At 38.5% G+C, this 72,089-nt stretch overlaps 1 protein-coding gene across 1 annotated transcript; it reads left to right on the forward strand.

Moving 5' to 3' along the window:
• Positions 1-37,492: 37,492 nt before the first annotated feature.
• Positions 37,493-46,059, forward strand: LOC138853246 (uncharacterized). Its single transcript, XM_070088957.1, has 6 exons — positions 37,493-37,644; positions 37,922-38,095; positions 38,404-41,128; positions 41,654-41,895; positions 44,162-44,265; positions 45,898-46,059. The coding sequence occupies exons 1-6, from the start codon at positions 37,503-37,505 to the stop codon at positions 46,057-46,059; spliced, it is 3,549 nt and encodes a 1,182-aa protein (XP_069945058.1). The 5' UTR covers positions 37,493-37,502.
• Positions 46,060-72,089: the final 26,030 nt, after the last annotated feature.

Below are 72,089 nucleotides of genomic sequence, written 5' to 3' on the forward strand. Positions count from 1 at the left end.
ACTGTTGTTTTTCTCTTGATGTGGGTGAGATTTGGCTTTCGCTGCTATGTCATTTTCGAATTGTCGTTGAGTTTCCCTTATTACCTGTGCATATTCATTTTTGGCTCTGCGACTGCTCTCCTTATTCTCCTGGGTCCTTTGCCTTCTATACTTCTTCCATTCTCTAGCGCACTTGATTTTGGCCTCTCTACACCTTTGTTTGAAACAAGGGCTCATCCTCGCTTTCTCGTTATTTCTGCTGCCCTTGGATATAAACCTCTCCTCAGCTTCCTTGCATATTGTTGTCACATATTCCAGCATCTCGTTTACTGACTTCCCTGCCAGTTCTCTGTCCCACTGAATCCCGTGCAGGAAATTCTTCATGCCTGTGTAGCCCCCTCTACTGTAGTTTGGCTTCATTTGTCCTGCCCATCCTGATTCCCTCTCCAATTGTAACTCTATGTATTCGAAGCTCAGAACCACGTGGTCACTAGCACCGAGGGGTCTTTCACATGTGATGTCCTCAATATCTGCACTACTTAAGGTGAATACTAGGTCCAGTCTTGCTGGTTCATCCTCTCCTCTCTGGTAGTGTGTGTGTGTGTGTGTGTGTGTGTGTGTGTGTGTGTGTACACACTAAATGACATACTCACCTGGGTGTATATATATTCTCAGGTCGTCTATAAGATACAAAGAAACGAAAGTGATAAAATTATAGGGATTTCAGTATATCAGATAAAATGTATGTGAAAGCATGATCGGGAAATTAATTACCTATTCGTAGTAATCGCCTATTCGTAACTACATTAGTAGACCTCAGCTTCTGGTGTCCCGTCTTAGTCACATTTTCTTCATATATTTCTGGTATTTCCAGTGGTAAATAATACTTCCTCCTCTTTCATTTTAATGTAGAATAAATAATTTAATAACAGTTATTTCAGAAATTTTAGCTGCACGATAGTAAACAACTCACTGATCGGACTGAGATTCGAATCCAGGGCAAGCCAGTCCTAAAATTAATCGGTTAGAAAAGCTCGCCACAACCATGCTGGTGTGAAATTCATCCGTAAAAATTTGTATTTGTGATCACTGTGGGGCCCATGCGAACCTTCCTAGAGCAGAAATAAACTTAATTGGATGAATCTCATTAGGGCAGCATAATACAGAGGAAAACGCTCTGAACTGCTAGTTTTAAGACTGTCTTGCCACTGGGTCGACCCCCATTCTGTTCTCTGAGTTACTGATAAGAATGATTCACGAATAACTCAATATTACTTGATAGAGAATAAAATTAAATTGCAAAGTGTAATTTTTGCAATGCAAGTATATATACTTGCATAATAGCATAATACATCAATTATTCTTTACCAAGAATAACATAAATAAGTCAGTAAAGAAATATACCACATAGGGTATATACCCAGAGGAGTTTATTTCTCTTAGCGTATATATACTGAGTACCAGAGTACTTCAATCTCTATTTTAGGGATTAAAGTACTCTGGTCTGGTGGTGAGAATGTTACTTTGCTGTCTTAATGACCCTCGTGCAGTCGGTAGAATTGAAAACCCATTAACCAGTCTAACCACAACGCTTCTCTCCTCAGGATTTCAATCACCGAACCTCCTCACTTGAGTAGTGTCTTCCCTTCGTATCTGACTACGAAGTGCGTGCGTGCGTGCGTGCATGCATGTGCATGCGTGAGTGTGTGTGTGTGTGTACGTACAGACTACAGGTACACGCTAGGGTTAGCAGCTACACGTTATTTCAATATCAATTTCCAGCAATCCTTTAATCTTCAATTTCTTATTCACGTTAGAAGCGTAACTCAAATATGTTCTCTGATTATTTACACTGAGACAAGGAATTTATTTTTGTGATATATTTGGTACAGTAATATATAATATTTATTAAGACTGATTAAAATCCACATATTTCACTTAGAACTTCAGAAATGACTCACCAGCAGTCACAGTTTTCTAGAACATAGTATTTAGGTTCGGATCTGTACTTCACTGAATATTCAAATAATCAACACTTAAATCAATGCAATTTAGAAATACTGAAATAAAGTTTACCCCCTATTTTTATTTTGGGTTTTATACAGGTAAATAAACAATACCTATATACATTAATACAATGAAATAAGAAATATATCTACTCTTGCAAAACAAACCATATGTTAAATAGATAATATTTTTTGCCATATTTAATTCGTCTTCCACGTTAGCCTTTAGGTTATCTATGTACATTTTGTTGCAGAAGTCACAGCGATGACGATGATCCGTCCATCTCGTGTCCTGTTATTTTGGTCTATGTAATCCCCCACAAATTGCAAAATATGTTCGGATATAAGGATCGGGAGACCATCTTCTAGAGTTACTGCGGCCCTTTTGCTCAAATCTCCGCACCTCTGGATAAGAAAGGCACAAGTCAAGTTATTCTTATGTGTCAATGATACATCAGGATCCAAGCAGCAAGAGCCTCTATATTGGCCAAGATATCTGGAGATGGAGAGCATAATGCATCTCGGCTTTACTGCTTGCAAGATGGTACAACCTACTGCTGCTTGACTTAGCTTTGTGGTCAGGCTTACAATAATGGTGTCGTAGGAGTTGCAATGAATCTGGTAGTCATTCTGCGCAAGGCAACTTGTAAAATATCTTACAGTCATGGAATCTTACAGGAAATCTTTCAGATAATATAGGTATTTTACAAAAAAAGATTTGCATACAGTCCACGCATTTTAAAAGAGATCTTGCATACAGTCTAGGCATCTTGGAAGAGATCTTGCAGACGGCCTAGGTATCTAGCAAGGGATCTTGAACACGGTCCAGATATCTGCTCTTAATACAGACAGTATATAAATCTTCCACGAGTCAGTGCTGATTATGCTGCTTCATGAGAGTTAAACTGCCGTCGTACCCATGACCTGTTTACAGGATTATTCTCCCTGTGTAGCCCAGTTTGAGGGTAGACTTATTTGTTGACTAGGAGATCAACTGGACTGTTGTTGCCAGCTGCCATGCTCGGGCAATTATCACAACCTAGCTGATCTGTAACCCGTTGAAGGTAGTGGATTAGTTTACTCCTTAATTTTGCCTGGGTGTTTACAGTTAAGCATATCATGAAAATATTGAGTAAAGTGGGAAACAGATTACTTGCATCCAAATGCTATATTGCAGATATTGTTGAAGAAAATATACGTTTTGCAGAATAAGCTTTGACTGGGAGAAGGTTTCGATCTGTGTAGAGCTTCATAGAGTCACAATCATAAAGCTCTATCTTCGTATCTCTCAGAGCTAACTATACCTCTGATCAGTGCCGAGTGTTGTTATTCTCTCAAAGCCATACCTGAGACTAGATTTCATTGCTGACAGCCCTGTTAACTAGGCTGTTGGTTGCTATTGTCTTGTGTTTGTTGAAACTGACTTCATAGTTGTTGATGACGCTTCATACAAGGACCAACGTTCTCCGTAACACAACAATTGAAATGAGGATTTTCAGAGAGGTGGTAGCACAAGTCAGACAAATAAAAATACTTATTTAATAGAATTTTTCTTCAGTTTATTCGAGGTTCTTTGTCTGGGTTCAGAAGTTACCCTACTCGTAACCCGGCCTGAGGCTAGGCTTCCATGTTGAAAACCAGATCAGTCAAACGTTTGCTGATTGCTGCCTGCAGGCCCAAATGACCCCTAAAACCCGTCTACTCAGACACTGAAGGAAGTTCTGTATTTAATTTAAGACTCCTAACTTTATTCCATCCTTTAATAGACTGAAAAGTGGTGAGCCTCGGATACTGACACATTGGTCACTAATTTTTATTTTTTCTTATGTATCCATTAATAATAATAATAATAATAATAATAATAATAATAATAATAATAATAATAATAATAATAATAATAATAATAATATTAATAATAATAAAAATACTACTACTACTAATAATACTAATAATAATAAATAATAATAATAATAATAATAATAATAATAATAATAATAACAATAATAATAATAATAATAACAATAATAATAACAATAATAATAATAATAACAATAATAATAATAATAATAATAATAATAATAATAATAATAATAATAATAATAATAATAATAATGAAAGCATCGCAGTGGAACTTGATACTTAACTGTTGCATCATTGCCACAAAGCAAGTTCAAGAACATGAAAATGGAAATTCTATTCACAACACAATTGTTCTTTGAAATACTGGAGAGCAATAAAGTCGCTACATCACTCGACCTGAATGTACTCAGGTAATCGGTTAAATAACCTGAAAGAGTCTTAGAGTAGAGCGTCTGAAAGCCGGGAAATAAAGGAGTGGAAAAACGCATTATATGTTGAGGATAAGACAATAATATTTTGGACGATAGGTAAGAGTTAGCATAAGTAGGGACGCAGGTGGTCAGTACCTACCGTGGACTGTGACTAGTAGCATCCCATATCTGGAGAGAGAGAGAGAGAGAGAGAGAGAGAGAGAGAGAGAGAGAGAGAGAGAGAGAGAGAGAGAGAGAGAGAGAGAGAGAGAGAGACAGACAGACAGACAGACAGACAGATAGACAGAGACAGAGAAAGGGGAAGAAAAAACAGACAGAACCAGAGAACGAGAACAAGAAGGTTGGTGAAGTAACGTGCAGGAGGAAGGGAGACAATAATCACTCCCAGACACGCACACAAGTTTGGGATGGGAGGAGTGGCGAGGCTGAGAAGGCTGTGGGGAAGGGGGAGAGGAAGGCGAGAGAAAAAGAGAGAGAAGGATGTGGGGGAGGGGTGAGGGAGAGAAAGCTGGGGGGAGGGGCGAGGAAGAGCGAGGGAAAGAAAGCTGGGGGGAAGGGGCCAGGGAGAAAAGGCTAGGGGGGAAGAGGCGAGAAAGAGAAGGCTGAGGGGAGGAGGGGAGAGGGAGATAAGGAAGGGGAGAAGGGCGAGGGAGAGATGGCTGGGAAGGGAGGGGCGTGGAAGAGATGGCTGGGGGGTGGGGTAGTGGTGCGGGAGAAATGTCTGGGGAGGGGGGTTGTGGCGAGGGAGAAATGGCTGGGGAGGAGGGGCGAGGAAGTGGGTGTGGTAATAGCGGTCATTTCTCCAGGAAGGTGATGCTATCTGGTAGTTGCTAAAAGTAGATAAGTATAGATAATGAAAGTGTGTGTGTGTGTGTGTGTGTGTGTGTGTGTGTGTGTGTGTGTGTGTGTGTGTGTGTGTGTGTGTGTGTGTGTGTGTGTGTGTGTGTGTGTGTGTGTGTATGTGTGTGTGTGTGAGCGTGCGTATGTGTCGAAAAAATATTTCCAAACATCTTTGTGACTCATCAGGTCTTGCTTTACCTTCCAGCTGTGACCTTGCGTACCGGAGACTCACCTTTCAAACAAACTCGCCCTGTTCACCCTATCACTTCCCCTCAGTAATTTGTACGTCATATAATGCCACCTCTGGACTTTCTGTCGTCTACCGTCGCCAGATTTAGCTCCTCTAGTCTCTCATAGGTTATACTCCTCAGCTCTGGGACTATTCTTGTAGTCTTCATTCCCCACTGAAGTTGTGAGTAGATACTACAAGCACTTAATTATTCCTTTCCTGCAACCATATATAGGTGAGTACACACACACACACAAACGCACACACACACACACACAAACACACACACACACACAAATAAATAGAGTAATAGAATTCCTGACTATATTGACAGTTCTTTTATGCATTAACAAATAAATAAAGCGACAAGAATGAGAGAAAAAATAATCATCACAAGACTAAGTATTTACTAGAACAGTGGAAGAATTTTGACCTATAAATCCACATGGAAAGAATGATCATACTCTGTAGGACGTAACCTACACAGTAAAGTATGCTTGTCTTTTCATCTCCGTCTGTCTCATCTCCCTTTCTATGATAAACTCATCTCTCTGGAAGAAGGCACAAATATGAGGAACAGCATTTGCGAAACGTTTCACTCTAAATAGCTCTCTTTGGACAATGTTTCGTTATAAGTAGAGCCCTATTTGATCTGCGTTTTTAAAAACTCTTCCTTGACTAGAAAAATCTCTACTTAGCGCGAAACGTTGCCTAAATGAAGACTTGATCTGCATACTTGAATGTCTGTCTTACTGCATTTTCTAGTCATTATTATTTCATTAAACTTCTCTACATATTCAATTACGCCCAAGTGAATTGATCGTTTACATAAAACAAAACCTCTTCAACACGTCTGTAGACTAACACTGAATACCATCAATACGAGACAGTGGACTTCATAGCCTGCATGACAGATTGCATGACGTCTGGGAATGTGCTTCATATTGAAGTCAAATCATTTAGATTTTCCAGAGATATCGTTGACAAACACAATTCCCATTTGAACGCCAAGATATATTTGCACAGCTCGTAACAATGTGACAAAAAAAAACACGATCATTAAACAAAACTCAGTGAGTCTGGGCCACGTATTCTTTCTTATCTATAACTTTCTACATACCTACAATCCAGTTGTTGTTCTATCCCATCCCGATCCCACCATTCACCGTCTCGTCAGCACAATGGCTCTTCTCAAAATGATCGCCAATAAATATACTCGCAGTTTTCAAAACTTACATCGCTTAAATACACCATCAGAACAGTTTTGTAATCTTAGGGTAATCCGTAACTCAACATTTGCCCTTCCCCAATTTTTCAAACAATTCATTTTTTGAGAGTGAATTCGAAAAACCACTTGTCAACCCATTCTGCAGTTTGTCCAGGAGGAACTATAAACTCCAGGACACTCGGTGATAAAAAGATCTTTTAATATTCACTAAATTCTTATTTACATCTCAAATTTCTTATGCAGTGTTGAAACGTTTGACTAAAAAAATACAAAATTTCCTGAAAAAGATGTCGAAGAACATGCTGAAAATTCGGATGACAAAGGCAAAGAAACATATTTTCCTACATATACAACCAGCTTTCTTCTCGTTCTTGTTTTACATACACACACGTGTATATATATGTATATATGTGTGTATATATGTATATATATATATATATATATATATATATATATATATATATATATATATATGTATATATATATATCGTATTGTAACCACGAACGAGGGGTATTTTATCAATAACAACACGAAAATCACACGACGCTCTAACCCACAGGACTACCCAATCCTACAAAGATCACGCACCCAGAATAGCTAGGTGTTGTACCATGAACCGAGGACGTACGATGGTGTGGGTGCCTCAGAGCTAATTTCATTCTACTCCCCGTTTGGTGCACTAGCCTCCATAAGCAGTATATATCGTATTGTATTGTATCGTATCTTATTGTAGGACTGGGTGGTCCTGTGGGTCAGAGCATTGTGTGATTTTTCGCTCATCATGAGGCGGGCCAAAACAACACTGGTTCAAGCCTTCGGCTAGTCGCAGTGTTGTTATTGATTAAATACCATTCGTTATATACTGCTTGTGGAGGCTAGTACACCAAACGGGGAATAGAACGAAATTAGCTCTGAGGCACCCACACCATTGTATGTCCTCGGATCACGGCACAACACCTAGCTCTGCTGGATGCGTGATCTTTGTAGGATTCAGTGGTCCTGTAGGTTAGAGCGTCGTGTGATTTTCGCTCACCATGAGGATGGCCAAAACAACACGGGTTCTAGCGCTCGGCTAGTCGCAGTGTTGAGCTCCGAGATTAAGCTCCAAAGTCTTGTTAGAAGAGTAAGTAATAGTATGGCTTAACCGCTTTTGCGTGTGTCGGCCTAGGAAAGGTTGGAGGGAGGGGGTAAAGGAGGTTTTGTGTGTGAGGGGCTTGGACTTCCAGCAGGCATGCGTGAGCGTGTTTGATAGGAGTGAATGGAGACAAATGGTTTTTAATACTTGACGTACTGTTGGAGTGTGAGCAAAGTAACATTTATGAAGGGGTTCAGGGAAACCGACAGGCCGGACTTGAGTCCTGGAGATGGGAAGTACAGTGCCTGCACTCTGAAGGAGGGGTGTTAATGTTGCAGTTTAAAAACTGTAGTGTAAAGCACCCTTCTGGCAAGACAGTGATGGAGTGAATGATGGTGAAAGTTTTTCTTTTTCGGGCCACCCTGCCTTGGTGGGAATCGGCCAGTGTGATAATATATAATAATAATAATTTTTTACCCAACACACAGGCTTACCAACATCCTCACTAATCAGACCCCGGGTTGCAATAAGCGAACACGGATCCGAGCCTCTGCTATTCTTTGAGATGAAAAGTTCATACAGGTTTAGAGCTTCACGAAATAAAATACTAATTTTTGTATGACAGCCAACCCTACGCACTCTTCAACTTTTTACCCAAAGAGAAAGAAAATTATTTCAATATTTAACTTGTAACAATATTATTGTTGAACTGATGTAAGACAGAGGTTCAGTGGTTCAAATATTCTTCGAAAAATTTGAATGTTCATCGCTATTAATGTCTCAAAATTCATCAAGGAAAAACTCAACAAATGCATCGCTGCCCCTCAACGTTCAATGCTTCATAGTTTTTCTTCTATCGGTACTCTACCCTTTTATCTTTCCTATCCATTCTCTCCCATCTGATTTTCTTCCGTCCCTACTTCTTATTCCCACCCTTCTCCTCTTTCTCCTCTCTTTCCTCCTATCACACCCTCTTTCCTTGTCGTTTTTTTTCTCTCCCCTCTCCAATCTTCGCTCTTCTGATTCTAGCCTAAATCCCTCCATCTCTGTTCTCTTTCCTCTTCCTCCCTTCCTTCTCTCACTTCTTTTTCCACTCCCTGCTTCATACACTCTGAGCCTACACTTAGCAACCGCCAACAAACTCACTCACTGGAGAGTGCATTATGTGGAGCGTCTGGGCCGTTGTTGTGCTGTTGACTCTTGTCTGACGCAGACTGTTGTCAGGTTTGTTTACTGTCAAGTCTCCCTTCTATTGATTTTCCGGTATTGTCTTGTCTTTTTTGTCCTCCACTTTGTATCAGCTCTGTTATTATTATTATTATTATTATTATTATTATTATTATTATTATTATTATTATTATTATTATTATTATTATTATTATTATTATTATTATTATAGCTAAGCACTAAACCCTGTAACAGCTCTAGTGGTCATGAAACACTGATACACGGAAACTTGAGAGCACTAGTAGCAGGCAGGCTGATTTGATTGAACCAAAAGGTCATGCTCAAGGACACCATAAAACATTAGCTAGATTATGTAAAATAGTGATTGCTAGAATCAGGCTGAGATACCGTCACCTGTGACAGATGCAGGCAATTACCACGGGTGTGCCTTCCAACTCTGTCTATTCCACATCTAAATTCAGCGAGAAACATGAGACAACATATTCACTATTTATAGTAAGTGTCCAGTTGTCAGTGACTCACCATGGATAAAGGATGTACTAAATAAAACCTTCCTTCTTGGTGAGTCTTCTTAAAATACATCTTTTTCCTCTGTTTTCCTGTTGCTTTATTGCATTATTTGATCTCATTTCATGATATGGCAGAGCCAACATATTATTTATTGGCTGAATACGTTTCTTTGTCCTGTTTAGGATTGTAAAATGTATTTCAGGCAATTTTAAAATATTTGGTAATGAAACTTTTTGGATAATTCAGATCATATTTCCTTATCTACGAATTCTGGGCTGCAAATGCGCAGAACTCTCAAGAATATAGGGAAGGACACAGAACATTTAACTGTTAAGATGTGATGAACAACAGTGTACATAAGAGCAGATATTTGTTGGTTTTCTGTAAATTTAAAATTCATGGTTCCTTTTGACAACTGGAACATCTTATTTCGTTTAAACTCAACAGTAAATCTTATGGATGGAACTAGACTGTTTGATTAAAGTAGGAAATTGTTTATATCCATTTTCTTGGGTATTAAGAATAAAACATCATCAATATATCTGCACCATTTAACTTTACCAGAAAGAATTTTGTTAAGTAGTCCTGTTTAAAAATGTTCTGTGCACAAATTGGTAAGGACTGGTGAGAGAGGATTTCCCATTGCCATACCAAATATTTGAGTTTAAGACTCACCATTAAACACAAACTTCGAAACAGACTTTAATAAGCTCATTTACTGTTTACATAGGCAATGTTAAATCATAATTACTTAGATCCTCAGTAATCAAATTTAATATGTCATCAACTGAGAATTTTGTAAATAACGATGTGACATAAAAACTAATCATATGGGAATAATTTAAGTTACTGTACTTAATTTGTGTGTGTGTGTTTGTGTGTTTGTGTGTGTGTGTGTGTGTGTGTGTGTGTGTGTGTGTGTGTGTGTGTGTGTGTGTGTGTGTGTGTGTGAGAGAGAGAGAGAGAGAGAGAGAGAGAGAGAGAGTACTGAAAAGCATCAATGATGGACAGTCCTCATGTGAACTCTAATCATCGATAGAAAAATAGTACCAACAATGGGAAATACATGTACTGTATGACCAAATCTTTCAAAAAAGTTTAACTACAGCATCATCAACGCTAAAATTGTCAAGGAATAACTTCTATATAATTCAAACAAATGATTCAAATTTAATTTCCTCTCAAGACTGCCTCGATGGTAGTGAATGACTCTTGATCCATGGAACTGGAGTTAATCTTCCGTTTTTATAGATCAATGATGATTATCTCCCTTTCCTTCTTCATTTATCGCTTCCCCATGAATGTTTTTTTTAATTTAGTAACTTGTGTGTTGAGCAGAGTGCTGGAAACACAAGATACAGAAAGGGAAAGTATCATAGCGACTTTTCGCTCAAAGGGGAACTACATCAAACTGAGTAAAACGTTGCTATAATAATGCCTTAAAGTCCTTTTTCGTGACTTTACATCCTCTTGTCAGTTTGCTGCCTCTCTTTAACGAATGTTTCACTCTTTTCGAAACGCTTCGTTCTTGAACCAGTGGTTGACTCTTGCAACAACACTTCTATGCACGAACTTTTCACCCCAGCATGAATGTTTTGCTCTGCGTACACCCTTACGAGATCTTCATTTTTTTCATACGTGTGAACAAGAAGCAATGTACTCAACTAGTTGTGGTTGCAGGGGTCGAGTCACAACTCCTGGCCCCGCCTCTTCACTGGCCGCTACTGGGTCACTCTTCCCGCTCCATGAGCTTCATCATACCTCTTCTTAAAGCCTGGATGGATCCTGCGCAGTGTGCTGCTTCAGTCTGGAAGCTATCGAGTTAAACCACTTTACCTGTGTAGGTAATTAATCACACCGTGCGACAGGTGCGTACTAAAAATTAATCTGACTTTCGCGCAGCTAATTAATGAAGGTAATTAAGAGGTGAGCCTTTAAATGAGGCTAAAAGTTTATATTTTTGGCAGAATATTGTTAGACTTCAGAACCGGTAAAAATGGGTGATCATAACTGGTGAGAATCTTTGTCATTATCCTCACAATGGTGAGGATAATGACAAAGATTATGAGAATGATGATTGTGTCGATAATGAAGACATTGATGGCAATAATTAGGAAGATAATGATAAAGATATTACATAAAACAATGATGACAATGATAATGAAGATATATGAGGAGGATAATGCAAAATATTATTAGGATAATGACGAGGATAATGAAGAATATAATAATGAGTTCATTGAAGATAATGATGAGAATAATTTGGAAGATAATGATACAGATAATGAAAATGAGGATAATGACAAGGAGAGGGGCTAACAGTTTTAATGACGATGATGACTGATAATACTGAGTGATCATCTATGATAACTGATGTTTGATAATAACGAAGACGTTAATAACTGTAAGTTATTATATAATTACTAATGAAATTATTGTTGTAGTGGTGGTGGTGGTGGTGCAGCCGAGGTCACCACCACCACTAATCTAACAACAACCACCATCATCACCACCACCAATCCAACAACAACCTCCACCACCACCACCACCACCAATCCAACAACAACCACCACCACTTGTAGCAGTAATATCGCTATTCCCACCCATCACTACAGCTGTGGACGCTGTGTTGTGTAGCTGTGGTCGACAGTGTGACGCTGAACTCTGTTATGACTCTTTGATGATTTTTTTCAGCAATGTCAGTGCCAGTGGTAAGATTGTCTCTTCCCCTTTGTAGAATCGACGGTCCCAGACCCACATAAAACAGTGTAAACACTCTCCCGTTCATAGAATCGACGGTCCCAGACCCACATAATCCCCCCCCTCTTCAAATTATTAATCCCACAAAGTGTGTAAGGAGTAATGGGAAGCGAGTTGGTGGCCTTGCAAATACTGGTCCACGATTATACCAACTTAGCCACAGTGTTCTAAAGACCTGTGTATGTAGAGTTACGTGGAGTTCGGTACCTCTGTGTCGGTAACCTCAGCTCTTACTCATCTGACATTACAGGAGCCTAGTGGACACATCAATTCAAATGATTAACCCTCGATAAGTGATGTCTACAAATGGTTCTAAAAAACACGTGAGCAAACACTAAGATATATTTATTAAAAATTCGATCCTAGGGCCGAAACGCTTTCTAATAAATATATCCCAGTTTTTTTTTTAAATTAATGCAATTGTCCACCAAATTGAAAATTCTCTGAAATATCCATATGTTCACTCAATATGTTTATATAAAAGAGTAACAGTTTGGAGTCTTTTTCTTTAAACTATTAATATTCTCAATATATTGACCAGAGTTGTTGTAAAGATTATATTAAATTTTCTAAGAAAGTTAACGTAAATATTTCAACATCAATCGTATAAATAATTCTGTCATGAGTTGATGATAGAACAGTTTAAACATTTTAACATGGAACAATACAGACATTTTAAATGCAATATATAATAACACACTATACAACAACGTACAATAATAAATTAATTATAGTGGCGTACACTTGCAGTGTACGCCACTGTGTAATAATGAAGTAATTGTAGAGGCAATATACAATTACAGCATCATGCAAAGCACTTCAGAATGGCGCTATGAATAATCGTTACGAAGTTGGACGACAGAGGAATATTGCTTCGCCCAGGACCTAGAAGAGACGGGGAAAGACGAGAAATGACGATGAGAGTCGAAGTAGAACGACAAAATAAAATAGATGAGAAATGAAGAGAGGACAAAAAAGAATAGAGCTGGAGAAATGATGTAGGACTTGCTAGGACAAAAATATTCCTTGTAGATAAAAACAAAAGACTCCTCATTATTAATGGTATAGAATACAAACTGGTAAGTAAATCACATATGCAACACTTAGACATCTTTATTGCTGATAACTTTCTCCTGGACACGAAGCTTCAGTTGAATACAAGAATTATAACAATACTTAATGTTGCAGGTTATGTTAGGTTAGATTACATATACCTTATGTTAGATTAGGCTGCGTTATGTTAGGTTAAATTAGGTTACATTACATTGAATGTAGTTAGTGTAGTTAGGTCACGGCAGATAAAGTTAAGTATGGTTTGGTTAGATTACATTAAGTCTGCTTAAGTATAGTTAAGTTAGGTTAGGCATAACGCTGATAAACACAAAAACAGCAGTAGGAAACTTTAGACAATTTAATAAATGTTATCTAAATTATGTATCCAATTGCTGTTGATAAGTCTTTAACAACTACAACTTATCGATATCACCATATTATCTACTATTACAATGGGTTAAGTATTGTTAGGTTATGAATAGTCATGTTACTTTAGGTTAGGTTACGTTTTGTTAGGTTAGGTTAGGTTATGAATAATCATGTTACTTAAGGTTAGGTTAGGTTAGGTTAGGTTATGAATAATCATGTTACTTAAGGTTAGGTTAGGTTAGGTTATGAATAATCACGTTGATAAATTAGACACATGTGCAACTCTTGGGTATCTTTATTGAGGAAACGTTTCGCCACACAGTGGCTTCATCAGTCCATACAAAGGAGAATCTTGAAGAACAGGAGGAGAATGAGGTAATCAGATCCTCAACCTTGAGTTGATGTGGTCAGTCCATCAATCTTGAATAGAATGTATTACCTCATTCTGATTACCTCGTTCTCCTCCTGTTCCTCAAGATCCTCCTTTGTAAGGACTGATGAAGCCACTGTGTGGCGAAACGTTTCCTCAATAAAGATACCCAAGAGTTGCACATGTGTCTAATTTATCAACATGTCGGTTCTCTGAACCATTCATCTACAAATAATCATGTTACTTAAGGTTAGGTTAGGTTATGAATAATCATGTTACTAAAAGTTAGGTTAGGTTAGGTTAGGTTGGTTAGGTTAGGTTGGTTACTTTATATTACCTTACTGAACATAAAACTATATACTCATATAAGAGACCGCCAGTAACACCATAACCTCGGGCTAGAGGGATATACATCTGGCAGGCCGGATTTATGATAATTCCTTAGAACACAAGCAACATTCTGTACACTGTTCATTTTGGATCATGAATCACGGTGAGTAATAAAAGATGTCATAATCACCAGTAAATTTTTTAATATAAGCTAGGGTATATCCAAATAATTTTTTCAGAGTGGAAATGAAATTATGGAACCTCATATGAAAAAAAATTACTGTTATATTATTAACTTAAAAAACGATCAGAAAATTAATGGGGGTGAAACAAGCAGGATGAAGTGACGCTATTTTCTCGTTTATTGAAATTGTATTTTGAGATCCTAATTGGCATTTAACGATATAATAGACAATATATTAACTATGGAAAGAGCTTGTCTATAATTCCATTCAGCTTTTACGGTGCTGGACACACCCATCAGCGCTAAATAACTTTCATAGTTCATGCCCGCTTTGCCAACAGGAATTTGGTTCGTAAATTCGCTTTTCACAACGAAAACATAATTCAGCTCGAAGAGGAAGCTTTAGGCAGTGTTTCGGTCAGTTCTGAACCATTATCAACTTGCAACGTGACAGTGGTATAAGATGACAATCGTCGTTTAAAGTTTGCTCTCTAAATTGTAGGCTAATTGCTAATTGTTCTAGCTACGGTATTGTGAACCATAACACGGGCGGGGATAGAACCCGCGATCAGAGAGTCTCAAAACTCCAGACCGTCGCATCAGCCACTGTACCAGCTAGCCACAATAGCTGGTCCAGTGGCTAACGCGACGGTCTGGAGTTTTGAGACTCTCTGACCGCGGGTTCTATCTCCGCCCGTGGTATGATTTGTTTGCAATCGTGTCATTACGATTTCGTGAGTTAAGTTCGGTATTATGGCTTGTTCTTCAGACGCTTTCCATATTTTTTGGCATCATGACTTAGCAATGTATGGCTCATACAGGTTTAGCGATTGCTTTGGATTACAATACTTCTAATAATAATAATGAATATATATATATATATATATATATATATATATATATATATATATATATATATATATATATATATATATATATATATATATATATATATATATATATATATATATATATATATATATATATATATATATAAATATATATATATATATATATATATATATATATATATATATACATATATATATATATATATATATATATATATATATATATATATATATATATATATATATATATTTATATATATATATATACACACAAAACAACCACTCTGAAAAAATAGAGAAATTCCAAGCGCTTTCGTGACTACTCACATTATCAAGGAACTATGAAAGTAAAGCATCCAAGGGAGGTATATAAAGGGTCTGGCCAACACCTCACTATCAGATCCCACAACGGTTAAACACCTGACGCGCGCCGGCCCAATTGGACAGATCCTTTGCACAACCCACCAACAAACTATTCTACCCAAGAAAATTTTAAAAATTATTATTTGTCCAGTGTATTATTAAATTCTCCCAAATTCTATTAATTATTAATGCATCTAATTTATATAAACCAAAGGAAATATTCATATTATTGTCAAAACTGCTTTTTATGAAACAAGAATCAATTATATTCCTGTCAACCATGGACTTGCTTGATACTACTTTCTCAACTTTTTGAAAATTAATTGGATGGTTAAAATCTCTTACATGAATAAATAGAGCATTGGAATCTTGTCCAGTTCTAATGCTATATTTATGTTGTTTTAATCTTAGTTCGAGATTTTTACCAGTTTGACCGTAATAAACTTTATCGCAAATTTTACAAGGAATCTTATAGACACATCCATCAGCATTTTGGGGGGAATTCTTTATCAAAAGTTTTTTTACTGTATCAAGATTTTCTAATACAACTTTAATATTAAAAGTCTTAAGAAGAGAAGGCATATCAACCAAGTTTTCATGGTAAGGGAGAACCAACATATTTTTAGTTGAATAAGGCTGGTTGTCCCTTTTTTTTTTAAATTGTTTAAATGAACAAGTTCTGCCCAAGTCTCTTTTACCCAATATCATCCTTGACATGAGAGATCGTCCTTTTGATGATTTTATGAGAATTATTCTTCAGAAACATATTGAAATAACTAAAATACAGGAGAAGGAAGCATTCAAAATATTGAGAAACAAAAAATACTCTTTTAATCAGGCCATTCCATCATAATGGAAACACAGTATGTTGGATCATTGCTATAATAAACTCAGAAGAATTTGTAATGAACTCAAAAACAAACTACAAAGAAAATTAGACATAGTAATTGAAAATAGTGATTGGACAAAGCATGCTAATAACAATTTTGTAATTAACTTATCAGATGAAATTTTAGACAAAAATACAACTGCTGCTCTAGGTTTTGGCCTAAGTTTTGCATCTTCAAAAAAACTTAATACTAATGTTGAAATTGCAAAAGCCTTTTGTAACTTTGAAAAATTTTCTGATTTATCCTCTGATGAAATTAATATTAGTAAAGGAATGGTATATACCTCTATGTTAAAACCAAACTTTCCCAATTGCCCTCAAAGATACTTCAAGTCTTATGATACACTTAATAACAATAAAAATTTGCGCCTTACTAAAGCAGACAAAATAAATGCAATAGTAATTATGAAAGAAAATGATTACCAAGAAAAAATGAATAATCTCTTAGATGATACTGAAACCTATTCTAAACTTAGGAAAAATCCCCTAGAAACCGTTAACAGCAATTTCAATAAAACAATAAAACTTCTACTGAAAGGCAAAGATGAATTAGTCAAACAATTTACTTCCACTAATCCATCTTTACCTTACATGTATGGACTAATAAAAACACACAAACCAGGGAATCCAGTCAGACCAATTATTAGCTCCATAGGGTCAGTTTCATATAAATTATCCAAATGTCTTGTTGATATTTTGAGCCCTATTGTTGGCAAAATTCCTAACTTTAATGTTAAAAACAATATAGACTTAGTTGATAAATTAAGCTCCTTGACTTAAATGATTTTAACATGGTTAGTTTTGATGTTATTTCCTTGTTTACGAAAGTTCCTGTTGATGATTTATTAAGTTTCTTATCTGAAGAACTCGTTAACTATGATTTACCATTGCCAGTTCCTACTATCATTAAACTTATTAAACTTTGCATTGTTGATGCAAAATTTGTATTTAATGATAAGTTTTACACTCAGAAGTTTGGTATGGCAATGGGAAATTCTCTTTCACCTGTTCTTAGTAACCTATACATGGATTTTTTTGGAACAAGGTTGCTTAACACAGTCCTCCCTAATAGAGCTAAATGGTTCAGATATGTTGATGATATTTTGTGTGTAGATATACACCATTTCCTTGGAAAATTAAATAGCTTAGTCCATTCTATAAAATTTACTGTTGAGTTTGAAGAAAATAACTCATTGCCTTTTCTAGATGTTTTAATTATTAAGGGTAATAATGAATTCAAATTTAAAATTTACAGAAAACCTACAAATAACTGTTCCTATGTCCACTATTATTCTTCGCATCAAGATAGAGTCAAAGTGTCTGTTTTCTCATCAATGTTTTTGAGAGCTTTACGAATTTGTAGTCCTGAGTTCATAGATGAGGAAATATCCAAAATTTATGAAGTAGGTAATGATTTAAAATACCCAAGAAATGTAATTGATAAATCTTTTAAAGTTGCTAGAAATACTTTTTACAATCCAAAAAGGGACAACCAGTCTTATTCAACTAAAAATATGTTGGTTCTCCCTTACCATGAAAACTTGGTTGATATGCCTTCTCTTCTTAAGACTTTTAATATTAAAGTTGTATTAAAAAATCTTGATACAGTAAAAAAAACTTTTGATAAAGAATTCCCCCCAAAATGCTGATGGATGTGTCTATAAGATTCCTTGTAAAATTTGCGATGAAGTTTATTACGGTCAAACTGGTAAAAACCTCGAACTAAGATTAAAACAACATAAATATAGCATTAGAACTGGACAAGATTCCAGTGCTCTATTTATTCATGTAAGAGATTTTAACCATCCAATTGATTTTCAAAAAGTTGAGAAAGTAGTATCAAGCAAGTCCATGGTCGACAGGAATATAATTGATTCTTGTTTCATAAAAAGCAGTTTTGACAATAATAAGAATATTTCCTTTGGTTTATATAAATTAGATGCATTTATAATTAATAGAATTTGGGAAGAATTTAATAATACACTGGACAAATAATAATTTTTAAAATTTTCTTGGGTAGAATAGTTTGATGGTGGGTTGTGCAAAGGACCTGTCCAATTGGGCCGGCGCGCGTCAGGTGTTTAACCGTTGTGGGATCTGATAGTGAGGTGTTGGCCAGACCCCTTATATACCTTCCTTGGATGCTTTACTTTCATAGTTCCTTGATAATGTGAGTAGTCACGAAAGCGCTTGGAATTTCTCTATTTTTTCAGAGTGGTTGTTTTGCATATTCTGAAATCACCTGTTTACTGTGATCTTATTGCATATATATATATATATATATATATATATATATATATATATATATATATATATATATATATATATATATATATATATATATATATATATATATATATATATATATATATATATATATATATATATATATATATATATATATATATATATATATATATATATATATATATATATATATATATATATATATATATATATATATATATATATATATATATATATATATATATATATATATATATATATATATATATATATATATATATATATATATATATATATATATATATATATATATATATATATATGTATATATATATATATATATATATATATATATATATATATATATATATATATATATATATATATATGTATATATATATATATATATATATATATATATATATATATATACATATATAGATATGTATATATATATATATATATATATATATATATATATATATATATATATGTGTATGTGTGTGTGTGTGTGTGTGTGTGTGTGTCGTGCCGAATAGGCAGAACTTGTGATCTTGGCTTAAATAGCAACGCTCATCTTGCCATATAAGACAAGTGAAAATTTGTGTATGCAATAATTTCGTCAAAATCATTCTGAATCTAACGAAGAAAATATATTTCACTGTGTTTGTTTAGTATTAAATTATTGTAAACAAATCTAAAATATATTTAGCTGGGTTAGGCTAAAATAAATTGTTATTGTTACAACAAGGTTAGGTAAGTTTTCTAAGATTCTTTTGGTGCAAAATTAAAAATTGTTACATCAACATTAATGAAAAAAATATATCTTTAAACGTATAAGAGAAAATTTCAGAAAGGACATAATTTTAAATGAGTTCTTGCTAATTGACCAGTTTTACATATTCGGCACGACATATATATATATATATACATATATGGAAGGTGTATAAATCTGTAGTAGAAAGAAGGCGGGGTACGGGTCGTCCCACGAAAGGTTAGAGGGAGGGGGGGGGGGAAAGGAGGATTTGTGTGCGAGGGGCTTAGACTTCCAGCAAGCTTGCATGAGAGTGTTAGATAGGAGAGAATGGAATCCTACTTTTTTTTATGACTTGACCTGCTGTTGGAGTGTTAGCAAGGTAACATTTATTCAAGGATCCAGGGGAACTGGTTAGCCGGACTTGATTCCTAGAGGTGGATGTATTGTGCCTGCATCCTGAAGGACGGGTGGAGATATGTTGAAGTTTTATAACTGTAATATCGGCAAGCCTTTAGCAAGACAGAAGAAACGACCAATATATATATATATATATATATATATATATATATATATATATATATATATATATATATATATATATATAGTTTATGGAGACATGATGTGCTGTGAATAATGGTTCAATTAGCTTGACATTGGTCTCCGGAAAAATAATGGAAACCATTATTAGGTATCGCATCGTAAATTCTCTGCTCGAATATAACGACATGTAGTCAATATGGAACTTATATTTTCGCAATTTATTATCTACTAAAAAATTCCTTTGAAAATAATGTGCTTAGATTAATTAGGAACTCAAAATGAGTTTCAAATTGGTTCCGATAAAATGCTACTCGCATAATATTTAAACAAAATAAATTTTACGAGTTCCATTACTTACGTAGTTGTCCTATAGTACCGAGTTGCACTATAATGCACGGTTAGTAGTAATCAGTGATAATTAACTAGGAAACAAAGTGGATTCAATAATATGTACTTTATTACATTCCTTTACCTAACACTATATTCATTATAAACACTATGTACAACACCAGGCAATTCATTAAAGTACAGAGAAAATGATAACAGTGAGTACTCTCCACTACCAACAGTGAGTACATTGTTATTAGGAACCAAGATGGTCGCAAACTATCGGCCAATGAAAGTCTAACTGGGTGGAGCCATTACCCAGACGAGGTAATAAAACCAACCACTCAACTCTTACCAGTAAGTTCAGAATGCCACAGCATAGCGATAGATACCAGTCTATATAATATTGTTTACCATCACTAGAGGGAATGTTGAAAATGGTATAAAATACCGACAAGTTGATGAGTAAGACACATGTACAACAGTTGGGTATATTTATTGTTGAAGCGTTTTGTCTACGAGTTAGACTTCTTCAGTCAAATACAGGGAATGGATTCAAAGCAACAGAAGTGACGAGGTAAAGATGATGTAATCAGTCCATCAACCTTGTAGAAATAGTTTGAGGTGGTCAGTCCCTCCCTTCAGCTCAGTGGTCTGGAACAATATGAAGCTGAAATATGAGAATGGAATATTAAATACTGTCGAAGGTGAGGTGCATAAGATCCCGAAGACATTGCAGGAGGCAGGTCTGTTTGTCAGGAGGACTCAGAGAACATCATTTGTGCTCTGGTCGTCTCAGTGCTCAGACATATTTACAGAAAGTTGCTATTCATTGTGAACATTGGTATTTATTTTGCTTAAAATGTATTTCTCTACCACTTACACATATCACTGCTTACATTCTCTTTCTTTTGCTCAATTATATGAAATATCTGTTTCAGACAAAATGAGCAAACGAGGATGCCTGGACAAGGCAGACAGCTATTGCTCTGTGTTTGGCAAATATACACCTCGTGATCAACGAAATGATGCCAAAACTGCATACAAGCACTACTTCGGTAGTATGATAGTTGATCAAGATAAAAAAAACATGGGCTCAACACATATACTGTACTGTTTGTACCTCTGGACTGACACAGTGGTTGAATGGGAATGTACATCATTTGCAGTCCCATTGGTGTGGCTAGAACCGAAAAATTACCTGAATTACTTACTTCTGCATGGTTATATATAATACACTCACACACACACATACATACATACACTTATCGGGATTATCCACTGTGTCAAAGTCTAGATTAGTGTTTCTAAATTGACAGTATCTACTGATGATATTATCAAGTAATAAACATGAAAAATTCAAAGGTGTGAAAGGCTTGCAACCTCGTTTAACATTTACTGAATTACTTATAATGTCTTGGTGAAAAATCATTGATATAAAAGTATACAATATTACGTATAAAATATAAGAAAATTAATTCAGTTATCAAAATTGGAGGAGTTCAAATAAATGGCTTTTCTTTTTAAGATCAGTTTAATAATTAAATAGCTGAACCTTTTATGTTTTTCAGTACACTGGCCGTAACCCACCGAGGCAGGGTGACCTAGAAAGAAAAACGAAAGTTTTTTCATTTTAAATTTAGTAATTCATACAGAAGAAAGGGTTACTTGCCCCTTGCTCCCGGCATTTTAGTCGCGACTTACGACACGCAAGGCTTACGGAGGAAGAATTCTTTTCCACTGCCCCATGGAGAATAGTTGAACATTTTGGTGATTGATTATCAAAATGGTATACAATACCAACAGATTGGTAAGTAAGACACGCAGGCAACAGTTAGGCAACTTTAATCTGAAACGTTTCGCCTACACCGTAGGCTTCTTCAGTCGAGTACAGAAAGTAGGCAGTAGAGATGTGGAGACGATCTAATCAGTCCATCACCCTTGAAGTCGTAGATTTCAGGTTGTCAGTCCCTCAGCCTGGAGAAGAGTTCTGTTCCATAGTCTGTTGCCTGTGTCTTATTTTAGTGATTAATTATCATAAAAAAAAGTACTTTTCGAAGAGCCTCAGTATCCTGCTGTGCAATGAACCAGCTTCTAGCAAAGTCGAAAATGAGGACAAAAGTATATGCAAGAGAATAACCTTAACATATAGTCCCACTCTAGAACGTATGTACAGAGTTCAGAGACAAGATATACATAATACCGACTTACAACTTGTCTTGGATTTGTGGACCTCCAAGGGTATGAGAATATATGTACCATGAAAACTTCTGGTGTTGTGGAAAGAGACAACAGCGTCACAAGTATTCTGGTTGTAAAAATCTTCCTATTGTAATCTCTACACATTTTTCAAAATCAATGTTAATTGCGGATTTATTATCATACATATGCAGGTATGTATAATATATCAAGATATATTGTATATTATATGGATTTTTATTACTGGAATTTTTTCCACACTGAATAGTAATGAATTATAATTTTAAATAATGCAACCTAATTACTATTCATTTTGCTCTCTTATTACAAGAACGTCATATAGAATTATTTATGAGTTTTTTTACCACTTCGGTGAGAAGAAATCACACCAAATTATACTAAACACTAATTAATCTCTAATACATTGTTCGTTATTAACATTTAATAATGTTTTACCTACTAAATGATGTTAAAAAACAAAAATAACCAAACAAACTGTAACAATTATCACAAACTAAATTATCTTTACAGTTTTTTAGCTCATCACCAGGTAATAATGTGCCTATCATTACCTATTGTAACATTCCAAAAAGAACGGAGATATAAATGATAATATTAATTAGGCAGTAATAGAATATTTCAACAGCTCTGATGGAGGACTGTAATATCTAGTACAGAGTGACAGTTCAAGTTATATTGAGAGATACATGAGGTTTCATGGAGTGCTGTAATGGATTTTGCAGTACTAGAATTTCTAATAAGTCATATGTATCGAGGCTGAAACAGTTCACAAATATTGGAAGACTCTTTTGACGAAGTTTCGGTCCCTGATGGACCAGGTGTGGTCTGACAATGGCCCAAAAATGAACCGTCATTAAATTTCCTTTTCTAAGTGTGGATTATTTGTGACTTAGATAGTTCTATATCAGTTTGTGTACAGAGCTATATTGCCTCACATAGAGTAGTTTCCGCAAAATATTCTAGATTAGCCAGTTTGTGGTGGGTGCATAGATTTGCGGGCAGCAGCCAGCAACAGTTTCTTTAGTCAAATGCCCCTGATAATATTTTTCACTTATCGGGACTACCTATGGTGTTGCTACTCTTAGCTGATATATCATAAATATACATGTGTGTCATAAAATATTTATTTACTTTCAATCAGGTTGAAATGGCGTGGCGTAATCCCACATAAGGACCTGCCTTGCATGGGCCAGTAGGCCTTCTGCAGTGTTCCTCAATTCTTATGTTCTTATACTGGCTACTGATGTAGGCTTCATAACCGGCTTCAAATTGCTGGTGTGTATCAGGGCTTTCATAAGCTTTCAGATCCACTCCAGTGTTGCGAGAGATTGTTCTCCACGTAGTGAAATAAATCATGAATTTGTCGCATAAGCTTATTAACATAAGTTCTCACTGAGTGAAGTCCATTATTGCTGATAAGTGTAAGTCAGTCGGCTTGACTCGCTCGAATACAAATCATCACTACGACTCAAGAAATCGTAATGACACGATTGCAAATTAACCATACCCCCGGCCGGGATTGAACCCGCGGGTTCAATACAAATCATCACTATCTCAGTGTATCTAAACAGAGATGTGCTTATCTCTAAGTGTATATACTCCGAGACGTCTACATTTCTCATGGAATGTTTACATGTTTTTATCGCTCTGTGTGTTTACACTAAGACTATTTTTTCCCCAGATCAATTTCACAGGCTACCTGAGCTCACCTCAAAGCCTAGCTTTATCTAAGTTATATTAATAGTTCCACCTTCCCTCTGGATGCGACAACAGCAGTCGACTAACACCCTGGTACCCACTTACAGGGGTATCTGGGCAGGGGATCGAATCACGGTTCTCGGTACATAAGCTGAACGCGCTCCTAACTGAACCACGTTTGTATCTCTCTGTGTGTTTAAATTAAAATTTGTGTCTCACTGAATATACACCGAGAGTATAAATCACTTCCAGTCTGAATTAATAATGTACATTTGGTGATAGTGTCTAGTTAGACAGGAGCTTTGGTGACCTACCTGTGATATTGTTAGGTTAATGGAGAAACGAAACACCTATATGGGTAATACAGCGCCGGTTAACGAGAGGCAACTAGGTTTGATGCTACAAAGGCTAGGTCAGCTCCAGTTTCTAAGATCAAGAGCCCTTCACGTGCATCAAGGTACCCACCTTCTAAGGGAGAATACTATGCTTGATGGGCTTCGAGGAATATGACACTGAACGCAAAGGTCACTTAGACCTGAGTGACCTTAACATCTGACCTAACTTGAAAAACGAGACTAAAACGCTTAAACTAATTCAAACACCGAACTTAAACACCTTAGCTAACAAGAATATTTAACCTAACCTGAACACTAAACCACAAAGTTAAAGCCAAACAAAGTTAAATCGAATAACTAGCTTTAAAATCTAACATAAATTCGCCGAGAAACCGCACTTAGGAAGATGTTTCGCTCCATCGTGGACCATTTTCATGTCACATGGTTTTGCTCCTAAGTGCTGCGTTTCGGTGAAGTGTTGAAGCCACGCTATTATGACATTTCATAATTTATGTAATCTAAACAAGTGCAACTAATGTGACATTTTATTGTGGCAACGTTTCGCTCTCCAGGAGTTTTGTCAAGCCGAGCGAAACGTTGCCACAATAAAATGTCACATTAGTTGCACTTGTGTCCTTTTACTTTACATATTATCGGTAATTCTACCAACATTATTATAATTTAATTTTAACGCCTAAATTAACTTTAACACCTAACTTTACCAAAAAATTAACGTTAACATACCCAAACACCGTGAACTTAGCACCTAACCTTACGTAAACACCTAAATTAACATTAATTCCTAGCCTTACCTGTGCACCTAACCTTACCTATACACCTAACTTAACCTTAATTTCTAACTGAACCTGAAAACCTAACTTAAATATCTAACCTTATCTAAACACCTAGCAGACCTTAGTGACTAGTGAATAATCAAGATCGCTGGTGACTAAAAATTGCAACAAAGAATCTTTTGTTTACTTGTTTCACCCACTGGAATTTTAATTAGGCACGTTTCGTCACTGGACGCTTTATCAAGCATGTGTTTCACCCACAGGAATTTTTATTAGGCACGTTTCCTCATTGGACGCTTTATTAAGCATGTGTTTCACCCACAGGAATTTTTATTAGGCACGTTTCCTCACTGGACGCTTTATCAAGCATGTGTTTCACCCACTGGAATTTTTATTAGGCACGTTTCCACACTGGGACGCTATATTAAGCATGTGTTTTACCCACGGGAATTTTTATTAGGCACGTTTCCACACTGGGACGCTATATTAAGCATGTGTTTTACCCACGGGAATTTTTATTAGGCACGTTTCCTCACTGGGACGCTTTATTAAGCATGTGTTTCACCCACTGGAATTTTTATTAGGCACGTTTCCACACTGGGACGCTATATTAAGCATGTGTTTTACCCACGGGAACTTTTATTAGGCACGTTTCCTCACTGGACGCTTTATAAAGCACGTTTAACCCACCGGGCGCGTTATTAAGCACGTTGCACCAGCTGGGGTCTTTTTCAATGAACCTTTTCTCGCACAGGAACCGTTATCGCTGACTTTTCATTCAGTTAAAGCTTTAAGCAACGTTTTTCCAAGCACTTTTCACTCACGTGTATCCTCTTTAAAGGTTCATTTGTATTATTCCCTCTCATGTTGACTTTCAGCTTTATATGTACCCAGAATAAAGGAATATAGTGATCTATAAATATCGGGAAAGCATAAAAATGCTCTTGGGATTTAGATGCACTCATAGTATGTTATAAACTGGCCCATTCTAAGATCATTTTACTCCGGTGAATTTGTTATATCTCTCATAGTTTTCGTTTTATGAGTTGTTGAAAGTGAGTTCAGTCATTATTCCAACTTACGAGTGATTGGAAAATTCCTGCTCTTAAGTTTGGAACTACACACTCACACATCCCATCTCTTTTCTCCCGTTGGGAAGAAATTAGGGCTCTCTGATTGGTTACTTGAGGATGATTATGAGTTCCCCTATTGATTAGAGGCAATTTAAAGCTATTTATGCTTCCAGTTTGAGCTCTGGAACCCTTCCAGATAGGGGCCCATACACGGTCCCCTGCCTGATAATGGGTGAGGTCACTGAAAACAATGTAACTTAAATTTAAGTTCAAAAATCTAGAGAAAGATAAATTTCAGAGTAAGGAGAGAGGAAGATATATTTAAGAGGGAGGAGAGGATAAGACATATGTGAGAGTAGGGGATAGGAAGCTAAGATGTATACGAAGGAAAAAAAATTAACTAAGATATGTTTCAGGGGGAGACGTAAACAAATATATTTGATAAGAGGAAAAGGTGTCACGCCCCACTATATCTCGTTAACAAATTGTTTGTAATTAAGATACCGGTTACATGAATTTTTTCAAGTTTTAGTAAATGTAGGATATGCCCTTATGGTAGGAGTGTGTTTACTCGCCTATTTGTGGTTACAGGGGTCGATTCATAGCTTCTGGCAGAGTGTGTGTGTGTGTACTCACCTAGTTGTACTCACCTAGTTGAGGTTGCGGGGGTCGAGTCCGAGCTCCTGGCCCCGCCTCTTCACTGATCGCTACTAGGTCACTCTCCCTGAGCCGTGAGCTTTATCATACCTCTGCTTAAAGCTATGTATGGATCCTGCCTCCACTACATCGCTTCCCAAACTATTCCACTTACTGACTACTCTGTGGCTGAAGAAATACTTCCTAACATCCCTGTGATTCATCTGTGTCTTCAGCTTCCAACTGTGTCCCCTTGTGTGTGTGTGTGTGTGTGTGTGTGTGTGTGTGTGTGTGTGTGTGTGTGTGTGTGTGTGTGTGTGTGTGTGTGTGTGTGTGTGTGTGTGCGTGTACGCACACACAAAATTGTGTTGCAGAGGTCTGAGAAAAACTCAGATCTCTACAACACAATTGTCCTCAAAAATTTGTTAAGTTATACCATGAATTAAGGAAAGATTCTAGACTTCACCTTACGAAAGCAGACAAAGCAAATGCAACAGTAATTATGGACAAGGTAGATTATAGTGGAAAAATTAACATGGTATTAGAAGACGGGGAAACTGACGTGCCTCTTAACGTCTATACCTGGATAAACGGCAAGCTCTTAAACAAGGGACTATACCAGTGGGACGACTCTAGCTGATACCTACATCCGTCAAAGCATCTGGCAATATAAAAGAGTTGTCGATCACAGGAGTATAAGCTCAGCAAGCACAGGGACTAATGCCATCAGTATCAGTTCTTTATAGTTGAACTAGACACCGTGGAGACCATGGAGAAAATGTGCAACAGGTTTCCCCAAACAACTTGATTACAGGCTCACTGACCCCACCAAGGACCCATGGCCAACCACTTTCATGTTCCAGCATCTCATAGTGGTCATCCAGAAAGAAGTGAATGCCTGGTGCATTTTGGGCTCCAGCTTCCGAGGAGATTCATGATCTCATTTGATGTGTTTTACTATTTTACTATAGTATACATGTTTATGTCTTTTAAATAATCCGTGACACACACACACACACACACACACACAAACACACACACACACACACACACACACACACACACACACACACACACACACAGACACACAGACACACACACACACACACACACACACACACACACACACACACACACACACACACACACATGTATATATACATATTATATATATATATATATATATATATATATATATATATGTCGTGCCGAATAGGCAGAACTTGCGATCTTGGCTTAAATAGCAACGCTCATCTTGCCATATAGGACAAGTGAAAATTTGTATATGCAATAATTTCGCCAAAATCATTCTGAACCTAACGAAAAAAATATATTTGATTGTGTTTGTTTAGTATTAAATTATTGTAAACGTATTTAAAATATATTTAGTTGGGTTAGGGTAAAATAAATTGCTCTTGTTATAATAAGGTTAGGTAAGTTTTCTAAGATTCTTTTGGTGCAAAATTAATTTTTTTTACATTAACATTAATGAAAAAAATATATGTTTAAACGTATAAGAGAAAATTTCAGAAAGGACTTAATTTTAAATGAGTTCTTGCTAATTGACCAGTTTTACATATTCGGCACGACATATATATATATATATATATATATATATTACATATATATATATATATATATATATATATAAATGTATATACATATATATCTAAATATATATATATATTATATATATATATATATATATATTTAGATATATATATATATATATATATAAGTAGTCGATTTTTCCACTGAGCGAGGTATTCCGGAAAAGGCCTTCCACTGAGCGAGGTATTCCGGAAAAGGCCTTCCACTGAGCGAGGTATCCGGTTTAGGCCTTCCACTGAGCGAGGTATCCGGTCTAGGGCCAGCAGCTGGAGGGTCTCCTTTTCACACCTAGGTGTTACTTCCGGTTTGACCTTGACCTCGCCCTCGAGACTACCTCACCCTTGACCCCCCCCGCCCACGACCCCCCCTTCGCGACCCCCGTCGCGCCGCGCGCCCGCCCGCCCGCGCGCCCGCCCGCGCCCTTCGCGACCCCCCGCCCGCGCCTTCTGCTGCGCCTTCTGCAGCGCCTTCTGCAGCGTCGTCCGGATCGCCCCCGCGCCTCGAATTTCATTTTCTTATGATCTCCTTGGATCAAGGTTTTTGGATTCTTCCCTATGGGGTTTTCTCCATCTCCTTGGATCAAGTTTTTTTTGGATTGTCCCTCCCCCACCCCCCCCAATCCCAAAAATTTCTCAATATTACCAAGTTTTTGGATTCCCCCCTATGGGGTTTTCGAAATTCTCCAATTCCTCGGATCAAGTTTTTGGATCCCCCTCTGGGGGTAAGCATGCTTACTACAGGTCTAAACAAGTCAAATGAACTAAGAAGGGTGTTTACTCGGCGGTCAGTATTCCTCTCATTAAGTTAAATGAACTAAAAAAGGACCACACATACAAGCTGAATCTTGTCGACCCTTTTAGTTCATTAAAGTTAATAAGGGGACATAGTAGTGATGTCACGCGCACACAGGTTGAATCAGGTCGCCCCCCCTATGTCAGTGACGTCACGCGCACAGGCTGAATCATGTCGACCCTTTTAGTTCATTCAAGTTAATAAGGGGACATAGTAGTGACGTCACGTGTTGACCCAGCACACAGGTTGAATCTTGTCGATCCTTTTAGTTCATTAAAGTTAATAAGGGGACATAGTACCTACATCATAGGGAAAACATTTTCATCATCAGAAAGACACATTTCAGGTTAACACTAATACACAATATTTTTTTCATTATTTATTATACAGCCATTACATTTCTGGTAATACAAACAAATACAATTTCATTGAAAAAAGCTACAATTCATTGACTAAAATCAACGTAGAGTAATTTTTCTTCTCTTGTAGAATTTCTGTGCATTTTGTTCAGGGTCGTCGTCTTCTTCCTCATCTGTTATAAAATAAACTTCTGGGGGGGAAGCTGGTGGATAATTTATGGGGGAAGCTGACGGGTAATTTATGGGGGAATCCTCATCCATACATGAAGTAGGTTGGGAATTTGTCATAAAATATTCCATCTCGCTCCATACGCATTTATCGCAATAACAACTACTAACACATTCTCCACTCATATGAGACTGGGGAGAAGGTGCGATCTCGGCGTGGGTAGGAGTTACAATATCCTGGATAAAATCATTAACATCAACTCCGTGAGTAGGAGTCACATTCTCAACTTCCACACGAGGTCGGGGAGAAGGTGCGATCTCAGCGTGGGTAGGAGTTACAATATCCTGGATAAAATCATTAACATCAACCCCATGGGCAGGAGGGGCAGCAGCATCACCATATGGATGGGTAGGAGGCTGGGCGGATCTCGCTCCTAACAATCCCATCAACTCGCAAATCATTTGCTCCTGTCGGATTTGATTTGCGCGAATAAGTTCCAACAACCGCATTATATTCACATCTGGCAAAGAAAAAAAAATTCTCGATTAGAAGAAGAATAAGGCATATCTTTAAATGCATTAAAAAGTTTTATTGGTTAATACATTACACTTCTAAAATCATTTATGTGTAAAAAAGATTTTTTCAATATTCACTTACCATTTACCGCAGGTGGATTATTCCGACATACACAGGGATGCAGTCTTCTCTCCTCCTCGCAGACACCTCCAACGGAGTACTGAATTGGATTCATCCTTGACCCTACTTGAATGACAGTAGATGCAAAGAGTGACCCAGCACGGGCATTTATAGCAGCGTTATGACCTTTCGCCCCGACTCTAACCTTTTGCCCCGCCTCTAAACGCCTCTACCCCACCGTACGATAATTCCAATATTTTACACAGATTTTCATAATTCCACGTTGAATTATTAGCAAATACACTTGAACATGAGGGTATATTGAAATGCTCATATGCATATTTCATTATAAATTGGTCATTCTTTAATTTATTTCTACCAAAATCTTTAAACAAATATGGTATAATTTTCTTGACGCTATAATTTGTTAACTTATACACAAAATATATAGCATATAAGACGCACACCAATGATTTTTCATGTTGAATCCTCTGATTAATACCGTACATGAAATTTCTCTTGTATATAATTTTCTCATATATATTTGTATAATGTTTTAAATCCACCCCGAAACTATCTAAATATAATAATATGTGTTTGTTCACATATATAGTAATCCAATGACCCATATTTTCATCTTGATCGTTCAATATATTAATGATGAAAATTACCGGCTTATCTTTTATCCTCATAATAACTTCATTTATATTATTTGCGGCAAAACATCCCAAATACGAGGCGTATCTTCCCGTATGATGTTTCAAGGCAATATTTATCTCTTCACAATTCATGATCTATACTCGCGTATGCACTATCACTGTTCTATTTTCATTTATATTTAAAATCGCATTAGTTTCACCAAACATCAGACAAATTCTATTCTCATCTTTCGGTTTACCAAATGTCATATCTATTCTCAAATTACCATTCTTCTCGACAGATATAGCATTCTTAACCTGTTCACTTCTCAGGTCAACACCTAATATAGTTCTGCCTTGGAGAAAACTCTTATATGTAATCAGATGATCAGTCTCCAAACCCAGAGATTTCAAGGTAGCGTAATATAACCTACTCGCATGAGTAGGTTATATTACTTACAGTCAATATTAAGAATCATTTCTGAATTAATTGTAACCCCGAAATGATTCAAATCTTCATGTTAAAAATATAATGGATTAAAATTATATCCTCCATCATATGTCTTCATATCAACTAATATAATAAATATCTTATCGGGTATGACTTGTCCCCAAGGATTATCTGCGATCAATTGTGTTTGATTAGATGTCAGAATATATGATTTAAATAATGTCTTCTTGAACAGATATTCACACCCCTGCGGGTTTGCCCTCATGCTTGAATTCAATGCAATTAATGCATTCGTATACGGAATAACTTTATCGATCCATAATTTAATGGAATTAATATTATATTTATATGTTTTTCCGCTTAATGGAGTCATAATTACCCATGCGGGTGAATGCATTTCAAGTCTCAATCGACATTCGACACTATCCAGGATATATTCGTGAAAACTACTCACATCCAGCATCAAAGGGAAACAAGTATTCACTTCATTCGTTAATTTACCTTCGTCTTTCTTAATATCATCTAAATCAGCTGTTGTAATAGTACTACTTGCTGTGTCTTTATTACGAAAGAATGCTATTCTTCCCAATGTATCTAATTTTGATGGGGATAAATGCTTAAGCAGTTTAATATAACCCGTATATGAATAAAATGGATTCGATTCTATAAGTTGTTCATTGAGATACAAACACACAGATTTGAATATTGTCTGACTTATAGAATTCACAAATATGACCTTATCATCATCTCCCAATGCACTCCCATCCTCATTTGTTATATTTATGTTCATTTCCAAGGCCAGACTCGTTAAATCTAAAAAATGACCTTCTGAACTTTGTATTCTAAATTCGAGAAATTTATCAGATCCTTGATTTACTGGTAATACTTCACATGTGCGTCTAGCTGCTATTGAGGATTCAATAATGGTATGTCCTGGTAATTTTGGGAATCCATCAGTTATGGAATGAGAATAAGTGGGGACGGGGGCGTTGAGTCCCCCTGGTGTAACGTATAGAGCACCAGCCGACATACTAACAATATGACAGTTAACAATAAACTAAAATTAATTAAATATTCCACTTTCTTTTATTATTAAATTTCAATCGTTTCAAACCAATCTTTCTACTTCCTCCGGATAATAACTTCTGTCCGACACCTTCAATGTTTCTACACCTCTATTTCTCGCAGAATTTTTCAATGCAATACCATTATTAACATCGTTCAACACATTTTGTCCGTATTGTAATACTCCCGGAGCAAAGGTATTCAATAAGAATGGTATTGCTTTTCTGGCCATCCCACCGAGAAATGACAATAATCCTCCGCCCCTCCCTCTAGCTTTATATAATATGATATCATCTAAACCTCCCCCTTTCACCCTCGAAGTATCAAAGAGTTTCAGGAATGATTCCACTGAAGGAGGGGAGAAACTGGTTCTCATCTTGACGGTTCGTTCAATATTAACTCAACTTGATCATTCACTCTCGTTTTATAGGTCTTAAATGTAGTACACATACAGTAGAACACTTGTCATTATATTGAATTAACCTTCCTTTCTGATCAGCGAGCTTAATACTCACTTGATCAATTATCTTTTTATTAAGTGGTTTATACATTGTGGGGTCATAATTAGATCTTAATGTATTAATATCAACTACTCCCAAAAGAGATACCAACTGATCGCCAAAATTAATGGGATCAATCAAATCGCTATATATTAACATATAATTAATACCTGATTCAGGATCGGGTGGGTTTACCGCCTTCACACCAGACTCGTTAAAAATAATCTCTTTTTTATTGGTAAAGACATACAAAATTTCATTACCTGAGAACCCTAGCATATCGCTTCCTTCTTTATCAAATTCCAACCCCACATAACCACTGGTAATATCAGAAGGTAGTATAATTTTTTTTTTCAAGTTAATAACCACTCTGTTTATTCCTGGATGATATGTGAACACAATTGAGTTTTTGGGGATGATAATACCCGTTATATGTTTAACTGCTATTAAGAGATTTGCATTAATATCCTCATTTATTGCCTCTAAAATCCTTGCCATATCACCTCCAATAATTTTGCTCATATCAATTTTATGCATATATTTATTTACTGTAGATTTCTCATATGTAATACATATCTTCAAATTCTTTTGCGGTATATAATGCGTCTTGGGGTAAATTATATTTTTCAGAGCAACCTCATAATCAATTTTATTATCTAATATAATGGGGTCATATAATTTATTAATGAAAGCCGAAGGTGTATTGGCGGGAAATAAATCGAGACTTGAATCGCTACACACGTATAGAAGACGTTCAGCCATCTCCACACTCTTATAACACACACTAAATAAAAACATAACATCACAGAGTTTATATACTCACCTAATATGATATCCACGATGTTTCTCTCCTTACACCGCCTCCTTTATGTAATAATTGTCTTCTCACTTTTGTATTCCTCACAAAATCAAAATGTATACCTGTTATATTTAATAAATGCTTTATTTCTGTTAAGTAATCAGAATCGATTCTTCTCGCTGATTTCACATTATTTTCTGATAAAACATTTAATATTTCAATAATATTACGTCCAGTAATGGGGGTAAGAAGGTCACCATTCTCATCCCAACTCACCAAAGGATTTCTTTGCAATAATACCAACATTGATTTCACATATTCTATATTTCTCGCACTCACTCTTATGTGCATGAATCTTGACAAATCTGGGGTTTTCTGAGGTTTCACCGAGGTGAGAGCAGGTGGGTTGACCTGCCTAGCGGGAGTAGTCTTAAACTTGCGTTTAACACCACGCTTCAAGCATGCACCACCACCACCTCCTTCTAAATTCTCATCACCCTCCGATTTTACTAACTCGAGAGGTTTCCGATTCATAACTGAAGTTGGTACAAGATAAAATTCTTTCATGATTTATTAAACAATCTTGAAATAATATTTACTGCTAGAGGTAATATAATGCCAAGAAGATTTCCACCTCTGATACTCAGCAAATATTTCTTTTTACGCTGAAAACCAATTTTCTTACAAGCTAATGCTCTAATCTCGTTCTTGTACTTTTTAAATATTTTAGGGTCTAATGGTATTTTATTCTTAATCAAATTCTTGAAAATCTCACTGATACAACTTATGTGTGTTTTCTTAAACTGTTGTAATAAACTCTTCCGATGATTGCGTGGGAGACTATTAAGTAATGTAATTAATTCTTTAAATTTTTCTAATAATGATTTTTTCATTGTACCTTCAACAAATCTCCTTCTTTGACCCACGAATTAAAAGTGGAATCATAACCTTTATAAGATACCAAATAATGCGTAATTCCACCAATTTTTTTTCGTTTCAATACTCTGTCGATAATATATTCTGGAGGTGGTATGACTGGGGTCAATTCTTCGCGATAAAATGTTCCTTTAATCTTTTCACCTTTCAAATCTTTCAAATGATATGTTGTTATAGGTTGAGAATTATTAATTCTATATATTTTAAATATTTCCTCTGTATTTTGTGTGTGAAACCCTCGGTTAAACGCGGATGATCTGCTAAGAGTCACTCTTGTTGTGTCTCCAACAGCCAATTTCTTACTGATTCGTTTCTTATTGGATCTTCCATTTTTATAATTTATCCGAAACTGATTCCTTATATCATTCAATGTCGTAATACCATGGACTTGCAATGGGGTTTTACCGCCAATCCCCGAGTGCGGAGATGAATTATACGCATCTACTAATTCATTTAACACTTTTGAATAATTAAATGTATTGGCACTTGTCATATACTTGTATAATTTACGTTTCATCGTTTGCAAGCCTCTCTCTGCAATGGAAGCTTTTGTTTCTTTCGAAAATACATGATATAACTTTATATGCTTACTCTGGAGATAATTCTGTACCTGTTTATTTAGAAACTCCCTGCCTTTATCTGTAAATAATCTCGATATATTCTTCGCCTTTTCATTCTCCAATATGTTTTGTAATGCATGTAAAGTGCTCGGTCCGTCTTTCTTTTTCATGAGTACTGCTTGTAAATATCTTGAAAAAACATCGATACACACGAGAATGTATTTATATCCATCATTATATCTGGATAATTTAGACATATCACCCAAATCACAGGTTAATATCACTCTGGGTTTAGGAGCAATTATTTTCCTACGAGGAAACTTCTTAGGTTTAAGAACGTATAAAGTATATGATCTTTCTGAATTTAAGAAATTTCTGACCTCTTTCAAGGTTATGGACGGATCAATCTTTTTTACAGCTGTATATAAACTGTTTACCCCAGAGAATGACCCAGCAGATCCAGGATCTCTATAAACCTTTTCAATTAATTTTGCTCGCTCCATTGGTATACAATTTCGTAGGAATCCTGCCGTAACACATTGGTTCGCAACTGTAATGCTTCTGGTGTATTTAATGCAAGGTCTATGAATAAATAACCAAAGGGTGATCGTTTTATAGCAGATTTATATATATTTACAAATTCCTTATTTTTTCCGAACACTTGTCGCCCCAGAATCTCTACTTGTCCAAGATCCCTCATTTTAAATAAAGCAAAATGCGTGGCGTTTAAAGCCATGGTACGACTATATCGTCCTCCGTGAAATATATTTTGAGTAATCAGAATAATGCTTATATTATGATGTCTACCTTTAGTAAAACATTCGAGAATAATTTCACTGTTACCTGCTTTTAAAAATAGATCATCAACAATAATTATTGTATTTTCATCAGGTGATGCAATGACATTCTGCGGGTCGATAATATCGTTACTTAATGTTAATTTATGAGTTATCTCTGAATCTTGTTCTAAGGGATGTGATGTCACCCCGCATATTATAATGTTATGAAATTTCTCGTGGTATAACTTTATTAATTTTGATGTGAAATAAGATTTGCCACTATTCGAATAACCGGCAATGATAATCCTTGATGGATAACGAAATATATCAACGTCAGCAGATGTGTATGTTGACAAGTTCAACATCTTCCCCTTATTATTTTAAAATGATCTAAAAGCTTCCTCTCTTTAAGTTGAATGAACTAAAAAGGGTGTTTACCATAGAGAGGCGTCTTGTACACTGTAAGTCTTAATGGGTTTTCAAGATATATAATACTTTTTAGTTCAATAAGGGGACACAGTTAATGTGGAGCAGGACTGCCTCACCAAAATTAGTTGCTTTAGGGTGGCGATTGACCCAGGTGTTCATGATTATCTTAAATCTACCTTGGGTGTGAACCGCATTACACAGTTGGTGTTGGGGGAAGGGGTGGCCCAGGTGTTTCAGTAAGGATATACTGGTGTTATATTCTATCTTGGGTGTGAACCGCATTACATGGCGCCTGTCTGTCCTGAGTTGACGCAGGTGTTCGGTAAGGCGATGATTATCTTAAATCTACCTTGGGTGTGAACCGCATTACACAGTGTGTTGGGGGAAGGGGTGACCCACAATGAGTCTCTCAGAGCGAGGACAGTGCTTCCATCCATCATCCGTGACTGACCTCATCTTCCCCACAGTATTCCTCTCATTAAGTTAAAGGACCTCATCTTCCAACGCTGAACCGCATATCATGCTGTCTGTCTGACCTGTGTTGACCCAGGTGTTATGATTATCTTAAATCTACCTTAGGTGTGAACCGCATTATACAGTGGTGTCTGGGGGAGGGGGCGGCCTATATAAGCTCAATGAGACACTCAGAGCGAGGACAGTGCTTCCATCCATCATCCGTGACTGACCTCATCTTCCCCCACAGTATTCCTCTCATTAAGTTAAATGAACTAAAAAGGACCTCATCTTCCAACGCTGAACCGCACAACATGGAGAAAGGTAAGTTATACTTAGAAAATTCTTGTTTTTTTTACATGTTTAATTTTTGTTGAAGCATACGAGTGAAATTTGGGTTAATTTTTGTTGGAGCATACGAGTGAAATTTGGGTTAATTTTTGTTGTTGGAGCATACGAGTGAAATTTGGGTTAGTGCGTTGAAATTTTTAATGGGTTAAGCATAAGTGAATTTGGGTTAAAAATTTTGTTTAATTTTTGTTGGAGCATACGAGTGAAATGTTTACTGGGTTAGTGCGTTAATAAGTGAAATTCTTAACAGGGGATAGCATATATTCGAAATACTTGGAAGCATTGGTGAAGAGAAGATTATCGATTAGAAAGCAGCGTTCGTTGGTAATCGAGAAAGGCGGTGTACAACGCAATGAAAGGTTATTGCAATTGGATAATGAGTGGGCACGTGTAGATGCTTTATGGAAGAAGGCTATAGAAACAGGTATGTAACCAATTGTGATCTTTTGTTGTTGTGAAAATGTGCTAGTCACTCGAGAAAAGATTTTTTGTTCTATTCATTGAAATCTTAATATTTTGGGGGTATGAATTGGATGTGCTTTTTTTTTCCTCTGTTCATTGAAATCTTAATATTTTTTGGGTTATGAATTGGATATACTTTTTTTTCCTCTGTTCATTGAAATCTTAAAAATTGTGAAGGGTGACCTTCTTACCCCCATTACTGGACGTAATATTCATTGAAATCTTAATATTTTTTGGGTTATGAATTGGATATACTTTTTTCCTCTGCAGGAAATACACCTGGTAGTGTTGTGAATCAAACTGCCCAGCTTGGTGGTGAGAGTGCTAGTGTTGGTACCTCACAATGCGGAGGTGCGGGTACTTCTGCCCCCATTAATGATGATGAGAGAGCAACTACCTCGCATGACGTGTCTGACACGCATAATAGTGAAGATGAGAGCCCAGAAGTTATTACATATATCCAGAATTTTAGAGGTAGACATACAGTGAGGAAATATAGTGTTCCTTCAACTTATAACAGAGAGTTAAGAATGTATTTACATGTTTATAGGGATTATTTTATAGAACAGATGCGAGATATGTATGATAGATCGCCTCTAGCAATGTCGCTCAGAATCCACCCAATTATAGTTATAAGGACATTACGTCAAAACATAACGGGTGATGATCAAAATGGACAATTTGTGATAAATTTAGCGTTTGAGTTAGTAAGTGAAGAGGAAATCTCTGAAGTATTTGATCGATGGGTGGGAACGATATTAGAAAGATACGAGACAGAGTTGCAAGATCAGGAAGGATCTGGCTGGATCATAGATCAAATCGAATCTTTCAGTATCGAATATGTTAAAGTAGAATTCAGAGTGGGAGTGGGATCATATGAGGCATATCCCGAGAAACTGAGAGGGAACCAATATGTATTTAATCCAGAGATTAATGATGGGTTATGTGTACTGCGTGCTTTTGCTGCCTATCAATGTCATAAAAAGAACATGTCATGGCGTGATATTCGCAGAGCAGTTAATACTAAGAGAGGTTGTCTTAATCATGCAAAAACTTCTATAGATGATTTCCCCATTACGCGTGATAAGTTAGGTATATTAGAGAAGGAAAATAAAGTGTCATTATATGTTTATCAATTAAGAAAGGATCAAGATAGGACATTTATGGCTATGTGTCGTAAGGGGAATAAGAAATATAAGGACATTATGTGCGCGTTATTGTTGAATGAAAGACATTTGGTTTTAATCAAAGATTTTGACGGGTATGTTAGAACGATAATGACAGAAAAAGGTGTAAAGAAGCACTGTCATAGTTGTTTGATGAAGTTGAATACACAGGAAGAGTTAGATATCCACGAAGATGGATGTAAAATCAATCAGGTTCTCGTATTCCCCCCGGAAGGAACAACAGTACACTTTGAAAATTTTAGTCATACGCATTCCAACGAATATATCGGTGTATTTGATTTCGAATGTGCATTAGACACCACTCTCCCAGCAGGTAAAATTGAGTCTCGTCATAAAGCCATTGCCTATTGTTATATTATATTTGATCGCAAAGGAGAAATAGTGTGTATAAAGAGTTATAAGGGGGAGGATGCTGTTAATCATTTCATTTTAAATGTTAGTGGTGAATGGAATAAAATAAAGTTTAGAAGACAGTATCATGAAATCCATATGACAGAGGAGGATGAGATGAGACATGATTCTCAGAACACTTGTGAATTATGTGGTAACACCTTCAAAAACCCCAAGGACAAACATAAACACCATGACCATACTTTAAATTTCAATAATTATATTGGAGCCTATTGTGCACGTTGTAATATGCAGTGTAAAGACAAGAGAGAGAAATTATTGCTTTTTTGTCATAACATGTCGTATGATTTAGGAATAATTTTAAAGGAATTGAATGTTGATAAATATAACGTTGAAATTCATTCGAAACAAGGATTCAAATTCTTGAAAGTAGACATAGGTAAGGTTAGGTTTCAGGATTCACTGTCTTTATTGAATGGATCTCTTTCCACGTTAGCAGAACAACATATCAAGGCAGGTAAATCCCTGAAATATACAGAGACTATTCTGAAAGATGTGCCTCGAGATGTCTTACCTTTATTATGTAAAGGAAAACAAATTTTGTGTTATGATTATATTGATAGTTTAAAGAAGCTCGATGAAACAAAATTACCGAGTAAAGATCATTTTTTTAATTCTTTGAGAAATAGCGCTATCAGCCAAGAAGATTATGAACATGCATTGAAAGTGTTTGAGTTGGGTAAATGTAAGACTTTAGGAGATTACTTGATGTTATATCTCAAGACAGATGTTGGTTTGTTAGCCGATGTCTTCATGGAGTGGCGTAAAACACTCAAAGATATTTATAAGCTAGACGTTAGTAATTATATAAGTTTACCATCATTCAGTTGGGATGCATTCCTATTGAAAACTAATGTAAGATTAGATATGATATATTCCCATGAATTATATGACTTGATTAAAAGGAATCTCAGAGGTGGGTTTACGTGCGCAATTAATCAGTATTCTAAAGCAGATAATCCCCTAATTAACCCTAATTTTGATGTTGAGAGTGGAATGGGCACTCATATTCTATATCTAGATTTCAATTCTTTGTATGCTAGTGCGATGGTTGAAGCTCTTCCACAGAATGGCATCAGAAAATTATCCAATGACGAGAAGAATGCTTTCCTCGATGTGGGATTAAGTAATGTTTCCTGTGAAGGACAAAAGGGATATTGGATAGAATGTGATACCAAGCACATATCCCCCGAGGTAGCTAGACTCACTGATGAACTTCCTTTAATATTATCACATATGAATATATCAGAAGAGATGTTATCTCCTTATTGTGAATCTATATTGAAAAATGAAGGTAGAAAGATCCCCAAATCTAATGGGAAATTAGTGGCTAGTCATTTATCTCAGAAAAATTATTTGATCAGTCTAGAATTGTTACAGTTATTACTGGAACTTGGGTTAGAGGTGGAAAAGGTTCATACCATATATGAATATACACAGACAAAATTTTTAGAACCTTTCATATCAACTAATATTGCACAGAGAACAGCTACAAGATGTCCTATCAAGTCAAAAGCCTTCAAATTAACTAATAACGCCATATATGGGAAATCATTGCTGAATATTACAAAGTATGCTGAGAAATATAGATATATCAATAATGAGAAAGCATTTATTAGAGCGAGTAAGGATCCTTTGTTAAAAAATATCACACATTTAAATCAAGATAGAGTAATTTGCACATTCAATAAAGATATATTAGAAGTTAAGCAACCACTTTATCTCGGTTTTCAAATTCTTGAGATAGCTAAAAAGAAATTGTATCATTTTTGGTATAAAGTTTTAAAACAACATTATGGTGATGATGTAAGACTTCTTTATACCGATACTGACTCATATATTTTTAGCTTGAAATGTAAAGATTTGTACACCGAGTTAAAAAGTGAACCATTGTTAGGTTATATGGATTTTTCAAATTTCAGTCCTGAGCATCCCTTATATGATGATAGTAGAAAAGGTGAGCTGGGGTTATTGAAATCTGAAATGTGTGATAACCATATTAGCGAGTTGATAGCCCTGAAAGCTAAAATGTATTCTGTCAAGATTGCTGGAAGATCAACTAATGTCAGCAGAGCCAAGGGTATTCCTTCGCAATTTATGCCATTATTAACACATGCAAGATATAAGAATGTTTTATCAAATGTAGATAGAGAATTATTCGCGTGTAAGTCTATAAGTAATGTAAAAGGTCAAATATGTACGGTAAGAATTAATAAGAGAGGTTTGTCAGCCTTTGATGATAAAAGATATCATTTGAATACTAATGAATCCTTGGCTTATGGACACCCTGATATTCCACCATCTAAACGTAGGAGAATAGAGTGATGTATTGCTTGTATAATAAATAATGAAAAAAAAATTGTGTATTAGTGTTATCCTGAAATGTGTCTTTCTGATGATGAAAATGTTTTCCCTATGATGTACTGTGTCCCCTTATTAACTTGAATGAACTGAAAGGTTCGACATGATTCAGTCTGTGCGCGTGACGTCACTGACATAGGGTCGACAAGATTCAGCCTGTGCGCGTGACGTCACTACTATGGCCCCTTATTAACTAAAAGGGTAGACAAGATTCAACCTGTGTGCGCGTGGTCCTTTTTAGTTCATTTAACTTAATGAGAGGAATACTGACGTCACTGACCGCCGAGTAAACACCCTTCATTAGACCTGTAGTAAGCATGCCCCCATAGGAGGAGTCTATTTTGAATGCTTATACCCAGAGGGGGGGGGGGATTCCAAAAAACTTGATCCGAGGAATTTCGAAAACCCCATAGGGGGGAATCCAAAAACTTGATCTGAGGAGAATTTCGAAACCCCCATAGGGGGGAAACCAAAAAACTTGATCCAAGGAGATCATAAGAAAAAAAATTCGAGGCGCGGGGGCGATCCGGATGACGCTGCAGAAGGCGCAGCAGAAGGCGCGGGCGCGGGGTCGCGAAGGGCGGGCGCGCGGGCGGGCTCGCGGGCGGGCGGGGCGGGCTCGCGGGCGGGCGGGGCGCGCGGGCGGGCGCGCGGGCGCGCGGGCGGCGCGACGGCGGAGGTCGCGAAGGGGGGGTCGTGGCGGGGGTATTGGTTGGGGGGGGGGGTCAAGGGTGAGGTAGTCTCGAGGGCGAGGTCATGGTCAAAACCGGAAGTAACACCTAGGTGTGAAAAGGTGACCCTCCAGCTCCTGGTCCTAGACCGGTTACCTCGCTCAGTGGAAGGCCTAAACCGGAAGAGACCTCCCAGAGGAAGGCCCAAACCGGAGGAGACCGCTCAGTGGAAGGCCCTATACCGGAAGAGACCGCTCAGTGGAAGGCCCTATACCGGAAGAGACCGCTCAGTGGAAGGCCCTATACCGGAAGAGACCGCTCAGTGGAAAAATCGACTACTTATATATATATATATATATATATATATATATATGTATATATATATTTATTTTTATTGTTATTATACTCAAAAAGTTGTCTCCTGGTGTTGATCATTGAGCGCTGGCTGCCACAGGGTTGCTCACGGTAGAAAAATGATACGGGTCATTATAGATAAATCATTCATTAGCCTTTGCTACGGTTTCAAGTGAGGTTAATTTGGAGTCCCAGTTGGAGTGAAGGATGCGGGCTGAGAGCACCGCGGTTAATTACTAAACTACCCTTTTGCCGAGCCTCTGATTGAAGATTCCAATTATGGCAGCACGACGAGCAAAGATAAGCCAATTAAGGTGGCTTGTTTGCGCGAGACGATCGTTAGCGAAATTAAAGAGAAGACCGAGCCATCTCTAGCTCGTTTTGGCGTAAAAAAGGAAAATTACTGAAAGTGACTAGGGAGAGGGGAGAGGACTAGGGAATGCGTGAGTGAGGAATGAGTGGGTGAGGAAATGTGTGGGTGAGGAATGTGCGAACGACGAAAAATGTGGGTGAGGGGAACGTGTGCCTGACGGAATGTGTTCGAAATAGGATGTATATTCACCTACCTGTGTTTGCAGGGGTCGAATCATTGTTCCTTGCTCAGAGTCTTTACGTTTTTCTGTCCTAAAAGGCAGGTAATATCTATTATTAGAACTCTGCATAAAGTTTACACCCAAGACTTTTTTTCTCCCTAGTTCATTTCAGTTACTTCTCATGGAGTAGCCCCTCAAGGGAGGTTCCTTGGCACTGGTGAGGGGCTCTTAATCTAGGGAATTTGATCTGTGCTCCGGTTCCTGAATTGAGCTTGAATACCTTCCAACTCCCTCACATGCACTATATAGTCCTACGGGTTTAGCGCTACCAGGTGATTATAATAAACATCTCAAGCATGTTTCCACTCAGCAGGTTAGTATCAGATGACCTGTACCAGAGAAGACACGGTGGTATGGGCTTCCAGTTTTATCGTTTTCCATATATATATTAAATGCTGAACAATTCGCAAACAGGCGAAATTATTTACAAACATTATCTCTACGTCCACAGCAGGACTCGAACCTGGAAACTCTGCATCAGAGTACACAGTACTTTACCACGAAGCCAGACCCCAGAGTTACAAGTTCGAGTGTTACTGTGGACGTAGAGATAATGTTTGTATAAATATTAAAATAATTCACTGCAGTGTTTCTGGCGTTACTACTTCTCAGTTCTCCCTGGCAATAATATTTAGTGTTAGATCTGCATTGTGCAGCCGGTACATCTGTTCCTTCTTGTTTAAATATTTGTTTAACTGACTTCTTACTCGACTGATATTGGTCTTCCTATGTGAGTGAGGAATTGCGGGTAGGGGTGTGTGGGTGAACGTGTGTGGATAAGAGACTGGGGTGTATGTGGGCGATGGTGCGTATGTGTGCATGCGTCAGTACGACCGTGCGTGTTTATGGGTGAGGATGTATATGAGTTAGGGGATGTGTGTGTATAGTGTGGTTGAAGAAGATGACATAACAGGGTGGAGATGGGGGAGGTCAAGCGAATAATGAGACCAGAAAACAGGGTTTAGAAGCTGGGAAGAGAGTGAGCGGGAGGGAGGAGGAGGCGCAGAGGCAAGAAAAAGGAGGAGAAATTAGAGAGAAGGAATATCCAGCGAATGAAGAGGAGAGAAAATAAGGAGGCCCAGAAATAGGCAGAAAGTCACGAAAAGCGAGTGAGGGAATTCACAGAGTCTGCAGAGACAAGTCGATAAAAGAAGACTTTTCTCTGCAATGAGGAATATCTGCCTGAGAGAAACAAGGTGAGAGAGAAACAGGAAGAGGCAGAGAGCCACGATGAGAGAGAGAGAGAGAGAGAGAGAGAGAGAGAGAGAGAGACACACACACACACACACACACACACACACACACACACACACACACACACACACACACACAAAGGTTTGCAACAAGGCTAGTCCCAGAGCTCAGGAGAATGTCGTACGAGGAAAGGCTGAGGGAAATCGGACTGACGACACTGGAGGACAGAAGGGTCAGGGGAGACATGATAACGACATACAAGATACTGCGGTGAATAGACAAGGTGGACAGAGATTGGATGTTCCAGAGAGGGGACACAGAAACAAGGGGTCACAACTGGAAGCTGAAGACTCAGACGAGTCCCAGGGACGTTAGGAAGTATTTCTTCAGTCATAGAGTCGTCAGGAAGTGGAATAGCCTAGCAAGTGAAGTAGTGGAGGCAGGAACCATACATAGTTTTAAGTAGAGGTATGACAAAGCTCAGGAAGAAGAGAGGGAGAGGACCTAGTAGCGATCAGTGAAGAGGCGGGGCCAGAAGCCGAGTCTCGACCCCTGCAACCACAATTAGGTGAGTACAATTAGGTGAGTACACACACACACACACACACACACACAAAGAGATTAACGGAGACATGGACATGGAGAGAAAGAGAGAGAGAGAGAGAGAGAGAGAGAGAGAGAGAGAGAGAGAGAGAGAGAGAGAGAGAGAGAGAGAGAGAGGGAGGTGGACACTAAAAGAGAGAGTGGGTAGGCTCCAGAGAGAGAGAGAGAGAGAGATAGATAGAGATAGAGAGAGAGAGAGAGAGAAATAGAGAGAGAGCATCTTTCAGCAGAGAGAAATGGCCCTCTCCAAAAGAGGCAAATGTAGTCCCTGTTCACAAAAAGAAGAGCAGAGCAGAAATCAGCAACTACAGACCAGTGTCACTCCTGTCAATCACTGGTAAGATCCTTGAGACAATAATCTCAAGACAAATGACAGATTTTTTTGACTAGATCGAGGCTTCAGAAAGAGATCTGTTGTTAAACCTCTCCACTAAGTGGCACCAGTCACTGGATGAATCCAAAGTCAGCTGTGTGGTAGAGGACATTGCTGGCGCTTTCGACCGGGTGTGGCACCAGAGAAAACTTCAAGACTGGGAATTGCAGACGCTATGAGTGATTACCTTCATGAGAGTGTAGAGAACGAGCAAGGCATCCTATTGGGGCAAGCGTTCCACAAGGAAGTGTGCTGGGTCCACTGTTATGGAATGACTTCAACGACCTTCTTCATCTCATCCCAGAGCATATGCAGACGACTGTACACTGAATTCACTAGAGAAGAAAGAGCTGCTCTAAGCTACATCAATCACCAGCTGAGAGCTATATCAGCTTGGGGAAATAGATGGCAAGTAACATTTGCACCTGAAAAAACGCAAATGATGTTCGTCTCTAGGCACCATGATGGTAATGCTGGCGCAGTAGTAAGGATGAATGGGACGATGTTGGCACCTGGAGAAGAAGTTGATATCCTTGGGGTGAAATTTGACTCCAAACTAACCATGAAGAACCATAAATCTTGCAAACAAGGCAGTCAGGAAGCTTACAGCACTTCGCCGTATCTCGCATCTGCTTGACAGTAGGGGTTGCAAGATCCTGTACGAGGCACAAGTACGCTCACACCTTGAGTATGCTCCACTTTCTTGGTTTGCCTGCCCCCCCTCTCATCTGCGACTGCTTGACAGAGTAGAGAACAGAGCAAGACGTCTCATCTCTCGCCTGGACCCATCCTGGATAGATCTGTCATTTCAGCAGAGGAGAGAGAGACAGACAGACAGACAGAGACAGAGACAGAGAGACAGAGAGACAGAGAGACAGAGAAACAAGAGTTGGGTCGGCTTCAATAAATTACGCCAAGCTTAAAGTAGAGGTTGTTGGAGGAGACACCTTATACCGTGCCATAACACTGATGGAGCAACACCTACACTTTCTTGAAGAAGACCATGGGGAAGGTCTACAAGTGTTTTGGGAAGAGCTACAGATATCTTGGGGAGGATCTCCACTTGTCTTGGGAGAGACCTACAGGTGTCTTGGGGAATATCAAGAGGTGTCTTAGGGAAGATCTATAGATGTCTTGAGGAAAATCTATAGCTGTCTTGGGAAGGTCAGCAGGTGTTTTCGGAAATATCTACAGATGTCTTCAAGAACATCTGCAGGCTTCTTGGAGAAGAGGTACAGGTGTCTTGGGGAAGATCTACAGGTGTCAAGAGAAAGATCAACAGGTGTCAAGGGGGAAAAACCAACAAGTGTCTTAGGGAAAATCTACCGGTGTCTTGCATAAGATCTACAGGTGTTTTAAAGACAGGTTTCCTGAGTGATGTCTACAGGTAAAAAACCAAACACAGTATGAGTGCCTCGTCAGTTTATAATTTCTACAGTCGTCCTGAAACTGTACATGTGCAAAGAGGAAGGGAGGGGGATTAAGAGCCATGGGAAGAAGTTATGAGTTATGGAAAGTTAATATGAGTGAGGGGAAGGGTTATGAATGATGGGGGGGGGGAGGAGTCATGAGTTTCAAAATATTCCACGTACAAATTGCTAACGACATGTAAGAAGGGCTTTCCCACTGCCATACCAAACTTCTGAGTGAAAAACTCGCCTTTAAACACAAATTTTGTATCAAGAATATGAAGTTTAATAAGATCAATGATTGTAGGTACTGGTAATCTTAAATCGTAAATATCGAGTTCTTCAGATAGGAAACTTAATAAATCATCAATTGAAACTTTTGTAAACAAAGAAGTTACATTAAAACTAACCATACTGTAATAATTTAAATCAGTCTAGCGGCTAGCCGAAGACTCGAACCCATGTCGTTTTAGCCCGCGTCATGGTGAGCGAAAATCACCAAACGGGGAGCAGAATAAAATTAGCTCTGAGGCACTCACACCACCGTATATCCTCGGATCACAGTAAAACACCTAGCTCTGCTGGGTACGTGATTCTTGTAGGTTTGGTGGTCCTGTGTGTTAGAGCGTCATGTGATTTTCGCTCACCATGAGGAAGGTCAAAACGGCATGGGTTCGAGTCCTTGGCTAGTCGCAGTGTTGTTATTGATTAAATACTACTCGTCCATGGTTACAATAATATATATACTGCTCGTGGAGGCTAGTACACCAAACGGGGAGTAGAATGAAATTAGCTCTAAGGCACCCACACCACCGTATGGCATCGGATCACGGTAAAACACTTAGCTCTGCTGGGTGTGTGATCTTTGTATGAGTGGGTGGTCCTGTGGGTTAGAGCGTCATGTGATTTTCGCTCACCATAGGGCGGGCCAAAATGACATGGGTTCGAGTCCTTGGCTAGTCGCAGTATTGTTATTGATTAAATACCACTCGTCCGCGGTTACTATAATACACACACACACACACACACACACACACATATATATATATATATATATATATATATATATATATATATATATATATATATATATATATATATATATATATATTAACATTATATAAATGTTCTGCTTAGCTATGTTTTCTGTAGAGTTTGGCAGGTTGGTCTCGTTGCAATGTCTAGTTGATATCAGTAAGCATTTCTGGATTCCATTTACCTTTGTAGCGCGCTTCCATTGTTGCAACATCTTGATTGAATCTTTCTCCATGTTCGTCACTCGCGCCAGATAGGTTGTCAAGAAAAAGAAAACTAATGTGAATGGAGGAAATACAATTTGAATAAAATGTTGCATCCCAGAAGTTGGTACCATAGCATTAGTTGATCTTCCAGGGTCTTGTAGCTGATGGCTCCGTGTGTGCCAAGAAATTTGTTGCAAATGATCTTTGATGAATCTCAAGTTGCTTAGCTCCATGCCATTCGTTACAACTTGAATATCATTGGGGAGCATAAAATTATATATATCTTAATAGTGAGCTCCTCTGATTGGGTACTTACCTAACAGGCATTTGAGTGCTGAATGGTATTTGTCCCCTTTTTTGACTAACTGTTTGATGAAATCAGTCTTACTGTGTGGTGGCAACAAAGTATTGTTAATTGAAACCAGTGGAGCATTGGAGCATTGGCTTCTAGAGAAGAAACCCACTCTAATCCTGTATTAAGTGTTGAAACTGCTAGTAATCTGTTGTATGATCTTGTATTGTCATTAAATCAGTTACCTTATCTTGTCTAGAGCAGCGTATCTACTAAGCAAAACTGCTACATCCCATTTCTGCTCCAGAATATAAAGTTTGGCCTCTTGCCTCTACATTAAGTAAGGGACTGACAACCTTCTATCGTGACTGAGGGAGGGATTAGTTGACTCAACCTTTCCTTTCCACTTCTGCCGTCTCCAGGGTTTTATTCTTCTGCATTTGACTGAAGACGCCCGTTGTGCCGGCGAAGCTTTTCGACAATAAAGTTATCTCAGTTTTACACGTGTACTTTATTCATGAGCTAATTTGCATTGTATAACATTAGTATGATGTCTTTATAAAACGCGATTCAACATTCAGTACAACACTATTGAAACACACTATTCAACACTACACAATACTAAACATCAATCTATACAATATTTTAGAACGTTCTTTACGTCACTCTATTAATATTCAGTACATTACTTTCTACTATACACTACGCAAATCTCTATACACTACACAACACTATACAACAATCCATACAACTCTCTATACAACACTATACACAATACTTTATACAACACTATGAAATACTATGCAACACTCAACAAAACCCTACACAACACTTTATGGTCCTCAGTATAACATCTTAAACAACAATGCATAATATATTTATCATAATATAATATATTTATCATTTCTAATTGATTTGTGTTTGTAGTGTTTAATAGGTAATGAGAGGCACAACATTACTTGGTTATGAGCTAACACATTGTGATAATAAATTAGACTGTGACCATTGTTTTATCACTGTTTGTCGACATCAATTAGAAGGTAAAACATTGTTCTTTCTGTTAAATATAGGCACCATATTAGAGCTTGATTAATATTTAATGTAATTTAATGAAATTATTTGGAATAATTACCTCACAGCACCATAGTAAAAAACTGAGCATCAGTGTTCATAAAGTCCTTGCAAATCTGGGTATATTGTAGACTATCAGATCAATAAAATTTCAAACAAGGTTTAATCAGTCCCTCAACCTAGGAGTAGGTGCGAACAGCACCATAGTCATGGAGATTCTGTATTGATAAAGCCACTGGATGGCGAAATGTCTACAATAAAGATACCCAGATGTTGCACATGTGTCTTACTCTCATCAGCAGTCAACAGTGCAGTGTATGGAGGATGTCTATACAATTCCTCCACCCCCTTTTCCCACACACACATATGGTACTTGGATGATGACACTAGCTGGTTCTTCAGAATCTCTGTTATAGGACATGAGGAAAATGAAAGGCCGTGGAAAGTATCTAATGCTGTCCCTAAACCTCTTCACGTTTGAAGTAGTCCCACCAATCAACAGATCATAGACCAAATCTTGATTGTCTTGACAGGTGGTACTCTCCTTGGTGCTTCTCTCAGTTCCATCACCAATGACCTGATTGTAGGATGAAAAAATTACCTCTGGCCTCAAGAGAATGGTATACAAAAGTCACTGATGCACATGATGCCTCCTGCCTACTCACCAGATGTTGATCATGCCTGAACTTCACCTACTTATTTAAAGTTAATCAGGTATAAATAGTCCCAAAATAAAGGAATATGACACATTATATATAGTATTATATAAAAGCCTCACTTCCCTTCACACTATCTAGGCTTGGAGCACATACAATCTCCCAGATTGTTTTGCCAGCCTTCGTATCCTTCTCCCCGGCATCAAATGAACAAGTAAAACTAATTCTACCAGATCTCATAGAGAATTTAGCTGGAGTTTGCATTCCCTCTCCTCTGCCATTACTGACTGAGTAATTCTCACAGCTTCGGAACCAAATTCAGGTACACGGCTGGGCATATGAACACCACAACTTCAGAAAACACACACACACACACACACACACACATACAAATTCATACACACACACACATAATCACACACACACACACACACACACACACACATACACAAACTCATACACACACACGATGAAAACTAATTCTACCAGAAAGAGATGCTCTTTGCATTACTGCAACTTCCCAATATGGAGGATGAAGAAAGACATGCTCTTTGCAGCAACTTCCAATATGGAGGATGCTCATCTCACAGCTACGAGTGCAAATCAGTCTGGAGACATCCTCTTAATAATTTATATCTTGACAATAGGCTTATTTCTTGACCCGCAGAGACTCACCATATTGCAGAGACTCTCCGCCTTGCTGCCCTTAACGTCAGTGAGTACTGGTGTGTCTGTGGAAAGGTGAACGAAGACAATATATTCAGCATGGTCTTAAATGAGTAAATTGAAATGAATAGCACGCAACACACAACGTAATAAGTAGTATAATCAAGAAAAATTTAGCTTCTGCTGATTGCCCGGTTGAGAAAGATCAACAATCCCTCACATCCTGCAATCCAGGAAATCTGCTAGCCATTCTGTTATCCCAATTTATCCATGGATGACTGGAAGACAACTGGTGTTGGACTCTACTTGAGAATCTGCTGTAGCTGACACTTACATCCATTTTAGTGGTAAGCAGCAACAGGGCGGCACTGCTGATAAGAGAAGAATCGATACTCAACAATATGGAGACATGAGCCATCAGTAACACTTTGTCCCAGTAAGATCGCAGGCCCTCGGACCACGAGGCAAACCACGCGAAAGGCTTCCTCAATGAACTGGGTTCTAGACTCATCGATACTGCCAGAGACCCAAGGGCTGTCATCAATTACAGTGACTCAGTGTGATAATTCAGAGAAGACAAGCCTGTTGCATTCTTTCTTCCCATCCGGATTCTAAGGAGCTGGAGGAGATTCACAATTTGTTTTACAATATATATATATATATATATATATATATATATATATATATATATATATATATATATATATATATATACATATATATATTTATATATATATATATATATATATATATTTATATATATATATATATATATATATATATATATATATATATATTAACACCCCTCTGAAGGAGGGGTAATGTTGCATTTAAAAACTGTAGTGTAAAGCACCCTTCTGGCAAGACAGTGATGGAGTGAATGATGGTGAAAGTTTTTCTTTTTCGGGCCACCCTGCCTTGGTGGGAATCGGCCAGTGTGATAATAAAAAAAATAAATATATATATATATATATATATATATATATATATATATATATATATATATATATATATATATATATATATATATAAGATATATATATATATATATATATATATATATATTTATATATATATATATATATATATATATATATATATATATATATATATATATATGTCGTGCCGAATACGTAAGACTGGTCAATTAGTAAGAACTCATTTAAAATTAAGTCCTTTCTGAAATTTTTCTCTTATACGTTTAAAGATATATTTTTTTCATTAATGTTAATGTAAAAAAATTTAATTTTGCACCAAAAGGAACTTAGAAAACTTACCTAACCTTATTATAACAAGATCAATTTATTTTAGCCTAACCCAACTAAATATATTTTAGATTTGTTTACAATAATTTAATACTAAACAAACACAGTGAAATATATTTTTTTCGTTAGGTTAAGAATGATTTTGACGAAATTATTGCATACACAAATTTTCACTTGTCCTATATGGCAAGATGAACGTTGCTACTTAAGCCAAGATCGCAAGTTCTGCCTATTCGGCACGACATATATATATATATATATATATATATATATATATATATATATATATATATATATATATATATATATAAGAGATGGAGAGTATATACAATACAAACGCAAATAAGCCATCATGGTACACTTTAACTTTGATTCAAAATTTTCTATCCTCTTACACGGAACCTGTGGCATATTTAAGACTTTTCTAGGACTCTCTAAAGAGACATTATGTACAATTGTTATGCATTCCATCACACACTGGATTACTCCTTCATGAGTTCGCCAAAATATCTACAGTTCACACATCTGTTTGCAACAGATATCTGAACTGTAGATATAAATCCAGATGTACACCTGTAAACCTTTTTGGGGCATAGTTCCTAGACCTTTTAATTCCATATTCTCTTGTCCTACTTGTCCTACTATCCTACTTACCTCTTTCGAAGATAAATGTCGGCAAATGTAGACGCACATGTATAGCCTTACCATCTTACAAGGGTTCCGTAGTGTTTCCCACTTGGGGCTTCTGGTTGTCATTGGGTTTGATTTGCCAAAGTTTCCGTTATAGGTAACGGGCTGTGCCGATGATTCGATTGTTGATATCGTTGACTACATTCCACATACCTTGGATGCATTCTGATGTATCTCAGGTGAGGCACAATGAGAACAAATTGGTTTGTCGACGCGCTGCCTCAGTAACACCTTTGTTAGGTGAGAATGGGGGCAGCTAGGCGAAGTGCTACACCAGTGAGTATAGTCTGAGGATCAAGGCAAGAGCTTAAGATGAAATTATCACCCTAATTCGCTGGATGCATTACACGAAGATAGAAGCAATAGTGATATGTGAGTTCAATTACAAACTCTTATTTCCTGGAGACTAATTGGAAGTGTCACTCTCAGAATTATTTACAACACCGATGATCTGTTTGTGACTTGAAAAAGCCCACTGTGTGGGGAAACGTTGTCAATAAAGGATCACATTAAACTGCATATGTGTTTATATTTCCAACACCGAAGAGTTGACGAATAATAAGCATGTACAACATTTTAATATCTTTATTTCTGAAATGTTTCGCATATTGAGTAGGCTTTTTCAATCGAAAACAAAGGTGACTAAAATTGGAGATAGCTAAAGAACTGGACAGGTATAGTTGATGTAATAAGTCCATCATTTTCGGAATAAAATTTACGAAAGTGTTGTGTGTAACTTGCTTATCAGCTAACTGGAAGTGTTGCTTGATCCCTTTAGTGACTTTCCAGTGAAAAAAAAGTAGCTGCTTTGCTAAATATTGATTCCAGGAATTCTTCGTATCAGCTTAGGAAGACTTGAGATGAGGTAAACATCAGATGCTGTAGACATTACATCATGCAAACGTAAGGAAACAGATATTAAAAGGCGCAGACATCAGCTGATGCACAAAGCAACTAATGCAGACACTAGCTACAGCAATGATGCAAACTGCTTATGCAACCGTTAGCTCATGCAAGAATCAGCTAACTCAATCATCAGCTGACGCAAAAATCGGCTGACTCAGGCTTTAGTCAATAGCTTAGACAGCTGACACAGATAGCAACTGAAGCAGACATCAGCCGACACAGACATTCACTGACAAAAACATTAGATGACACAGACATTAGCAGATATGACTGATTTTTTACTCTGAGCTTGTGAGCTGCCTGGAGCCTCGCCTGTCCTAGCAGACTTACACAACCCTCACTCATTTGTCACGGCGGAGGGTGAGGGAGGAGGAGAATGGGGGAAGGGGAAAGAGTTAGTGAGTGGGGGAGATGCGGACTGATGGGAAGAGGGAGAGGGATGATGAGAGGTGAGGTATGGGGGGATGAGGATTTAAATTTTTGGTGAAGGGGAGTGGAAAGGATGGAGGAAGAAAGGGGGAAATTGGGAAGCGAAGGACTGGGAGTAGGAGAAAGGATAAAACTGGGTGGAAGGGGGATTAGTAGAGGGAGCTTAGAGGATGGATGTAAAAGGCAAAGATTTTAGAATATGAGCCGATGGAAGGTAGTCGGTGGAGGATGGTCGGTGGAGGATTGTTGGTTGAGGGCGGTGTGTGGAGGGTGGTCGGTGGAGAGTGACTGGTTGAGGTTAGGTGATGGTGGACGCTGAAGGGTGGAGAGAAACGGTGAAGTGTTAAGTTAGGGTGGTGGATGGAGTGATGGGGGGGGGAGTAGGATAGAATGATGGAGGGACACCAGAGAGCTCACTTTATTTTGATTGATGGAATCCTTTTCATATTTTTTAACATTTTACACATCCCCCCTAAAAACATTCCATCATAAAATAAATTCAAAAATTCCTTACTAAATACAAGCAAAAATAAAAGCACAATAGGTAACAGGTAACAATAACAGCGCTCCGACAATGAGGCGAAACCTGGAATAGGTGAAATATTTTGTAAAGGGATATCGTAAAGTGCATAACCTATAGCCGGTAAAACGCCAAACGCTACCAAAAGCTTTGTAAATTAAGGACACTACGCTGAAATATTTCGCCGTGGCTCGCGAATGACGTGTGAGTATCCTCTGCTTTGTATAACAATGACTCGTTGAAACCAGAATTGAATCTAACCTAACCTAACCTAACCTAACCTAACTTAACATCAACTAACCTAGATTACCTTTTGTGGTGATTATTTTCCGGCGAGAGAGAGCAGCATGGATGACTGTAAGTGTGTTGGTTGATTAGAGAGAGATTAAGATAATCCAAAGAGAAAGTTAGGATGAGACTAGACAGCTAGGAGAGAATATTAGTGTAAAATTAGACAGGAGAGGTTAGACGATTAGTGTGAGGCTATATAGCTGGAAAATATTATTAGTCTGAGGTTGAATTGCTAAGTGAGGGTTACTAAGAGATTGGCTAACTATGACAGAAGATGAGTGTGTTTTTAGATAGCTTTGAGATAGGAATAGTGTAAGGTTCGGTACGTAGAAGATAAATGCCTTAGATAACTAGAAGAGAGAATTAGTGTGAGGTTAAGCAGAAATGTGAAAAGCGAAATATAAGGCTAAACAGCCAGAGGAAAGGATTTCTTGAGGTTGCTTCAGCTAGAACCATATTTTTTTTATTATTTAAAGCAGGAGAACAGTAAGGTAACGCGACCATGTTTGTAAAAAGAAGGGTAAGAGCTTAAGGGTCGTAAATTACTGATTCGTTCGAGGCGATTGTTTCAACCCCATTTCACTTGGTTAGAACATTTGTTTTTATACAGTCGCAAATATTTGTGTTTACATAAGTCGTTTCTTAGCTACTTACCAGGTCATGGTTGGGTTTATCATTTGTACCAAATTATAACATCTATTGACAAGGTTCATTGAATCAGCTTTTATCATCACAATTCTCGAATCATCAGTTAGAAATAGTCCGCCTGTTGCTTCTGTTGAAACTGAAACTTCTGAGATCTCAGTCGAACCTTTCAGCTACTGAACGGACTTGACACACTCAAACACGAGGCACTATTTGAATTGCAAAATGATTCAATAACTTGGAACAGTCGAATGAAACTTGGAGACAAGAGATGCAATGACAACGTGAAGTTATGGTTAAATGAAATGAAGCGCCTGCTAAAGCTGATTCAGTAATTTCACGTACTCCATGAGCCCCTACATACTCCGTCCTATGTACTCATGTACTCCCATGTACATGAGTACATGAGTACATAGTCTTATGTAATACCATGTATACCTAAACACTTTTAGTTATTTCCATATGCTCATACGTGATGCTATGTACTCTTACGAACCCTAACGTAGTCCAGTACACTCAAATGTACAACAGTGAATTATGTACTCTCTTCTGTACTCTTGAGTGTTTCTGTATAATCCCATGTACTATCATAATTCCATGCATTCGTATGCACTACCATGGACTCCTGAGTACTCTCTTCCATTTCTTAGCCTTTTCAAATATTCCCATGGACTCATATGTACTCCAATAAATCCCCTGTATTCCCATATACTCCAATGGGCCAATATTTACTCTCACGTACATTCATGCGTCTCACGCACTGTCACGTACTCAAACGCAGTGTTACGTACTCTAACGTACTTTCACGTCTACCCCGGTACATCCATTTATTTCCTCATACTAATTCGTTAAGATTTTCCACCACACTCAAACTAAAAGAATAAAATAAAAAACAAACAATCTGAATCTCCATCTCTCTCTCTCTCTCTCTCTCTCTCTCTCTCTCTCTCTCTCTCTCTCTCTCTCTCTCTCTCTCTCTCTCTCTCTCTCTCTCTCTCTCTCTCTCTCTCTCTCTCTCTCTCTCTCTCTCTCTCTCTCTCTCTCTCTCTCTCTCTCTCTCTCTCTCTCTCTCTCTCTCTCTCTCTCTCTCTCTCTCTTTCTCCTTCTCTCTCTTTTCCCACGCACACACACACTAGGGATTACCTCCTCTGTCAAAGAGAGCAATTACAAGTGTTTTCTTCCAGCCATTATCTGCTTGGCTAAAGGATTAACTAGGATGCCTGTAAGATCAGTGAGGGCAGTGAGGGAGTGTTGGAGAGGGCAGCGAGGGAGTGTTGGAGGGGGCAGTGAGGGAGTGCTGGAGAGGGCAGTGAGGGAGTGTTGGAGAGGGCAGTGAAGGAGTGCTAGAGAGAGAGTGAGGGAGTGTTGGAGAGAGAAGTGATGGAGTGCTGGAGAGGACAGTGAAGGAGTGTTAGAGAGGGCAGTGAGGGAGTGCTGGAGAGGGCAGCGAGGGAGTGGTGGAGAGGACAGTGAGGAGGTGTTGGAGAGAGCAGTGAGGGAGTGCTGGAGAGGGCAGTGAGAGAGTGTTGGTGAGGGCAGTGAGAGAGTGCTAGAGAGTGTATTGAGGGAGTATTGGAGAGGACAATGAGGGAGTGCTGGAGAGGGCAGTGAGGAAATGCTGGAGAGACAGTGAATGAGTGTTGGAGAGAGAAGTGATGGAGTGCTGGAGAGGACAGTGAGGGAGTGTTGGAGAGAGAAGTAATGGAGTGCTGGAGAGGGCAGTGAGGGAGTGCTGGAGAGGGCAGTGAGGGAGTGTTGGAGAGGGCAGTGAGGGAGCGCTGGAGAGGGCAGTGAGGGAGTGTTAGAGAGGGCAGTGAGGGAATGTTGGAGAGGGCAGTGAGGGAGTGCTGGAGAGGGCAGTGAGGGAGTGTTGGAGAGGGCAGTGAGGGAGTGCTGGAGAGGGCAGTGAGGGAGTGTTAGAGAGGGCAGAGAGGGAGTGCTGGAGAGGGCAGCGAGGGAGTGCTGGAGAGGGCAGTGAGGAGGTGTTGGAGAAGGCAGTGAGGGAGTGCTGGAGAGGGCAGTGAGGGAGTGTTGGAGAGGGCAGTGAGGGAGTGTTGGAGAGGGCAGTGAGGGAGTGCTGGAGAGAGCAGTGAGGGAGTGCTGGAGAGAACAGCGAGGAAGTGTTGGAGAGCAGTGAGGGAGAAATGGAGAGGGCAGTGAGGGAGTGTTGGAGGGGGCAGTGAGGGAGTGCTGGAGAGGGCAGTGAGGGAGTGTTGAAGAGGGCAGTAAGGGAGTGCTGGATAGGGCAGAATGGTTTTTGTTGGATCGACACCAATGCCCAGCCCTTCTAGGGCTGGGTAGGTGCCTGAGCCCGAGCTTTTAGCTCATAAGACTGTCATTCCCATTTGCCCCCTTGGGGCGGGAATGGCAGACCAGAGAGGCCTAGCTTGTGGCTAGGCCTGGGGACAGTTGGTCCCAAAGATGAGGAGGTACTTGTGCCTCCTCCCATGGGAGACTTAGGTCTCAGACACTCCCTAAAGAGGGAGCCAAGGCCGGGCCACCACTTGGAAAATGCCCGGGCCGGGAGAATCTTTAATAATAATAAATAATAAATGGTTTTTGTTAATTTATTGCAGACACAAATATCCTTGCCTTATTCAACAAGATGACCGTTGCTATGTAAGACACAATCGCAAGTTTTTCCTATTCGACACGATACATATATATATATATATATATATATATATATATATATATATATATATATATATATATATATATATATATATATATATATATATATATATATATATATATATATATATATATATATATATATATATATATATATATATATATGCATAACAACCACTGTGAAAGAATAGAGAAATTCCAAGCGCTTTTGTGACTACTCACATTATCATTATCCTTGATAATGTGAGTAGTCACGAAAGCGCTTGGAATTTCTCCATTCTTTCAGAGTGGTTGTTTTGCATATTCTGAAATCACCTGTTTACTGTGATCTTATTGCATATATATATATATATATATATATATATATTTATATATATATATATATATATATATATATATATATATATATATATATATATATATATATATATATATATGTTATTTATATATAACATATATTATATATATGTATGAGAGTATGAGTATGAGTATAGTTTTACCAACGCTCTTATATGGGTGTGAAGCGTGGGTGATGAATGTTGCAGCGAGGAGAAGGCTGGAGGCAGTGGAGATGTCATGTCTGAGGGCAATGTGTGGTGTGAATATAATGCAGAGAATTAGTAGTTTGGAAGTTAGGAGGAGGTGCGGGATTACCAAAACTGTTGTCCAGAGGGCTGAGGAAGGGTTGTTGAGGTGGTTCGGACATGTAGAGAGAATGGAGCGAAACAGAATGACTTCAAGAGTGTATCAGTCTGTAGTGGAAGGAAGGCGGGGTAGGGGTCGGCCTAGGAAGGGTTGGAGGGAGGGGGTAAAGGAGGTTTTGTGTGCGAGGGGCTTGGACTTCCAGCAGGCATGCGTGAACGTGTTTGATAGGAGTGAATGGAGACAAATGGTTTTTAATACTTGACGTGCTGTTGGAGTGTGAGCAAAGTAACATTTATGAAGGGATTCAGGGAAACCGGCAGGCCGGACTTGAGTTCTGGAGATGGGAAGTACAGTGCCTGCACTCTGAAGGAGGGGTGTTAATGTTGCAGTTTAAAACTGTAGTGTAAAGCACCCTTCTTGCAAGACAGTGATGGAGTGAATGATGGTGAAAGTTTTTCTTTTTCGGGCCACCCTGCCTTGGTGGGAATCGGCCGGTGTGATAATAAAAAAAAAAAAAAAAAAAAAAAATATATATATATATATATATATATATATATATATATATATGTATATATATATATATATGTATATATATATATATATATATATATATATATATATAGGTATATATATATATATATATATATATATATATATATATATATATATGTATATATATATATATATTGTTATTTATATATAAAACATATTATATATATATATATATATATATATATATATATATATATATATATATATATATATGTATATATATGTATATATATATATATATATATATATATATATATATATATATATATATATATGTATATATATATATATATATATATATATATATATATAGGTATATATATATATATATATATATATATATATATATATATATATATATATATATATATATATAGGTATATATATATATATATATATATATATATATATATATATATGTATGTTATTTATATATAACATATATTATATATATATATATATATATATATATATATATATATATATATATATATATATGTTATTTATATATAACATATATTATATATATATATATATATATATATATATATATATATATATATATATATATATATATATATATATATATATATATATATATATATATATATATATATATATATATATATATATATGTCGTGCCTAATTAGCTGAAGTTGCTGAAGTTGCCGAAGAGCTGTATCTCAGTTGTTCCACAGCTGGTGGAAGTGTTATGCCAATTCCGCCGAGTTGAAGGTATAAGACACATAAGCACTGATCAAGTCATTTATTAAGGAAGCGCCTCATTTCCTTCTGTTTCCTCCCCGTTATGCCTCTCCTTTACACGATGCATTCTATTCCAGCAAGGAATTAGGTTGGCACTATAGTTACAAATTAGTTGAGGAAAGTGCCAAGCTCCACTAAAGTTGCATATTGGTTGAGCACACTGGCAAGTAGGGCCGTATGAGCAAATACCTCACATTGCTTCTAAAGTCAAACCGAAAGTGAAAGTAAATGAGAAAATACTGGCTTTGCATGGGCCAGTATTTACAGCAATAATGATTTCATTATTAGCTTCTAAATTGTGAAATTCCATTTATGTCAGAATATTGCTGTTGGAAAACTGATCTTAGAATAATACTGCAGGATCAATAACCGATGTTTTATCTGCATGAACACTGATGTCACAATATTGTTGGAGGAAAACAGGCTGATGTCAGAATAAGGAGTGTTAAAATAATTTGTTTATAGTGTTGTTGACAAATGATCAAATGGAACAAATAATTAAATGATAAAGGACTTCCCAGGTCATGACACACGTTATGGAAGCACTGCTGATGCATGCCATAAACGTACATCACTTTCAGCACCTCTCTTAAAACATTGATTATTAGTGATGTCTTAATACTTAGCTTGTTCTCCCTGAGCACAAGAGAGACGTATCATTAGTTATTCCAGTAAAACATTAGGGAAACAAGTTCCAAATCTTCACATTGAAATAATGAAGGAGAGTAGAAGACAATAAACTGTACACAATAGCGCTCATGAAGGATAGGGGAGCAGTATGTATATTATGGGATGACTTCATAAATAGGAAGGGATCCGAAGCTTCTAAACACCAACCCTTTAAATGTAAGAGGAATTACCAGAAGATCCTGACTGCCTGAAGGAGGGAACTTAAGTTGCTGCAGATAGCTTCTGATTTGCTTGGCTGTGTTGCCTCCGTGTAAGTACATGCAACAGCACCAACTGCTTGTCGCACCATCCATCATCAAGACTTACCAATGTTGGTGAGATCATTCTGATCTCATTCGAAAAATCCAGGGTTCTGTTCCCGGGTTTGGCGAAACGTATGGGGATAGTTTTTCCACGTAAATCTGTTGCCCCTGCTCGATCTGGAATAGAAATGGGTACCTTTGGTGTTAGCCAAATGTTGGTCGCAGCTAATTATTTTTTTATGTAAATGTGTTAGAAAATGCGGTTCTGGTAACGCTCATAACCTGGGCCAAACTTTAATGTATACGCAAATTCCAGTCCTGTTAGAAATTATTAACTGGGTATCATACCAATATGTAAGAAAACTCCAATCTTACTAGAAATATTAGAGTTAATAAGTAAGACACATGTGCAACAGTTAGGTATCCTATTCTGGAACGTTTCGCCTACACTGTTGGTTTCTTCAGTCGAATATAAGGGAGGCAGCAGGAGCAGTGAAGATGTAAAAACGATGTGATCAGGCCGTCACCATCGAAGATGTTTTGAGGAGGTCAGTCCCTCTGCCTGGAAAAGAGTTTGCTCCACACTCTGGAAAAACTGGATTTCTTCTCTAGGCTGAGGGACTGACCATCTCAAAACTACGTCTACGACGGTATTGGACTGACTGAATCATCTTTACATCTCCACTTTTCCTTCTGCCTCCTCTTTTCTAGGCTAAAGAGCTTACTGTGTAGGCGAAACAAGGATCCTAACTGTTGCGGATGAGTCTTACCAATTTTTGGCATTATGTTCCATTTTTATATTACTATTAACACAATCACCAAATTCGTAGTTTATGAATCAGAAGCCCCAAGGTGTATTACATGATAAATCTTAGGAAGACAATTGTGCTGAAGAAGGGTTCACACTTCCCTCTTGGCGATGCACTTTCCTTGACTCGCTCAGGTTTATAAACCTCACAGGGAACCATATCGACCATGCAAGCAGTGTTTCTTGCTTCCCTTCGACCCACACACGTTTGTCTTGCTTTAGTGACTGATTACCTCGCAGGAACCACATCGAACACGTAACCCTGTTCCCTAAATACCGCAACGTCAGGAAGCATCAGGTAATGTTATTGAATTAAACTGCGCTCTAATTGGCAGCAGACAAGAAACGAAACAGGCAGACGATTTTTCACAGTAAAAGAATCGTTTTCAAGGTGTTATCCCTGCAGACGAGGACTAACCTGGTGGAAAAGTTGTTGCATCCCGTCCTTCACTTGATCACACTCACTTAACACACTTGTTCACACACACACACACACACACACACACACACACACACACACACACGAGTGATGTAGTGGGGGCAGGAACCATACATAGCTTTAAGACGAGTTATGATAAAGCTCATGGAGCAGGAAGAGAGAGGACCTAGTAGCGTTCAGTGAAGAGGCAGGGCCCGGAGCTGAGTCTGGACCCCTGCAACTACAATTAGGTGAGTACAATTAGGTGAGTACAATTAGGTGAGTATACACATACGAGCTATGAATCGACTCCTGCAAACACAATTAGGTGAGTATACACACTCTTATTCACACATTTCTTTGCATACACTTGGAAAAACACCTTTGATCACACACGTAACTGCTCAGACACATTTATATTCTCTATACATTTTCAAAATCTACATTTTCACTTGCTACTAACAACAGACATTCCATCCTAAAATACGCCGAAATCATGTAAATTATTTAAAAAATATTGAAAATTGATATAAATACTTTTTTTTGGCATATATCGACTACTCAAGGTTTTCTCAAGCACTTCCTAAAACTCTGAATTTCTTAGCTAAAATATGCATATCTATCAGCTACTTCAAAAAAGATAATTTAACTATAATCCAAGGAACTATCCGTGAAGCTTAGTTTTATTAATAAGATAAACCTAATCTTTAAATTAAAACTGAATGATTTAATTTTAAATATTATGAGTTTTAGATTTAGAGCTATTAAAGAATAATTATATTAGAAAAAAGTTAGTAGAGGAATTATTAGAGAAGTCAAATTAGACAACCAGAATTACATCTCAAAAACACTGGACATTAGGATTTAAAAATAATTCGTCTATCGGTCACGGTGTAATGTCTGAATTAATGGATGATGAGTTTAGCCTATAACAACAACTATTAACAATATAATTAGAGTAACAATAGTAAACAATAACAATGATAATAACAATAACAACAGCAGCAACAATAACAGCAGCAGCAGAAACAATGACAATAATAATATCACCAATCTTGAAAAGATTTACATAGTTTAAGAATTTGCTAATTAAAAGTGAGCAGTGTTTTCCTACGCCATATTTGTCTCTTTGGCAGGTTGCGACGACGAACAAGGAGGGCGTATGTTGTGGGAGAGAGGGAGTGTATGTTGTGGGAGAGAGGGAGCGTATGTTGTGCGAGAGAGGGAATGTATGTTGTGGGAGAGAGGGAATGTATGTTGTGGGAGAGAGGGAGTGCATGTTGTGGGAGAGAGGGAGTGTGTGTTGTGGGAGAGAGGGAGTGCATGTTGTGGGAGAGAGGGAGTGTGTGTTGTGGGAGAGAGGGAGTGCATGTTGTGGGAGAGAGGGAGCATATGTTGTGGGAGAGAGGGAGTGCATGCTGTGGGAGAGAGGGAGCGTATGTTGTGGGAGAGAGGGAGTGTGTGTTGTGGGAGAGAGGGAGTGCATGTTGTGGGAGAGAGGGAGCATATGTTGTGGGAGAGAGGGAGTGCATGTTGTGGGAGAGAGGGAGCGTATGTTGTGGGAGAGAGGGAGTGTGTGTTGTGGGAGAGAGGGAGTGCATGTTGTGGGAGAGAGGGAGCATATGTTGTGGGAGAGAGGGAGTGCATGTTGTGGGAGAGAGGGAGTGCATGTTGTGGGAGAGAGGGAGTGCATGTTGTGGGAGAGAGGGAGCGTATGTTGTGGGAGAGAGGGAGTGCATATTGTGGGAGAGAGGGAGCGTATGTTGTGGGAGAGAGGGAGTGCATATTGTGGGACAGAGGGAGTGTATGTTGTGTGAGAGAGGGAGCGTATGTTGTGGGAGAGAGGGAGTGCATGTTGTGGGAGAGAGGGAGCGTATGTTGTGGGAGAGAGGGAGTGCATATTGTGGGACAGAGGGAGTGTATGTTGTCTGAGAGAGGGAGCGCATGTTCTGGGAGAGAGTGAGCGCATGTTGTGGGAGGTAGGGAGTGCATGTTGTGGGAGAGAGGGAGTGCATATTGTGGGACAGAGGGAGTGTATGTTGTGGGAGAGAGGGAGTGCATGTTGTGGGAGAGAGGGAGCGTATGTTGTGGGAGAGAGGGAGTGCATGTTGTGGGAGGTAGGGAGTGCATGTTGTGGGAGAAAGGGAGTGTATGTTGTGGGAGAGAGGGAGCGCATGTTTTGGGAGGGAGGGAGTATATGTTGTGGGAGAGAGGGAGTGCATGTTGTGGGAGAGAGGGAGCGCATGTTGTGGGAGAGAGGGAGTGTATGTTGTGGGAGAGAGGGAGCGCATGTTCTGGGAGAGAGTGAGCGCATGTTGTGGGAGAGAGGGAGTGTATGTTGTGGGAGAGAGGGAGCACGTGTTGTGGGAGAGAGGGAGCGCATGTTGTGATAGAGAGGGAGTGCATGTTGTGGGAGAGAGGGAGCGCATGTTCTGTTAGAGAGGGAGCGCATGTTGTGGGGGAGGGGGACCGTATGTTGTGGGAGAGAGGGAGCGCATGTTGTGGGGGAGAGGGACCGCATGTTGTGGGAGAGAGAGAGTGTTTGTTGTGGGAGAGAGTGAGCGCATGTTGTGGGAGAGAGGAAGCGCATGTTGTGAGAGAGAGGGACCGCATGTTGTGGGAGAGAGGGAGTGCCTGTTGTGGGAGAGAGGGAGTGCATGTTGTGGGAGAGAGGGACCGTATGTTGTGGGAGAGAGGGAGAGCATGCTGTGGGAGAGAGGGAACGCATGTTGTGGGAGAGAGGGAGCGCATGTTGTGGGAGAGAGGGAGCGCATGTTGTGGGAGAGAGGGAGCGCTTGTTGTGGGAGAGAGGGGGCGCATGTTGTGGGAGAGAGGGAGCGCATGTTGTGGGAGAGAGGGAGCGCATATTGTGGAAGATAGGGAGCGCATGTGGGAGAGATGGACCACATGGTGGAAGAGGCAGACCGGTAGGAAGCAAACACACTAGGATGGAAAAGGGTTATTATCATCAAAATCAAAACAAAGTGGTAAACCCACGAGGGTCATACATCGCTGCTGGACGGAAGTGGAAAAAGTCGAACTAAAAGGCCCTGAAGTTGTCTTACAATCATCCGAACTGCGACCACACAACTATCTCCTCTTCATCACAATCGTCATCACATTGTTGTAAAGACGGTCAAATAAGCTACTGATGAAGGTGACACAAACAGTGACATGTTCACTGTTCATTTACAAGCCACACTGCGACTTGTAAATGGTTCGAAACGTTGTTCTAAGATTTTCTCTCTTATATGAGGTTTTTTTTTTTTACCGAATGATGCTATCTCGTGTTATTATTTTCTTTCATTCATGTGAGAATAATAACATCAGACTCTCAGCATATGTTAAGTTACTGATCTAACTGGATGTAAAGAGATGGTAGACAACTCTCAAGGTTTATGAGATGTTCCATGCAAGTAACGAGAGCGAACGTTGAGAACCGGACGACTCTTTGCAACATGATGTTAATAATTGATGATTGGAAGACAACATGGGAACACAGGACCAAAATATTTAATCAACATTATGTTAAAATAGTTTTAAATGATAAACTTTCCCAAATGTGAAAGAATATGTGATTCTACTTCTTATTCAACTCTTATTATTATTATTATTATTATTATTATTATTATTATTATTATTATTATTATTATTATTATTATTATTATTATTATTATTATTATTATTATTATTATTATTATTATTTGTAGTAGTAGTAGTAGTAGTGTTAGTAGTAGTAGTATTAGTAGTAGTAGTAGTAGTAGTAAGTAGTAGTAGTAAGTAGTGTTAGTAGTAGTAGTAGTAGTGTTAGTAGTAGTAGTAGTAAGTAGTAGTAGTAGTAAGTAGTGTTAATAGTAGCAGTAGTAGAAGTAATGTTAGAATAAAGTAGTGTTAGTAGTAGTAGTTACAGTAGTAGTAGTAGTAGTAGTTACAGTAGTAGTAGTAGTTATAGTAGTAGTAGTAGTAGTTATAGTAGTAGTAGTAGTAGTTACAGTAGTAGTAGTAGTAGTAGTTATAGTAGTAGTAGTATTAGTTATAGTAGTAGTAGTAGTAGTTATAGTAGTAGTAGTAGTAGTTACAGTAGTAGTAGTAGTAGTAGTTATAGTAGTAGTAGTATTAGTTATAGTAGTAGTAGTAGTAGTTATAGTAGTAGTAGTAGTAGTTACAGTAGTAGTAGTAGTAGTAGTTATAGTAGTAGTAGTATTAGTTATAGTAGTAGTAGTAGTAGTTACAGTAGTAGTAGTAGTAGTAGTTATAGTAGTAGTAGTATTAGTTATAGTAGTAGTAGTAGTAGTAGTTACAGTAGTAGTAGTAGTAGTAGTTATAGTAGTAGTAGTAGTAGTTATAGTAGTAGTAGTAGTAAGTAGTGCTAGCAGTAGTAGTAGTCGTTTTATTTTTATAGGAGAGTCGTAAACTTGTAGAAGCCATACAACGCCTGGTGAATGGAAGGTAGTCAGGTTTGATCCTTGGATCAAGAGCCCTACACAGACTTGAACGCACCACTACGTTGGAGGGGAAAGTTTGTTGAGAAAAAATTATCCTGAAGTTTTAATTTGTCATTTATCCCAAAGACTTTTTGGTCTTGTTTAGTCGTCTCCTCTCCCCTCTCCTCTCCTCTTCTTTTTTCTTCCCTTTCCTTTCCTTCCATTCTCTTCACTACTCTTCCCCTCACTTCTCTTCTCTTCTCTTCACTTCTCTTCTCTTCTCTTCTCTTCTCTTCTCTTCTCTTCTCTTCTCTTCTCTTCTCTTCTCTTCTCTTCTCTTCTCTTCTCTTCTCTTTCTTCTCTTCTCTTCTCTTCTCTTCTCTTCTCTTCTCTTCTCTTCTCTTCTTTTCTCTTCTCTACTCTTCTCCCACCATAGATCCATCCCTACACCCCTCTTCCCAAAACAGATCCGTCCCATTATAGATCTGTTCCCCACAACACTCCTCAACCACAGTTCAGTCCCCTCACCCTTTCCTCCCACAGTTGATCAGTCCTCTCGTCTCTCCCACCACAAATCCTCTCTATCACAATTTCCTCCCAATATATGTCTGTCTCCTAACATCCCCCCAAACCGCACATCTGTCTCCTCACCCCCTCCTTCCATCATACATCTGTCTCCTCGTCACCTCCTCCCATCATACATCTGTCTCCTCACCTATTTCTGTCTGATCCCATAACAAGAGCCCAGTAGGAATTATTCTCCCTCACCCACAGATTCTCTCCCTCACTCACAGGCTCTCTCCCTCACCCAGAGGTTCTCTCCCTCACCCACAGGTTCTCTCCCTCCCTCACAGGTTCTCTCCCTCACCCACAGGTTCTCTACCACACCCACAGATTCTGTCCCTCACTCACACGTTCTCTCCCTTACCCACAAGTTCTCTCCCTCACCCATAGGTTCTCTCCCTCACCCACAGGTTTTCTCCCTCACTCACAGGTTCTCTCCCTCAACCAGAGTTTCTCTCCCTCTCCCACAAGTTCTCTCCCTCACCCACAGGTTCTCCACCTTACCCACAGGTTCTCTCCCTCACCCACAATTCCTCTCCCTCATCCACAGTTTCTCTCCCTTACCACAGGTTCTGTCCCTCACTCACAGGTTCTGTCCCTCACCCACAGATTCTCTCCCTCACGCACAGGCTTTCTCCCTCACCCACAATTCCTCTCCCTCACCCACAGTTTCTCTCCCTCACCCACAGGCTCTGTCCCTAACTCACAGGTTCTCTCCCTCACTTACAGGCTCTCTCCGTCACCCACAGGTTGTCTATCTCACTCACAGGTTCTCTCCCTCACTCACAGGTTCTCTCCCTCACCCACAGGTTCTCTCCCTCGCTTACAGGTTCTCTCCTTCACCCACAGATTCTCTACCTCACTCACAGGTTCTCTCCCTCACTCACAGTGGCTCTGGTGGCCTGGTGGTTAACGCTCTCGCTTCACACGGTGAGGGCCTGGGTTCGATTCCCAGCCAGAGTAGAAACATTGGACGTGTTTCTTTCCACCTGTTGTCTATGTTCCCCATCAGTAAAATGGGTACCTGGGTGTTAGTCGACTGGTGTGGGTCGCATCCTGGGACACTGACCTAAGGAGGCCTGGTCACAGACCGGGCCGCGGGGGCGTTGACCCCCGGAACTCTCTCCAGATAAACTCCAGATAAACAGGTTCTCTCCCTCACCCACAGGTTCTCTTCCTCACCCACAGGCTCTCTCCCTCACCCACGGTTTCTCTCCCTCACACACAGGTTCTCTCCCTCACCCACAGTTTCTCTCCCTCACCCACAGTTTCTCTCAATCACCCTCAGGTTCTCTTCCTCACCCACAGGTTCTCTCACCCACACCTTCTCTCCCTCACACACAGGTTCTCACCCTCACCCACAGGTTCTCTCACCCATAGGTTCTCTCCCTCATCCACAGGATCTCTCCCTCACCACAGGTTCTCTCCCTCACCCACAGGCTCTCTCCCTCGCCCGTAGGTTTTCTCCCTCACCCATAGGATTTCTCCCTCACCCACAGGTTCTCTCCCTCACCAACAGATTCTCTCCCTCACCCATGGGTTCTCTCCCTCACCCATTGGTTCTCTCCATCTCCCACAGGTTCTCTCCCTCACCCACAGGTTCTCTCCCTCACCCAGAGGTTCTCTTCTTCACTCACAGGCTCTCTCCCTCACCCACAGGGTCTCTCCCTCACCCACAAGTTTTCTCCCTCACTCACAGGTTCTCTCTTTCACCCACAGTTTCTCTCCCTCACCCACAAGTTCTCTCCCTCACTCACAGGCTCTCTCCCTCACCCACAGTTTCTCTCCCTTACCCACAGGCTCTCTCCCTCGCCCCCAGATTTTCTCACTCACCCACAGGTTTCTCTCCCTCACCCACAGGCTCTCTCCCTCACCCACAGGTTCTGTTCCTCACCCACAGGTTCTCTCCCTCACCCACAAGTTCTCTCCCTCACTCACAGGTTCTCTCCCTCATCCACAGGTTCTCTCCCTCACCCACAGGCTCTCTCCCTCACCCACAAGTTCTCTCCCTCACTCACAGGTTCTCTCCCTCATCCACAGGTTCTCTCCCTCACCCACAGGTTCTCTCCCTCACCCACAAGTTCTCTCCCTCACTCACAGGCTCTCTCCCTCACCCACAGTTTCTCTCCCTTACCCACAGGCTCTCTCCCTCGCCCCCAGGTTTTCTCACTCACCCACAGGTTTCTCTCCCTTACGCACAGTTTCTCTCCCTCACCCACGGGTTCTCTCCCTTACGCACAGTTTCTCTCCCTCACCCACAGTTCCTCTCCCTGGATCCTCTCTCTCCTCTTTACCTCACTTGGCTTTCCTCTTCCTTACATACATTATGCATTACTGTATTCAGTTCCTCAATTTAATTAAATCTTTCCTAACTTTCTTATTTTCTAATTTATTTATATATTCATATAGTGCGTATTTCTTTTGAGAATATTTTTCCTTGAGGATATTCTCAATTAAGGATATTTTTCCTTGGGGGATATATACCCCTTAATGATATATTTCATTGAGGATATTTTCAATTGAGAATATTTTCCCTTGAGATTATTTTTCCAAGAGGATATTTTTCCCCTGAGAATATTTTTTCCCTTGAGGATATTTATCGTTGAGAATTTTTTTTCCCTTTTACCTATTCTGATTAGGTTATATTCTCCTGTGGATTTTTTCCTTTTGGGATTTTTTTACTCTAGGATATTTTCCTTCCAGCATATTTTTCGATGAGAGTAAGACACATGTGCAACATCTGGGTATCTTTATTGTAGACGTTTCGCCATCCAGTGGCTTTATCAATACAAATTCTAGGACATAACTTGAAGACAGTAGAACTATGTACAGAAGTTGAGGTAATCAGTCCCTCAAACTAGGAGTAGGTGCGAACAGCACCATAGTCGTGGAGATTCTGAAGCAGAAGAAAGAATCCTGGCGCTTATATAGTAACGTCAGGTGTAGCAGACGAGGGCATATTCACTGGTAGGCGGGATTCCCCAGTGGAAGTAGGTCCTTCCCAAAGAGATGGGTTAGTTGTAGAAGTAGTTGTCGTAGTCGTGAAGGTTATGTACATGTCCTCAGAATTAAGATTCCATGATGTTGCAGTGTCTGACAAGTTGTGTACGAATGGTATATAATACCGACAAGATGAGAGTAAGACACATGTGCAACATCTGGGTATCTTTATTGTAGACGTTTCGCATCCAGTGGCTTTATCAATACAAATTCTAGGACAAAACTTGAAGACAGTTGAACTATGTACAGAAGATGAGGTAATCAGTCCCTCAAACTAGGAGTAGGTGCGAACAGCACCATAGTCGTGGAGATTCTGAAGCAGAAGAAAGAATCCTGGCGCTTATATAGTAACGTCAGGTGTAGCAGACGAGGGCATATTCACTGGTAGGCGGGATTCCCCAGTGGAAGTAGGTCCTTCCCAAAGAGATGGGTTAGTTGTAGAAGTAGTTGTCGTAGTCGTGAAGGTTATGTACATCATGGAATCTTAATTCTGAGGACATGTACATAAACTTCACGACTACGACAACTACTACTACAACTAACCCATCTCTTTGGGAAGGACCTACTTCCACTGGGGAATCCCGCCTACCAGTGAATATGCCCTCGTCTGCTACACCTGAGGTTACTATATAAGCGCCAGGATTCTTTCTTCTGCTTCAGAATCTCCACGACTATGGTGCTGTTCGCACCTACTCCTAGGTTGAGGGACTGATTACCTCATCTTCTGTACATAGTTCTACTGTCTTCAAGTTATGTCCTAGAATTTGTATTGATAAAGCCACTGGATGGCGAAACGTCTACAATAAAGATACCCAGATGTTGCACATGTGTCTTACTCTCATCTTGTCGGTATTATATACCATTCGTACACAACTTGTCAGACACTGCAACATCATGGAATCTTAATTCTGAGGACATGTACATAAACTTCACGACTACGACAACTACTGCTACAACTAACCCATCTCTTTGGGAAGGACCTACTTCCACTGGGGAATTCCGCCTACCAGTGAATATGCCCTCGTCTGCTACACCTGACGTTACTATATAAGCGCCAGGATTCTTTCTTCTGCTTCAGAATCTCCACGACTATGGTGCTGTTCGCACCTACTCCTAGGTTGAGGGACTGATTACCTCATCTTCTGTACATAGTTCTACTGTCTTCAAGTTATGTCCTAGAATTTGTATTGATAAAGCCACTGGATGGCGAAACGTCTACAATAAAGATACCCAGATGTTGCACATGTGTCTTACTCTCATCTTGTCGGTATTATATACCATTCGTACACAACTTTTCAGAAACTGCAACATCATGGAATCTTAATTCTGAGGACATGTACATAAACTTCACGACTACGACAACTACTACTACAACTAACCCATCTC

The sequence above is a fragment of the Cherax quadricarinatus genome, chromosome 26 (genome assembly GCF_038502225.1).
Source record: "Cherax quadricarinatus isolate ZL_2023a chromosome 26, ASM3850222v1, whole genome shotgun sequence".
NCBI classification, from domain to species: domain Eukaryota; kingdom Metazoa; phylum Arthropoda; class Malacostraca; order Decapoda; family Parastacidae; genus Cherax; species Cherax quadricarinatus.

Bases quoted from the DNA above. Each gene is read 5' to 3' on its own strand.
- LOC138853246 (XM_070088957.1), top strand. From the start codon at position 37,503: ATGAGACACTCAGAGCGAGGACAGTGCTTCCATCCATCATCCGTGACT. The intron at 37,645-37,921 runs GTAAGTTATACT...AATTCTTAACAG, and splicing joins ACCGCACAACATGGAGAAAG to GGGATAGCATATATTCGAAA. The intron at 41,129-41,653 runs GTTAGAGGTGGA...TTCAAATTTCAG, and splicing joins CAGTTATTACTGGAACTTGG to TCCTGAGCATCCCTTATATG.